General features: G+C 41.0%; 4 protein-coding genes across 5 annotated transcripts; 2 read left to right on the top strand and 2 right to left on the bottom strand.

The window, feature by feature from the left end:
- Positions 1 to 21,346: 21,346 nt before the first annotated feature.
- On the bottom strand, positions 21,347 to 27,701 carry fen1 (flap structure-specific endonuclease 1). Of its 2 annotated transcripts, XM_041065858.1 has the most exons (12): positions 27,605 to 27,701; positions 27,059 to 27,153; positions 26,764 to 26,866; positions 26,564 to 26,666; positions 26,083 to 26,146; positions 25,706 to 25,815; positions 25,416 to 25,552; positions 24,853 to 24,919; positions 24,406 to 24,537; positions 24,160 to 24,311; positions 23,381 to 23,495; positions 21,347 to 21,640 (listed from the first exon to the last, which is right to left on the bottom strand). In XM_041065858.1, exons 2-12 carry the CDS (start codon positions 27,138 to 27,140, stop codon positions 21,563 to 21,565), a joined length of 1,143 nt encoding a protein of 380 aa, XP_040921792.1. In that variant the 5' UTR covers positions 27,141 to 27,153; positions 27,605 to 27,701; the 3' UTR covers positions 21,347 to 21,562. The 2 variants fall into 2 exon arrangements, with proteins under 2 accessions (XP_040921792.1, XP_040921793.1); XM_041065859.1 differs by lacking the exon at positions 27,059 to 27,153 and having other exon boundaries at positions 27,605 to 27,648.
- A 143-nt stretch (positions 27,702 to 27,844) lies between these two features.
- tm9sf1 (transmembrane 9 superfamily member 1) lies at positions 27,845 to 36,285 on the top strand. The gene is made up of 9 exons (XM_041065843.1): positions 27,845 to 28,337; positions 30,198 to 30,408; positions 30,981 to 31,112; positions 31,867 to 31,989; positions 32,119 to 32,477; positions 33,307 to 33,461; positions 33,719 to 33,904; positions 34,601 to 34,874; positions 35,282 to 36,285. The coding sequence occupies exons 2-9, from the start codon at positions 30,202 to 30,204 to the stop codon at positions 35,673 to 35,675; spliced, it is 1,830 nt and encodes a 609-aa protein (XP_040921777.1). The 5' UTR covers positions 27,845 to 28,337; positions 30,198 to 30,201; the 3' UTR covers positions 35,676 to 36,285.
- A 484-nt stretch (positions 36,286 to 36,769) lies between these two features.
- On the bottom strand, positions 36,770 to 39,003 carry nanog (nanog homeobox). The gene is made up of 4 exons (XM_041065850.1): positions 38,598 to 39,003; positions 37,917 to 38,293; positions 37,667 to 37,810; positions 36,770 to 37,364 (listed from the first exon to the last, which is right to left on the bottom strand). Exons 1-4 carry the CDS (start codon positions 39,001 to 39,003, stop codon positions 36,999 to 37,001), a joined length of 1,293 nt encoding a protein of 430 aa, XP_040921784.1. The 3' UTR covers positions 36,770 to 36,998.
- A 2,928-nt stretch (positions 39,004 to 41,931) lies between these two features.
- Positions 41,932 to 58,887, top strand: ipo4 (importin 4). Its single transcript, XM_041065833.1, has 30 exons — positions 41,932 to 42,313; positions 42,568 to 42,654; positions 42,817 to 42,896; positions 43,005 to 43,046; positions 43,260 to 43,389; positions 43,520 to 43,699; positions 43,913 to 43,978; positions 44,101 to 44,202; positions 45,829 to 45,912; positions 46,460 to 46,615; positions 46,740 to 46,793; positions 47,039 to 47,148; positions 47,300 to 47,408; positions 47,607 to 47,736; positions 47,929 to 48,042; positions 48,355 to 48,468; positions 48,741 to 48,864; positions 49,030 to 49,141; positions 49,221 to 49,345; positions 49,926 to 50,003; positions 50,239 to 50,296; positions 51,727 to 51,832; positions 52,139 to 52,332; positions 52,434 to 52,484; positions 54,008 to 54,133; positions 54,878 to 55,104; positions 55,215 to 55,347; positions 55,485 to 55,589; positions 57,614 to 57,683; positions 57,895 to 58,887. The coding sequence occupies exons 1-30, from the start codon at positions 42,248 to 42,250 to the stop codon at positions 58,023 to 58,025; spliced, it is 3,264 nt and encodes a 1,087-aa protein (XP_040921767.1). The 5' UTR covers positions 41,932 to 42,247; the 3' UTR covers positions 58,026 to 58,887.
- The last annotated feature ends 12,231 nt before the right edge of the window (positions 58,888 to 71,118 follow it).

Here is a 71,118-nt window from a genome sequence, read left to right as displayed (position 1 = left end):
AGGAGTGGACATACAAAGTACTGGATTTTCAAAGCAGTCCAGAATCCCACAAGTTTAGGTCACCTAGTTAACGGCTAAGGAAAGACTATAGTTTTGGTTTGTCAGTGCATGGAGGTCGCTAAGTTGTCATAGACCAGACATATCTGGCCTGCAAGAATATCATATGTCTATCATAACTGGTCAGCCAGTATATAGGACTCATACAGCTGGTACTATAAGTCCCAGAATGCATGTAATTAAAGAACATAACATAAGACGGCACTATGAGACAAAACACCAAGACAAAGCATGTGGACAGACAGCAGAAGGCAGAGGAGTTAAAAGGACTCTTGTGTCACAGCAGACTATGTTTGCAAAAGCAAAATCACAAAGTGAGGCTGCCGTGAAAGCAAGTTTTGTTGTGGATGAAGAAATAGCAAAGTCAGGCTGGCCTTTCACTGAGGGAGAGTTTGTTAAGTGGTACATGATTAAAGTGTGCGATGTCGTGTCCAGACAAAAAGCAAGCGTTTTCAAATATAAGCCGAAATACTGTTGCCGATCTTCTATGTGAGCTTGTCACTGATTTACAAGAACAGGTGATGGAAAAGTCTTCAAGTTTTCATTTCATATTCCCTTGCTGTGGATGAGAGCATTGATGTGACTGATACTGCACAGCTGTCAATCATCATCCATGGAGTGGACTCCAGTTTATGCGCTACAGAGGAACTTTTGGGGATTAAATCAATGCATGGCACAACCACCAGAAAAGACATACTTGAGGAAATATGTAAACGTGTGAATGAAATGAAACTGCCCCGGAACAAACTGATGGGACTGATGACAGATAGAGTGCCTGCCATGTGCGGTGAAAAGAACATATTAGTGGGGAGGATGCGGGAGAAGAAGCAGCAGGAGAAATGAGCTGCTGAGCTGACAGTTTATCACTGCATTATACACCAGAAAATGTTGTGTGGTGAAGCTCTCAAAATAGAACATAGAACAAGCACCATAACAACTTAAGGTTAACTTTATAAGAGCTAAAGGCTTAAATCACTGCCAATTTCAGTCTTGCCTTGAAGAAATTTCTGAATTCTGAACATGGCACTGTGCCCTATCAAACAGAGGTGCAATGGCTAAGTTGAGGCAAAGTGTTTAATATATTTTTTTAGCTGCATGAAGAAATCTGCCAGTTTTTGGAAAGTAAAGGGAAAGGCACAGAGTTCAGGGACGGAATGTAGTGATGTGAGCTAGCCTTTTTGTGCGACATAATGAAGCGTCTCTCTAAATCTCCAGCTTCAGGGGTGGGAACGTGCGATCACAGTCATGTTTAATGCAATGACTGCACAATTTGCTGATAACCTGGACTTCACTTGGCGATTTGCTGACTTTGCAGCTCAGAAATTTATGTTTGAACTGCTCAGCAATTCATTTGCAGTTTATGTGGAAAGAGTACCTGTGAACCTCCAAATGGAGCTGATAGACCTCCAGTGTAATAACACACTCAAGGCTATGTTTGACTGTGGGCGCTGCACAGTCTCCAAGCCTCATCCTTGAAACAATGCCTCAACTCCGCCTACATGCTGCTCAAATGCTATGCATGCACCCACAAAGGAGTCATCTCACTGATACACATCTTCACTCCATCTTGAGGGTTTCCACAGCACAGAACCTAACCCCAGACATTGATGAACTGGCAGCCAAGAAAAGGTGCCAAACATCTAGCTCTTCCGCATGTTCATAAAAGAAGAATAGCCTACCTACCTAAATATGTTTTCCTTTTGCACTTTATCCAATATCCTGTTTATCCTGTGAAATAAATGTTGACCCTGTTTGGCCCTTGACATGGTCCCAGTTTTTAATTTTGGCCCTCTCTATGATGGAGTTTGTCATAGATGTTTAACAAAATATCCTGTTTGTATGTACCCTTTAGAATGACATAGAAGTATCTCCTGATCTGACACCCCTATCAGGAGGACCACATTATTTGTCTGTGCCTTCAAAATTGTGACAAATCACAGTTGAAAAATTTATCATTTGTAACAACACTATGGTTTTTGTGCTTACGTTTAGGCATAGAAACAAATTGGTTAGGTTTAAGAAAAGATTATGGTTTGGGTTAAAATAAGTACCTTTTTAAGAAAAGGGAAAGATAGTGGTTTTGATGAAATGTTAACAGAGTGAACCCCATATTGGGCTTCAAGTCCCTGTGGACTTTTTCTGTATTAAACCAAAACATTTCCCTAATCTTAATCACGTGCTGAAAGGGTCTGAACATAAAAAATAAATTTTGTTTAATAATGTTTAGTTTAACAGTGCTGTAGTTGTTTAAATTAGTGCCCACATTTTGGCCAGAGAAGACCGATGGTTTGAAAGAGGAGTGAAAGAAGTCTATGAAGATTCAAGCAGGGAGCAGAGAAGAAGAACTAAATGGTCATTGGAAAATACAAGGGCAATAACTTTGTAGGTAGAAGCTTTGATCTCTGATGTCCAATGGCAATACCTTGACGAGCGTTTGATAATGAAAATTATACTCAGTTTGTCCTTGGTCTAGCACTGGCAATGTTCTCTAAGAAGCTTTGAGTCATTATACACAGCAATTACTGACTGATACACAACCTACTGATGATATATGAGTAGGTCAAATGCACTATTCCAATCTAGGCAACCGTACAACACTTATAGCAGATTTCCTTATCTTTCTTTTCAAATAAATACTGATTTCTGTGTGGAAATTGAGGTTCGTGTTCATTAGCATCATGCGACTGAGTGACTCTGCAACAAGAAGTTACTAAAGTGCGTTTTGTTCTTAATGAGAAAAACAGAAATAACTGATTTCAACACTTGAGCAGGATGTGTTAACAGCACCTGCTGTCCAATGGTGATACCTTGCATTGAACAGACACCAATGTACAATAGCAATACCCTGCCAGTGCATCCCCAGCCTTAAAAGTCTGGTCAAGCTTTCTGCATGTTTAGATTTTCTAAAGAGACATAATATTCAGGACTGAACCACCTGTAGCAGGATGAGATGTTTCATCTTTCATCTCCCAGTGCAAGTTTGTGCTGTTTTGTTCACCTCAGTCCTCGTTAGCCTATTGCCGCATGAGAGCACTCTATAAGAGGGTGCTGTGGCCATCTTGACCCTCTCTTGCTCCTGGCTCCGAGGCCCACTTCCTGGTCGCTCGCTTCCTTCCTCCCTGTCGTCGCTGGTGCAGACGCCAAACTGCAAGCCCTCCACTAGTGATGGGTAGATGAGGCGTCATGAAGCGCCTCGACACATTGCCAAACTGTATTGATACTGTGTCTATACTGTGTCACTGATTACTGACACCTGCTGGACCTTAAAAATCCCTACAGGCCCCTCCTAGTTCACAGACTCAACTGACACTGATTTAATGACCTAGTATATACAATAATATAATTTAAGTCATTGTATTTTATATTGTATTATTTCATATCTTCATTTAAATTTAAACTATCTTTTGATATTTTTAGATACAGTCAATAAATAATGTGAACATGTATCATAACGTGAAAATCGAACGTGTTCTGAATGAGGATGCTTGTGGACTGGGGTTTTTTTTTTTTACAAATTTTTATTTAAAAAAATAAGTTTTTCAAACGTTTTGCAATTGAGTCTGTTACGTTTTTTTGATACAACTTCTCCAGCTGTAGAAAACACCCGCTCACATGGCACAGATGAGGCTCCGATATGAGATCAAAATGGTCCCACACAGCGGAAACCTTTCTTTTGGCTTGAGGCTGCTCCATAATTCTGGATGAATTTGACGATGAACCACAAAAGATCAATACAGAGGACTATTTGCTGGCTGCTCTGTCCAGCACAGAGCAAGAAATTCTGCTTCTTTGCCTTGCTTCGCCTTACTGGCGTGTTCCTTCCTTTTGAATGAGCAGTTTCGTTTGGCTTGGCCTGGACTTTTAAAAATTGAATGAATGCACTGTGGGGTTGCTTTTTATTTAATGCCCCCATTCTTGTTGTTGCATTTAGTTAGTATGGGTTTCGGGTTATTCTTTTGATTATTTTGTTTTCTTTATAGCTTTGTTTCTATTAGATTAGGCTATTTGGTTTATTAAATATTCTGTTTAACCAGGGTCTGTGCTGGTTTATTTATTGTTTTTTTCTTTTTCTTTCTTTTCTTGTTTAATTTTTTGACATTCTGTTATTCAGTTAGCCCTGGTATTCAGTTGGATTTTGGTTTTTTTGTTTCCTGACTGTTTGTTCCTTTTGCCTGTGACAACAATTTTATGTTTTATTATGTTTAGTTACTGATATTCTTAGTGCTTGGTTCATTTGTAAGCATTGGTTTATTGTTTTTTTTGTTAGTATTTGTATATTGGTTATTTGTTTTCCTGTGTTGGGCGTGACCCTGCTAATTTTATTTCCTTGTCCCCTTTTTCAGTGGCTGAGAGCCGAAGGTGGTGGCGGTTGTGGTGCCGGGTGGTGGTTTCCCCCTCCTTGTGTCCTGCGCTTCCCCTGGTCCTGGGTTCCTTTCACTACATGTGCATGTGTGTGTGGCTGGGGAGACATTTTTTAAATATTATTTGGGATCCCTCACACCCCTCCTCGGGCTGGCCCACTGGTAAGCCTCAGCCCTGATAAGGTCCCCCCTTTTTCCCCACGCCCCCTGTGTGTGAATGGTGTTTTATAATGTTTTAAAACAATTTTGAAATAAAGTATGTTGATTATTGCTTTGGAACTACGTCTCTGCCCGTTGTAAAATGAACCTGGGTGCCTTGGAGTTGGTACAGTTGGCTATAACTATTTCCTTGGGCGAAATTCCGAAGGTGGCGTTGTCTGGCTTCGTAGGTTGCTCTTAGTTGGGTGTTTTAGTGATCTACAACATCCGCTATCTGCTACCACCCCCCATCATCATATACCTCATCTCTTGCTCGCCACACACCTCGTAGTTTTAAGCCTACAAAAAATTTGAGAAGTATGCCAGCTCTTCTGCCCTAACCATGTGTGGAACTGAGAACATGATGTAGACAGCGAGCTAAACACTTTTCCAATAAAAACACCTAAGAGGAAGTATTTTTCTTTGTGAAACTGCAAACAACATACAGAAATAAATTAATGTACAAGTCATATTAAACACATGTAATGTGTTTAATATGTAACGTGTGCTCATATAACTGTACACTGCTAACTAAAGGGGGGGTCTTATATACACATACATACACACACACACAGCAGCAGACAATTGCACATAAATAAATTTAAAAAAAAAATATATATATATATATACACACATACATACATATATATAACATATACAATATATATATAACATATATATATACAGTTAATGTAACTGAGATATATAGCGCACCCTAGATGATGCATTAGTCCAGGTTTGTGAGCACAGACACAGTTGTGTTATAGTGTCTGATGGCGGACGGCAGGAATGACTTCCTGTCCCGCTCCTTAGAGCACCGTGGTAGCAGAAGTCTGTTGCTGAAGCTGCTTCCCAGATTGTTCACAGTTTCATGGAGCGGGTGGGAGGGACTGTCCATGATTGTCCTCAGCTTTGACAGCATTCTGTCCCTCGCCACCTCCTCCAGGTTGGCAAGTTTAAAGCCAACAACAGACCCTGCCTTTTTAATGAGTTTATCCAGTCTGTTGGCATCCTTTGCTTTAATGCCAGCACCCCAGCACACCACAGCAAAGAAGATGGTGCTCGCCATTACAGACTGGTAGAACATGTGGAGCATCCTGCTGCAAACACTGAAGGACCTGAGTCTCCTCAGGAAGTAAAGTCTACTCATGGCCTTCCTGTAGACAGCATCAGTGTTTGTGGACCACTCCAGTTTATTGTCCAGATGAACACAGAGGAACTTATAAGTAGACGCTATTTCTACCTCTTTCCCACTAATACAGACAGGAGAGAGCGGGGACTGACTCCTACTGAAGTCCACTACCATCTCCTTTGTCTTGGCCACGTTCAGCTGCAGGTGATTCTCCCCACACCACCTGACAAAACTCTCCAGAGGGCCCCTGTACTCATCCTCCTGTCTTCTCTCCACACACCCGACTATGGCTGTGTCATCCGAGTACTTCTGGAGGTGACATAACTCAGAAGAGTACTGGAAGTCAGCCGTGTAGGTGGTGAATAGAAAGGGAGACAGCACAGTTCCTTGAGGAGCCCTGGTGTTGCTCGTCAGGAGGTCAGACTCACAGCTCTGCAGCCTCACAAACTGTGGTCGGCCTGTCAGGTAGTCCTCAATCCATGAGAAAAGGGGAGCCTCCACCTGCATGTTCTCTAATTTAGCACTCAACAGTCTCGGCTGGATGGTGTTGAATGCAGAAGATAAGTCGAAGAACATGACCCGTACTGTGGTGTTCAGCCTGTCCAGGGAAGAGTAAGCCCTCTGCAGAAGGTATATTATTGCATCATCAACTCCCACCTTGGGCTGATATGCAAACTGCAGTGGGTCTTGGTATGGGCTCACCAGGGGTCTGAGGTGTGACAGCACCAGCTGCTCCATAACATGAAAGGTCAGTGCAATAGGCCTGTAGTCATTCGGTGCCACAGGGTGGTTCTTCTTTGGCACCGGGACCGGGCAGGATGTTTTCCACAGCACTGGAATCCTCTGCAGGTGAAGACTCTGATTGAACAGGTGCTGCAGTACTCCACACAGCTGACTGGAGCAGTTCCTCAGCACCCGTGGGCTGATGCCATCAGGTCCAGCAGCCTTTCCCTGGTTGAGCCTCTCCAACTGTCTCCTCACCTGGCTGGGGTTAGGGTTAGGGTTAGGGGGGTCTGTTTGGAGAGGGAAGGGGGAGGAAGATGGCGGAGGTGTTAGGGGCCCTAGGAGGTGTGAAGAAGTCCACTGATCACTCAGAGGAGAAGTGGGGGCACAGTTGGGGGAGGGGGAACTGGAATCAAACCTGTTGAAAAACTGGTTTAACTCACTGGCTCGGTCCACATTCCCTTCAGCTACACATCTTCCTTTCCTCTGGAAACCAGTAATCGCTCTCATTCCACTCCACATGTCCCTGGTTTGGTTTCTCTCCAGTCTCTCCTCCAGCTTCCTCCTGCAGGCGTCCTTACTCTCCTTCAGACTGTGTTTCAGTTCCTTCTGGACTCTCCTGAGCTCAGTGCGGTTCCCAGCCATGAAGACCCTCTTCTTATCATTCAGAAGGGCCTTCGGGTCACTTGTCACCCATGGTTTATTGTAAGGGTAACGGCGCACCTTCTTGGTGGGGATGGAGTTGTCCTTGCAGAATTTGATGTACTCAGAGGGGACACAGGGTTTAAAACGCCGCTTCCTCAGCCGTCTTCTCACTCCTGCCCTGCATCCTCATTGTCTCCTCCTCAGTTCCTCTGGGATTTGGGGCTTCTCTCCGGCCACGAAGGATGGCGGCCTCAGAGCCAGCAGCTGATCTCGAGTGTAAACAATGCCGGGGGTCTTCCCGAGCAGCCCAAGCACCAGGAGCAGGAGAAAAAAGTTTAGCGAGTTAGTGAGTAAAATTATCATATTCACTGAAACAACACACTGGAAACAAATATATTTAACTGTAATTGTACTCACAGATTGTGCCAAATAAAGTGTCAAAACAAAGAGGAAGGATGAGGACGGAACTATACTAAATGGCTGCTTAGAGCACTGGAAATCAGTGGTTTATTTATCTCCACCACTAGGTGTCACATGTATTGTAACTACTGGGGCCAGAATACCAGCATTATCTATTCATTCCAGCCAGAAAGTTTTTTTTTTCTCCTGCTAAAGAGCTAAACACGGAATTTCTCTCATTTCACTTTAAAATGTGTCCTCCTAAATTGCTTTTGACAAAGCAAAGTCTGATAACTTTTTACATAAGGTGAAATTTAAAGCCCTCTCTTTCAAGGAGTCCACTGATGTAGGGGACCCCATCACATTGTCTGAACTAAAGGAAGCTATTGCAAAGATAAAATGGGGTAAATCACTGAAATAGTAGTTTACTTACAGCAAAAGAGTAGTTTGGAAAAACAATTTTGGCATGTATATTGATTTTGCAAAAACATGACAACCTGCTTGCTAATTTTTGCCACATTTTGCACAGAATCACTGTGGGATATGAGTAATAAATACAGTCTAAAAGTAATGAAATTGTTTTTTTTTTGTATTAGACCATGCCTACTTTGTCAGTCATTGCCAAATTGTATGCTTCAACTGTGTCATGACCCTAGATTGTGCAAACCTAATTTCGTATGAGTCCACACACACCACAACAGCAGCACTCCCCTTTAATTCTAAAATTCTTGAAAAGGCTGTTGCAACTCAGTTGTGTGACCATCTACATAGGAACAGTTTGAAGTTTTTCAGTCAGGATTTAGAGTTCATCATAGCAGAGAGACAGCACTGGTGAAAGTTACCAACGACCTTCTCATAGCATCAGATAATGGACTCGTCTCTATACTTGTCCTGCTAGATCTTAGTGCTGCATTTGACACTATTGATCATAGTATCCTATTGGAAAGATTGGAACATGTTATTGGGATTAAAGGAAGAGCACTAGACTGGTTTAAATCATATCTATCAGATAGATACCAGTTTGTTCATGTTAATGATGATCCCTCCATATATACCAGAGTAAGTCATGGAGTTCCACAGGGTTCTGTGCTTGGACCGACATTGTTCACCTTATACATGCTTCCCCTAGGCAATATTATCAGGAAGCATGGAATAAATTTCCATTGCTATGCGGATGATACCCAGCTATATTTATCTATGAAGCCAGACGAAACAGACCAGTTAGCCATACTTCAGGCATGTCTTAAAGACATAAAGGCCTGGATGACCTGTAACTTTCTTCTTCTGAATTCAGACAAAACTGAGGTTATTTTGTTTGGTCCCAAACACCTCAGAAACAGTTTATCTAATCTTATAGTTACTCTGGATGGCATTAATTTAGTCTCCAGTACGACTGTGAGAAACCTTGGAGTTATTTTTGATCAGGATTTGTCCTTTAACTCACACATAAAACAAGTCTCTAGGACCGCCTTCTTTCACCTGCGCAATATCAGTAAGATTAGGAACATTCTGTCGCAGAGTGATGCTGAAAAATTAGTCCATGCTTTTGTTACTTCTAGACTGGACTACTGTAATTCCCTATTATCAGGATGTCCAGTTAACTCTCTATAAAGCCTCCAGCTGATCCAAAATGCTGCAGCAAGAGTACTGACTGGAGTTAGCCAGAGAGATCATATTACTCCTGTACTAACTTCTCTTCTTTGGCTTCCTGTAAAATCCAGAATTGATTTTAAAATCCTTCTCCTTACATATAAGGCCCTCAATGGCCAGGCTCCTTCATATCTTAATGAGCTGATTGTACCATATCATCCCAACAGATTGCTTCGTTCCCAGAATGCAGGTTTGCTTATGGTTCCCAAAATCTCTAAAAGTAGAATGGGAGGCCGAGCCTTTAGCTATAAGGCCCCTCTCCTATGGAACCAACTGCCAGTTTGGGTTCGGGAAGCAGACACCCTCTCTAATTTTAAAACTAAGCTTAAAACCTTCTTGTTTGACAAAGCTTAAAGAGCTAATCTGCTGAGCATACATTATCCAATAACTGTTCACTAACTGTAATGTAAATGCTGACCTTCTAATATTGTCCATTGTCTGTATTATGCTGCATGTCCTTCTCCCCCTCTCCTCCATTCCTAGCTGTAACTAGTTACAGTCCTAGTTATTTATTAAACTTATAGTTAGTCACAATTATCTCTATAGACTGTTACAGTTAAGGATATAGCCCTTGGTAGGGCTGGCTGAGGCAACTGAATCATCCCCTAGTTATGCTGCTATAGGCCTAGGCTGCTGGGGGACATCCCATGATCTACTGCGCACTTCTTCTTTTCTCTCTTTCTCTCCTCAGACCCACTCTCAAATTTATTAGCCTTTATTACATGTCATTAACTCTGTGTCCTCTCTGTCCCGTAGTCCTGTGTTTGTTTCTCTCTGGTCTCTCTTTTTTCTGTACCTTTCTGCAGGTATCTCTGGCTCCGGAGCTGCATGTTCTGTGGTCCTGGCTCCACCCACCTGCTGCTGTTTATTGTTCACAATGATCCATTTCTTACACGTTTAATGTTCCATTCTGCTACAGATAAATATTGGATTAATATTCTTTGCAGACTGTAATTAGTGGTGCATTGCTATGCATGCACACTAGGCACCTCTATAGCAAAGCTATAGAGGTACCTAGTGTGCAATGCAAAGCATGCACACTATTGTTCTTCCCGTTCATCATCTTCTTCTTACTTCTTCTTCCTTCCCGATTTTCGGTTCGCTACTCCTCCCACACCGTTGAGCGCATACTAACAAATGATACATCAAAACGTGCGGCTCGATCGGACTCGGTGTGCTTGTATTTTGTTCTCCAGAATATTCACGTTTCGCAAAGTTATTCGCAAAAAACTGCGAAAAATTTCCCATAGAGAATGAATGGGAAATTTTCAAAAAAGTCGCAAATTCTCCCCCTTTTTCAAACATCTACTGCTCTGGCATACTTTCACCTAGAAACACCATTCAAACTGTAAAATGTAGATACAAGTCTTGTGTATTCGGGGTGTATTCAACTTTTTCATTAGTTGTGTAGTTTTTAAACTGTGAGCTCTAACTGATCATGAGTGATTTTGAAAAAATTCAGGGTTTTCAATGAGTGTGTATTGCGGAATGTTCCAGGCTAGAGTGGGAGGTTAGAGTGGAGAGGCTTTAAAAAAACTCTCTGAATTTTTTTCTTTACACGACGACTACGGCCACAAATTTTACTCTACAGCAGTGAAATTCTCCAAAGTTGTAGCCACACTTGTCCTCTCTCTCACAATGTGTTCATTTTTTCTATAGGATTTACGGTTTTTCTTTGGCGTGCCTTTTAGTGACAAGAGGAGCTCTCAACTGCTCCATTGACTCCAATGTTAATCGAGCAGAGGATTTTTGGAGAAAAGCAGAAAATCCCCCTTTTTGAAACTTGCTGTAAAATCCCCATTTTAGACAGTAGGACCATAAAAAATAGATTCAGGTCTTCCTTAAAGTCTTGTCTCTTTGACGGTGCCGTTTGTTTAGCGATACCATGTTTTGTTTTTCCATGGATAGCAGTTGTTCGGCAGGCCCGATTCGGCCGAAAATGAGCTCGTCAGAGCACCTGTGAGCTGCCTCAGCGGCGGGAAAGCTCATCCCCATGGCAACCGTGACTGCAAGAGCTGTGGCTCTCTCTCTCCCTGTAACAACTCTATGTCTCTCTGTCTTTGTAATTAAAACTATAGCAGAACTATAGGGGTCAAAAGGGGGCTGTGCGTAGCACAGCCCCCTTTTGACACAGACACACAAACACACACACACACACACACACACAGACTGACACACACAAAGTCAATATTGTGCGGTGCGCCAGCACCGCACAATATTGACAGAGGCACACAAACACAAACACAAACACACACACACAGACTCATACACACACACACACACACACAATAGTCAATACTGGGTTGTGCGAAGCACAACCCAGTATTGACACAGACCCACTCAGGCACACACAGACACACACAAACACAGACACACACATAGACAGACTGACACACACAAAGCCAATATTGTGCGGTGCGCCAGCACCGCACAATATTGACAGAGGCACTCAAACACAGACACACGCACAGACTCATACACACACACACACACACACACACACACACACACACACACAATAGTCAATACTGGGTTGTGCGAAGCACAACCCAGTATTGACACAGACCCACTCAGGCACACACAGACAAACACAAACACAGACACACACAGACAGACAGACACACACACACGCACACACACATTCAGACACACACACACACAATAGTGTCAATACTGGGTTTTGCGAAGCACACAACATTACTAGCAGTGCAATGCACCACTCTCGCGATTTCCCAAAGGGAAATTGTCTAGTGTAAATAATTACCAGTCATGACAGCTTTTTGCCTCTGTGCTCTGTTTCCTATTATAACTGTAATCTGCTTATCCAATAACTGTTCACTAACTGTAATGTAAATGCTGACCTCCTAATATTGTCCATTGTCTGTATTATGCTGCATGTCCTTCTCCCCCTCTCCTCCATTCCTAGCTGTCCTATCTTCCTCCTTTTCCTCCTTTCACCCAGCCCGGCCATCGGCAGGAGGGTCCCCCATCTGAGCCAGGTTCTGCTCAAGGTTTCTTCCTGTTAAAGGGGAGTTTTTCCTTGCCACTGTCGCCTTAAGTGCTTGCTCTGGGGTCAGGCTCTGGGTCTCTGTAAAGCGCTTTGAGACAATTTTGATTGTGGAAGGCGCTATATAAATAAAATTTAATTTAATTTAATTTAATTGAGTCTGACCCGACTAGTTCGACCCCGTGTAACCGCGACACAGAGCATACAACAGAGATCATAATGTTGCTGCTGTGTTTTAAACATGACTGTTTCAGATAGAGAGGTTTTAGATGGAGCTGCAGGATTTGGTGGAGTTGTGGGGGGAAATTTATTTCTAGCCTGTTATTTAACTGTGAAACAATCATTATTATTTCATATTGATAAAATATATTAAAAAGTTAAAAACATTATTATTATTATTATTGTCATTATTATTAATGATAATGATACAAAATAATGATGATAATAATATATTAAAATGTTTAATATTTAATATTTACCGGTTTTCACTGCTGAAACAAAACACGGACACTGCAGCCCCTGTCAACCGCTGGAGGTAGCCGCCTAGCCCAGCTGATGCTTTAGCAAAGAGCTAACTGCCTGTGCCTGTCTATGGGCTGTCACTCAACGTAACCACACCCTAATTTATTAAGTCTAAATAACACTAAAACGGTTGTGGATCGGTTGTGAATCCCCCCCAACAGTATTCACGGAGGTGGAAACTATCAATGGAGACCAAAAACAAAAAATGTACCAGGCTGTAAATATGTTTTTTTAGGCTGTAAAGTTGGCTATTTTAACATGGGGGTCAATGGAGAATTGCTCACTTCTGGAGCCGGCCCCCAGCGGCAGCCGAGGAACTGCAGCTTTTTGAACGCGGAAGTGATCCTCACTGCTGAAACCTACAACTCCCCCCTTGCATAGGACACCCTCAGTTGAGGATCTTAGCCTTGATTCGGCAGAGGTGATGGGGGCAAGGCGCTGCAGTGTCCGTGTTTGTTTGCCAATGTTCGGATAGGTTTTTGTGATAATATGGCTTGTTGTAGTGTGGACTGTACTAACCAACCGTCTAAGGAGTCTGTGTTGCAGTTTTTTCGGTAAGTAAATTTCTCACTATTTTACCTGGATGTTTGCACTAATTAGCATGTACCGGCATATTTTGCCGCTGGCTTATGACTTAATTGCCGATTTATGGTCGCTGCTGATACAGATAGAGGAGCGGAGTGGATAATGTTAGGAACGCTGCTGAGGTGTGTTCCGTGCTCTCAGAGTCTGTTTATTGCGGGAATACTAGGCTACAATTTTATTTCATCTCATTTTTCTGTTTAAAAAGTCCGACATTGCATGGACAGAGCAGCTCCGTCAGTAAGCGGCTGCTGTTGTTTGTGTGCTGCTGTAACTGTAAGTGGATAGTGGGTGGAGGCAGCAGTGAAAACCGGTAAATATTAAATATTAAACATTTTAATATTATTATCATCATTATTTTTTATCGTTATCATTAATAATAATGACAATAATAATAATAACAATAATAATGTTTTTAACTTTTTAATATATTTTATCAATATGAAATAATAATGATTGTTTCACAGTTAAATAACAGGCTAGAAATAAATTTCCCCCCACAACTCCACCAAACCCTGCAGCTCCATCTAAAACCTGTCTATCTGAAACAGTCATGTTTAAAACACAGCAGCAACATTATGATCTCTGTTGTATGCTCTGTGTCGCGGTCGTGCGGGGTCGAGCTAGTCGGGTCGGACTCAGGGACTGTCGTGTGATGGATGTAGCTGCGTGTAGCTGCTGCTTAGCTTGTTAGCCTAGCTCGGTTGCTCCGAGCTAAGTGGCCGGGTTCTCAGCCAGCTGACCCGTAGAGTAGCCGCCTGTTCGCCAAATATGGAAAGTACACTCCCACTAAAATCCAAGATGGCGCAGCTCAAATGCCCATGGTTTGGTCACAAAGCCGACTCCCCAAAACCAATGGGTGACATCACGGGTGCTACGTCCATGTCTTATACAGTCTATGGTCCTATGTTGTAAAGATTGTAAAGGCCTTTGAGACAATTTATTTTGATTTTGGGAAATATAAACACAATTGATTTGATGTGACTGCTTTGTCATGAATATGTTCTTGTGTGAAATTCCTGAGGCATTCTCTGTGTTTGTGCAATGTTTATAAATGTTTTTTGTATTTAGTTGTGGTCACTTTAAGAGTTGGAGAAAGCAGTGTCATGTGACCTGTTTGAAGGACGTGAGCAAGCATGGCTTAGAATGAGGTTCATGATGGACATAATTCAGTGACATCCACACTTCGTCTTAGCCCCACTGTAGCATCGTGGGTATGTATATGTTTGTTTCATTGCTGTTCTTACTTACAGATGATTGAGATAATGGTATCTTTTATAATGTTTTGCACTAAGCCATGGGAAGTTTTATGAAAGTCATTGTAAAAGTCATAAATATGCATAACTGATTTCATGTTTGATTTGAGTTTGGATTAAAATAATGTATTTTATTTTGAGTTAAAGGAAAAATACATTGAAAACTGTGAAGATAAAAACAAGATTTAATTCATGTGACAAATTGATTTGTACACTGAATGATAAATGAACATACATAGTAAAAGAACGCATATGTTTAATTATGCTCTTTTTGAGTGTTTTAGTTTCATCTTTCCTTTCAATATCATTAAACCTGTGGACAACGGGACAACTGTCTTCAGAGTGTTGATATTAACGAAGAATTTATCTGTCAAGTTATACACAGCAGCTATAGCAAGGACAGCACACTAACACACTTAACTAAGATGCTGAAAATGGTAAACAGTACGCATGCTTAGAAACAACCGTCTTAATCTTGACCAAGATGGCGCTGTCTCAGATGGCAGCTTGTAGCAGCAGCTCCCTGCATTTGCAGTAGTTTTTAACGTTTTTCTAAGCTTTTCTTTAGTGTTTAGTGTTTTAGTGTGTCTGTTTCTTGTCTACTTTCGTTTTGATCTGTCCTTGGTTGATTTTTTTAGTGCTTTGGCAGCATGAATCTGAGATTTAGAAACTTTTTTCTCCTGCTCCTGGTGCTTGGCTTGCTTGGGGCCCCCAGCAGCCATGCTGAGAAGACCCCTGGCATCGTTTACACTCCCAGAGGAACTGAGGAGGAGACAATGAGGATGCAGGGCAGGAGTGAGAAGACTGCTGAAGAAGCTGCGTTTTAAACCCTGTGTCTCCGCGATCATCACGGGTAACGTCAGGTCACTGGCAAACAAAATGGACGAGCTGGAGGCGCTCACACGGACCCAGCAGGAGTACAGAGAGGCCAGCATCATGTGCTTCAACGTGGCTGCACGGACTGATACCGGATTCAAATGTTACGATCGCCGGATTCCACACAGTGCGAGCGGACTGGGACACCAATGCGGCTGGTAAGAAGAAAGGAGGGGGGGTTGCTGTGCTCGTCAACAACAGGTGGTGTAAACCGGAGCATATCCACGTCAAGGAGCGCGTGTGCAGTCCAGACGTGGAACTTATTGCTGTCGGACTTCCTCCATATTATTTGCCACGGGAGTTTACAAACATTATCGCCGTCACCGTCTATATTCCTCCGACCGGTAAAGCAGACGCGGCCTGTGACGTCATCCACTCTGTAACTGCCGACCTGCAGACTAAACATCCCAGTGCCTTCATCTTCATCGCAGGGGACTTTAACCATGCCTGTCTCTCCTCCACTCTCCCCACATTCCATCAGTATGTCCAGTGTACAACAAGAGACAATAAGACAATTCCTCCGACCGGTAAAGCAGACGCAGCCTGTGACGTCATACACTCTGTAACTGCCGACCTGCAGACTAAACATCCCAGTGCCTTCATCTTCATCACAGGGGACTTTAACCATGCCTGTCTCTCCTCCACTCTCCCCACATTCCATCAGTATGTCCAGTGTACAACAAGAGACAATAAGACTTTGGATTTACTGTATGCTAATGTCACCACTGCACTCCCTCCACTGGGCAAGTCTGACCACAATCTTGTCCTGCTCTCCCCATCATACACACCTGTGGTGGAAATGGTCTGATGGTGCCATGGATGCCCTGCGTGACGCTCTGGAAACCACTGACTGCCTGCTCTGTATGAACCACATGGTGACGACCTGGATGGACTAACTGACTGTGTTTCTGAGTACATCAAATTCTGCATGGACAACTCCATCCCCACCAAGAAGGTGCGCCGTTACCCTAACAATAAACCATGGGTGACAAGTGACCCGAAGGCCCTTCTGAATGATAAGAAGAGGGCCTTCATGGCTGGGGACCGCACTGAGCTCAGGAGAGTCCAGAAGGAACTGAAACACAGTCTGAAGGAGAGTAAGGACGCCTACAGGAGGAAGCTGGAGGAGAGACTGGAGAGAAACCAAACCAGGGACGTGTGGAGTGGAATGAGAGCGATTACTGGTTTCCAGAGGAAAGGAAGATGTGTAGCTGAAGGGAATGTGGACCGAGCCAGTGAGTTAAACCAGTTTTTCAACAGGTTTGATTCCAGTTCCCCCTCCCCCAACTGTGCCCCCACTTCTCCTCTGAGTGATCAGTGGACTTCTTCACACCTCCTAGGGCCCCTAACCCCTCCGCCACCTTCCTCCCCCTTCCCTCTCCAAACAGACCCTCCTAACCCTAACCCTAACCCTAACCCCCTCATGTTATGAAGGTCATGGAGCAGCTGGTGCTGTCACACCTCAGACTCCTGGTGAGCCCATACCAAGACCCACTGCAGTTTGCATATCAGCCCAAGGTGGGAGTTGATGATGCAATAATATACCTTCTGCAGAGGGCTTACTCTTCCCTGGACAGACTGAACACCACAGTACGGGTCATGTTCTTCGACTTATCTTCTGCATTCAACACCATCCAGCCGAGACTGTTGAGTGCTAAATTAGAGAAAATGCAGGCGGAGGCTCCCCTTTTCTCATGGATTGAGGACTAACTGACAGGCCGACCACAGTTTGTGAGGCTGCAGAGCTGTGAGTCTGACCTCCTGACGAGCAACACCAGGGCTCCTCAAGGAACTGTGCTGTCTCCCTTTCTATTCACCACCTACACGGCTGACTTCCAGTACTCTTCTGAGTTATGTCACCTCCAGAAGTACTCGTATGACACAGCCATAGTCGGGTGTGTGGAGAGAAGACAGGAGAATGAGTACAGGGGCCCTCTGGAGAGTTTTGTCAGGTGGTGTGGGGAGAATCACCTGCAGCTGAACGTGGCCAAGACAAAGGAGATGGTAGTGGACTTCAGTAGGAGTCAGTCCCCGCTCTCTCCTGTCTGTATTAGTGGGAAAGAGGTAGAAATAGCGTCTACTTATAAGTTCCTCTGTGTTCATCTGGACAATAAACTGGAGTGGTCCACAAACACTGATGCTGTCTACAGGAAGGCCATGAGTAGACTTTACTTCCTGAGGAGACTCAGGTCCTTCAGTGTTTGCAGCAGGATGCTCCACATGTTCTACCAGTCTGTAATGGCGAGCACCATCTTCTTTGCTGTGGTGTGCTGGGGTGCTGGCATTAAAGCAAAGGATGCCAACAGACTGGATAAACTCATTAAAAAGGCAGGGTCTGTTGTTGGCTTTAAACTTGCCAACCTGGAGGAGGTGGCGAGGGACAGAATGCTGTCAAAGCTGAGGACAATCATGGACAGTCCCTCCCACCCGCTCCATGAAACTGTGAACAATCTGGGAAGCAGCTTCAGCAACAGACTTCTGCTACCACGGTGCTCTAAGGAGCGGTACAGGAAGTCATTCCTGCCGTCCGCCATCAGACACTATAACACATCTGTGTCTGTGCTCACAAACCTGGACTAATGCATCATCTAGGGTGCGCTATATATCTCAGTTACATTAACTGTATATATACAGTTAATATATATATATATATATATATATATATATATATATATATATAGTATATGTATATATATATGTATGTATGTAAGTGTGTATATATGTGTATATATATGTGTGTAAATATTTATTTATTTATGTGCAATTGTCTGCTACCATGTGTGTGTGTATGTATGTGTATATAAGGCCCCCTCCTGTATATATTGTATTTCTTTTCCAAATTTATTTTTCCTTTATAGAGTGTATTTATTGTCTCCTTGTGACTGGTGCTACAAACGAATTTCCCCACGGGGATTAATAAAGTATCTCTATCTATCTATCTAGTCATTGTGAGAATGTTAGCATTCTGACACTGACAGCTCAAAGCACTGCCATACTACTGCCTCACAGATCAGCTATCTTGGCTGTGGACCCATTGTCTTGTTACAAAAGTAGATGATTTAAACCCGTACACAGATAGCAAAGCAAATTTAAATGCTGTTTTTGTGCTTTGTTGTGGTCTAAAGTGCAACTGCTGGGGCTGAAGAATTGTTAGAATTTAGATGAGCACATATTGGCTGTCAAACTTAACAACAAATCTTAGTTTTGGAATTGGGAAATAGTTGTTCAAGTTATCACCACCTTTATTCACTGGGAAAACTTGAGCTACATTTCAAAAAACTGAAAACCTTTCAAAGTTAAACTTTTACTAAGTACAGAATTTCATCTCTTTTTTACTATCCTGAAGCTCAACAGTGAAACACAATGTTGGAACACAATGAGGGAATTTCATAAGAAAAACACTGACTTAGATATTTACTTATTTGACTAACTCAGGCTCCCAAAGCCTCTTAAAAGCTTCAAATAAACCTTGAAATACATTTTAGCAGAAAACCAAGGCTGAGAGTTTTTACCCCCTCACTTACACTGGAAGTGCATTTGGAAGAGATTTTTAATGGCCAGTATAAACAGGAGGAATAATTACAAGGAAAAGCTCACTGTTCATATTGGCACCTGACTACTGTTTTAAGACCAGATTGGGAAATTTAGAACATACCCTTCAAGCTTCAGTGCCAAGAATCGAACAATTTACCAGCGTGAAGGGTAGGTTCAGTCAATACTAGTATTTGCTGTAAGTTGAGCTGTCTGGAGTAGATTAGTTATGATTTACAATTATTGCACATAATAAATTGCCTATACAGAGACAAGTGGCCACAGTGAGTACATTTTAGTGGTTGTGCAGTGAAGGTAATGTCCTCTTGACTGACTTGTTTCACAATGCTGATTCACTGGAAAATTGAAAACTAACATTAACATTTATTAATCTTTCTGAAACGAGTGCTTTAAACTTATAAACAAACTGCTACAAACTTGCATATGGATGCTTTCCTTTATCCTTCATTTCCTTTACCCTTCACCAACACCAGTGTCTGCTGGTGACTGTGGTGGTGGTGTTCCAGCCATGAAATTCTCAACTTCAGCCAGTCAAATTTCTGCATCTGTTTTGTTGAGACAAACTGATTTAATCCTTTCTCTGTAAGAACAGATGGTGTCACATTTAAGTATCTATTCTGTTCTTGTAGTTTATGCGTACACACAATATGAATTAGTTGATGAAGTGTTTAGTATAACTATTTCACTTAATACACAGTATTTTAAGTGATATAAGCCAAATAAATGCATTTCTAACATTGGCATTGTCATTTCCATCACAACACATCTTTTCCATCACAATAAACAAAGTGATGGAAATGACTGTTGTTGAAATTACATTTTTTTGTAAAAATCTCATGATATATTAGCATGCTAATCTCTGTTTTAGAGTTAGCATTAAATATACTCAAAATACACAATATAAAATACTATTTTTCACATTATGTGTACATTCAAAGAAAATATGGGACCAATGACAACCAATAAACCTACTTTTGGCAAAAATTTTCCTTGATTTTTGCTTGTTTCCCTTCCTTCCATGGAGCTAACTGCTCTCCTTCCTTGAGCTGTCCTGTCACATGACAACTGCTGTGGTTGCAAGTATACAAACAAAAAGTAAAGAGCCACTGTTCGCTGCAGTTAAAGTTGCAAGTCTCTTGGGGTTTGTATCTATTAGCTTAGCACATCTAACCTACCTGTGCTTAAACACCAGTAAGACGAAGGAGATGGTGATCGATTTCCGGAGAAGGACACTACCCCACACATCGGTGAACATCCAGGGTGCGGACATTGAGTTGGTGGACAGCTTAAAGTACCTGGGTGTTCACCTCAACAATAAACTGGACTGGGCGCCTCCACCTTCTGAGGACACAGAGGTTCTTTGGAGTGTGCAGGCCTCTTCTAAAGACATTCTACGATTCTGTGGTAGCCTCCGCTGTCCATTATGCCGTGGTCTGCTGGGGAGCGGGCAGCACAGACCGGGACAGGAAGAGACTGAACAAGCTGGTCAGGAGGGCCAGCTCTGTCCTGGGCTACCCGCTGGACACTGTGGAGGAGATGGGTGAGAGGAGGACAACACTTCTCACCCCCTGCAGCAAACTGTGGAGGCGCTGAGCAGCTCCTTCAGCAGCAGACTTAGACATCCACAGTGTAGGAAGGAGCGCCACCACAGGTCCTTCATTCTCTCTGCTGTCAGACTGCACAACTGTTAAATTCTGGTTTGGCCTAACTTTTCATCTGTCTATGGCAGGCCTGTGCAATATTTTTTCTTTCTCACAGTATCCTACTTATCACTCCTCCATCATCATGTAAATTTGTATCTTGCCAGTTTTTACTGTTTTTGTATCTTTAACTTTCTTAGATTAACTTTATCCTTTTTTCCTGTTTTTCTTGTGAGCCGCCTAACAAGTAAATTTCCCTACTGTGGGATCAGTAAAGTCTTATCTCTTATCTAGCCACTGGGATTTTTGTCCATTCTTCCAAGCAAAACTGCTACCGCTCCTTCAAGTTAGTTGGGTTGTGTAGGTGCACAGCAGTCTTCAAGCCATGCCACAGATTCTCAACTGGATTGAGGTCTGGGCTTTGACTAGGCCTACCAAGACCTTTAAATGTTTCTCTTTAAACTACTCCAGTCAAGCTTTAGGAGTGTGTTTAGCATCATTGTCCTGCTGGAAGGTAAACCTCTGTCCCAGTCTCAAATCTTGTGCAAATTGAAACAGGTTTTTTTCTACAATTGCCCAGAACAAGTATAGACAACTGCTCTTAATGTAATCAATGACTTTTACTTGGGGGGATGGTTTTATGGTAAAAGTAGTTAACATGGCATGGGCCATGCACACACTGTCTTAACTGACATAACTGTCAATTAACTCAAAATGAGTAAATAAAATCAAATGACAAGTTGCTATACAAAAAGACTTCTTTGCTTTTATTACATAACAGAAAAAAAACACTTTGACAAAGGTGTTTAAATGCTCATGAAGACACTACGAATCTTGGAGTTTTTCACATGACCATCATGATGTTTGGTCATGTATAACAATTTTTCTGCAGAATTAATCATTACACAACCTCCTATTGTGTTGCAGCGTCTTCCTGTGTCAACTGGAAGACTATGTTTAGTCTATTTGCTCTTCCTAAATTTGCTGGACGTGGCCGCAGTCTTCTGCTTTTTCTTTGCTGATCCTTTTAAATCAGGTTCCTACAAAAGACAAATATAAATATAAATATATATATATTTAACATATTCAACAGTCAAAAAATAACTGAACACGAAGAACAGCAACTTGCTTTAAAAAAAAAAAGAAAATAAGGGACTGGAAAATTTCATGATATACACCAGCATCAAAAAGCAGCTTACTTAACACCTACTTACCTTAATCTTTACAAGTAAATAGATAAAGAGTAAAAGGAATAGATAAAGAGTCAGACAAGGGATAGCACATACAGCTCTGGAAAAAATTAAGAGACCACTACAAAATTATCCATTTCTCTGATGTTACTATTTATGGGTATGTGTTTGAGTAAGAAGAACATTTTGTTTTATTCTATAACCTACTAACAACATTTCTCCCAAATTCCAAATAAAAATATTGTCACCAAGAGCATTTATTTCCAGAAAATGACAAATGGTCAACATAACAAAAAAGATGCAGTGCTTTCAAACCTCAAATAATGCAAAGAAAACAAGTTCAACAACACAATACTAATGTTTTAAGTTAGGAAGAGTTCATAAATCCTGATTTTCAATCACATCTTTCAAGCGTCTTGGCATGCTCTCCACCAGTCTTTCATGTTGCTGTTGAGTGACTTTGTGCCACTCTTGGTGCAAAAATTTAAGCAGCTCAGCTTGACCATCCATTCTCTTGATCACATTCCAGAGGCTTTCAATTGGGTTCAGGTCTGGAGATTGGGCTGGCCATGAAAGGGCCTTGGTCTGGTGGTCCTTCATCCACACCTTGATTGACCTGGCTGTGTGGCATGGAGCATTGTCCTGCTGGAATAACCAATCCTCAGAGTTGGGGAACATTGTCAGAGCAGAAGCATGCAAGTTTTCTTCCAAGATAACCTTGTACGTGGCTTGATTCATGTGTCCTTCGTAAAGACGAATCTGCCTTGCTCAAGCACCTCCAGGTCATCTCTGATCATCCACCAAATTTCACAGTGGGTGTGAGACACTCTGGCTTGCAGGCCTCTCCGGGTCTCTGTCTAACCATTAGATGACGAGGTGTTTGGCAAAGCTGAAAATTGGACTCATCAAAGAAGATGGCCTTTCTCCAGTCCTCTATGGTCAATCTTAATGGTCTTTTGCAAACCTCAGCCTGGCTTTTCTTTGCTTCTCATTGACGAAGGGTTTTTTTCGAGCTTTACATGACTTGAGCCCTGCCCTAGGAGCCTGTTTCAAAATGTTTTTGCCATGCACTTCACGCCATTTGCCATACTTTTTGTAGGTCACTCGATGTCATCCTACGGTTGCTGAGTGAACCTGACGCTTACTGTAATCCCTCTGCCAGTAAAGCCAGAATTTAACTCTTCTTTTCCTCAAACAAAACTTTTCTTTTCAACTCTTTTGGCATGGTCACTAGTTATTTTTTTGATTCCTATTACTTTTGAGGTACTACTAGCACTGTTTTTGCCATCCAGCCAGTCATCAGGAGGATGGTGATGACCACAGCAGTGGTTTTTATACTTTTCCTCATTAAATAGGATTTGGTTCAGGTGATCACCTAATCCGTACCTCATTAAGTAGACTGAGGTGTGCTTGTGTTGGAATTCAACAGACACAGGAATGGAATGGCTGTCATACTTGTAGAGATGCTGATTTCAGAATAATTTGCAGTGGTCTCTTAATTTTTTCCAGAGCTGTATACTACTGTAAGGCGTTAAAGTAGTAACTGTTTAAATCCAATCATTTTGAATCAATCAATTTTCTTAAATGTACCTTTCGTTTGGAAGACAGAGATCCAGTGACGGAGAAGAAAGAGTCGAGCCGTCCTTGTGTGCTGCCCTGCCGACTCTTTACAATCTTCTTATAGCCATTACGCATCCTGTCCTCGCTGCACACAGATAAAGGCACAGATACATTTATCAATAAATAAAAAGCTGCATTCCATCCTTCACACTTACGTAATTTTCATTGGAAGTTTCCTTCAAATATTTTAAGTAGCAAAAACAAAAATTGGCGCAATTGAACTATAAAACACGTAATGAGACAATTGACAGCCGTGGCGCAGCAAGAATGCAGCTCTGGACTTTGAACCGGCCTGAGATCGGAGGGTCGCTGGTTCAATCCCTTGACCAAGCACAATGGATATGTGACCACGGCTGTAGTGCCCCTGAGCAAGGCACCAATCCACCCCAGCTCCCAGGGGCAGCCCTCTGCCCCAGCGTCTCTAGTGTGTTTGTCTTTGTGTGTGTGTTTCGTTCACTTGGTGTGGGTAAAATGCAGATTTCCCCTTTGAGGGATAATAAAGGAATACACTTAAACTTAAGTGACTGTAAAGCTGTTCAAAATAAAAACAGAATATGCAAGAAATCTCATTTTATATTTAAATGGTTATGCGTTTAAGAGAGGCCAGGACAATAGACTCAACTCAAATGTTGTATAACCAGTTATAACCAACAACATGGCCATGGTGTTGGTTCTTGCAATAAGCAAGCCATGCGGATGAATCCAACATGCAGCATGTAAGGAGGATAAGGAGGATAAGGAGGGTTTACCTGAACTGTTTCTCGTTACACATAAATTGGATCAGTCCCTCCTCATCTGGCTCACTCCATTTCAGCTCCACTGAGGAACAATCCACCACTTCCGGCTTCAAAAACAAACTCCTTGCCTCTTTATACAGCCAGTCCTCTGGAGCAGGGTGCTTCTGCATCAATGCAAGCAAGACACATACACAATCAGAAGCAAAGTCCCCTAGTCATTGTGGCTGAGCTACAGGACTATAAAATACATCTACTTACGCTGGTGTCAATGTTTTCTAGGATCTCCTCGATGCAGCCATACTGTCTGATCAGGTCAATGGCTCTCTTGGGACCGATCCCCTTGATGGTGCCACAGTAGTCACAGCCCAGTAGAATACACAGGTCTATGAACTAGGTTGGACAATGGAAAGAAGAACCAGTTATTGAAAGAAAGTGCTAAATATGACAGCTGGTGTACCTTGACCAACTACACTTACAGTTCCACAGCACATACAGTTCTAATTACCAGGAAAATCTGAGTATTGGGACATTTCTATTAAAGGTTTGCTTGGCATGCTCTCACTGCACTGTTAGGGTAACATTTTGCTGAGTGCAAAATCAGCATGATAAAAGCAGTACTGGTTGTTGAATTTTACCCCAGATGAAAAATTACTCTCTAGATTACACAAAATAATTGCGTGCTTATACTTTCAGAAAAAACTTTACCTGTTCACTAGTCAAGCCAATGTCTTGCAGGATACGACTGTAATGGAACTCTTGGATCGGAAGTTTCCTGAAAACAATTTGCTTATATATTATAAGGTGCATAAATTGAGACATTTCTAGTAAATCTAATGACTATTATTTGTGTTGCAGCATTGTGCATAGTCTCCACATCCAAATATACACAGCTATCTATACTCAAATAATTTAATGTTTAAAGTTAAATTGTAGCGTGTAGTTCTGTATTTATCTTAACTTATACAGAACTAGTAGGACAAAGCAACAAAAAGTGCTGTCATTAAAGCAGAACATTGTGAACTGTGACAAGTAATTTCATCCCAATTTGCCCCCAAAACAATTATGGATAATAAAATTCAATCAAATTGATTAAAGATTGCATTTTTTAACATTATCAAGTAGAGAAAAGAATTCATTTATAGGTTACACCAAAAGTTGCACCACAATCAAAACTGGAACCACGAAAAAGGGATACATCAAGTCATGTCCATTCTCCAAACATCTTGGTAATACATCCCTAACAGCAGTAAACGTAGGTGCAACATTACTTTGCTTCACTGGCAGTGAGGTGTCTGAGCAGGACATTTGTACCAAAGGTCAGCCCGTCCATATCCTCTGTTGCTGTGGCAAAGACCTTCCCTGCTTTAACCAGAGCAGCACAGCTGGCCTCTGCCTCACACGGAGCCTACAAGTCAGAACACATCAAATTTCATTTCACATTTCATCCAGACCTGTCGTCTTGCAACTGATTTCTCTAACATGGGGGAAAACACTTTAATTGCAAGGCATATTCTTAAAGCCAGCAAGAATTGTAGTAAATCAAATCTTTACACCTAACCTCGATGTAAGGCACTCCCATCAGGCTCAGCAGCTTCTTGCACTCATCATTATGCTGTTTGGTGACCTTTACCAGACGCTTAGTGAATTTATCAATATTCTCTTGTTCCCCTGGGATGAGAAAAAAATATACATTTTAATATATAAAGAAAATAATCAATTACTGCACTGTAGATAAAGCATACACAAGAAAGATTGATCACATTGTTTTATACCTGTGCCGGTTTGCTAAAAACACACTGATTATGGTCTCAATGGAAAAAAATTCATTTCTTTGCCCCACTGACAGGGTCAGGGCCTGCATAAAAGCATAGCACAATAAATCCAGACTGGCACTACTCATGACCATCGCTGAAGCGTGAAAAGTATAAATTGTACCCATTTCTTGAGCTTGAGCAAGCATCTTCTCAGCTTCTGCCCTCCTCTCCCCTCTCTTCTCCAGCTGGTGGTGAAGAGAAAAGCAAACAGAGTAAGAGAAAGAGAAAGCAAGAAAGATGACGTGAGTAAAAAAAACTATTTTAAATAGAAGTCTGTAAAATGTTCATGCAACCTGTTTTGCCCATTTTTATTGCTATATAGATGATTTACACATTTTGACAGTTTTAAAATGTGTTGCATGTATTTATTAGTCAAAAGAGACAGAGACTAATGCAGTTGTTAAACATGATAAAAACTACAATTTTCAGAAGCAGCCGTAATCTCAGAAAATGTTTATTAATGTCACGTGTCTGACCATTGATTTACAGGTGATCGAGATTACAGGTGATGTGCAAACAACAGAAATGACAATTAAAAGAGAGACTTTCACAGTGGCAATGCAGGGAGAAAAACACCATGGAAAGTCAGAGCCCATACCAACCTCTGCTGACTTGAGCTGTGGTGGCTTGCCATCAAACACGTACACAGGTTTGATGCCGTGTTCCAGCATACGAATTGTCCGGTAGAACATTCCCATCAGGTGGCTGTGGAAGAGCGGAAGTAGTTTGCAAACACATTTCAACATTGTACCCATTATGACTTCTCAGGCTGAGTTAACTGTTTACGTTTTGGGGGTTGTACCTTGTTGTCTCTCCATCTTCATTCTGCAGAACATTGCCATCCTGTCGCACAGCAATCAGGAACTGGTAGATGCACATGGAGGCATCTATAGCAATTTTTCTGCCTGCAAAGTAAAGAAAAGTGCAAGTTATTTAGTATGTTCAAAACAACAGGGGTTTACAAAAATACAGACATTAAGTGTAACTACCTCCTCAACTATATATGAACCTCCCTCATATCCCCATATCCATCCAATTTATCCTAGGGAGATGATTAAACCTTAACCTGACATCATCGATATAAAGGAAACATGTACCAAAATAGTTCTTGATGTCTTGTTCTTTAATGGCACCAGGGGACTGGTCAGCAATCAGTTTGGCAAGTCCGTGTATTCCCATTTTGGTATTAGATCTGAAATTATATAATTTTCATCATTATGCAAAAACACGCATACATAAATCATCCTGACCTTGCATTCCATAGGTCTCTGCAACTTGTATAGGGTTAAAGGGGACAATACACTGCCCACAATATACGTTTACATTTTGTTTACATACGTGCTGCTTATAGTGTAAGATACACGCCGATTTAGAGTAGTTCCTAGCCACTATTAAGACGTTAAGTAAGCTATGTGCAACGTGTATTTAAAGTGCATTTAAAGAGAAACGAGGTCGATTTAAGTCGCTAAATTCGATGCGCCGTGTTGAGAAAGCTCGCGGAGCAGCGGTTTACTGCAGGGCTAAAAACATAAATAAAAACACGTGTATTCACATATTTGCTATTAGCGTTTACCAGATCCTATCGCATTTAACTTTAAGCGTTGAATAAGTCTGGGAATTTTAACAGTTCATAACGGACTTACCTGTTAACTGTTACGCTAGTTTATTCACTTGCTCTCTGCTGTCTCGGGCGCGCGGGTATGCGTCTGCTTCGCGGGAAATCAAATAGCAGGCATTGCTTGTCAATCTATCGAGCACAGCGTTCTCAAAGACCCCGATGAAGTGCAGCATCGACAATGCAGGTGTGATTAAACTGGTCTGAGTTTTAACGAGGAAGTCCCCGAGAGGCGTCCGATTGGTTCGTTGAGGCGGAAGGAAATCCTGTTAGTAGAGCAAAATAATAGAGTCGTTTAGGTAGGGGTTCAGACCCTTCAAATCTTAGTCTGTCGGCGGCGTTAAAACACAAATATAAACTACGTGAATTTCATGTAGTCTGTTAGAGAGGAATATTACCCCCTGCAAATAACCGGTAACGCCGGAGGTGTGTTTCGTTTCTCCGCCCACTCCGGAAAACTTAAAAGAGTCGTCGTAATTTTATTTTTTTAAGGTGACGTGGAGTCGAACCCCTTCTTCTATACTGTATCGTGCGGCAGCAAAAAGTACTCAGTGTACCCGGATATGAACGCAATGACGGTGGGACATTAGATTTGGGCTTTCCAGTATGTTTAGCTGTAAATCTTTTCGTTGAGCTCCAGTATCTGCGCTTACCGGAGCGGAGAGGAGGCTGTCGGGGCCTGGAGTCAGAGGGATCCGGCGGTCAGACAGGTTTTGTTGGCTCTGCAGCATCGGGACTGAAGTGACACAACAGTGATACTGGTAGAGCAGATTTTGCTAACTTCTTGTTTGTAGTCTTTTGCGGGCTCAAAATGAAAATCTAAGATGTCAAAATCAGTTGTTTGCTTCACATGAATCAGATCAGTGAGGCTTATAGTACTGTTTCCTTCTACATAATCGAGACAAAAAAAGATGTGCCCTGCGTTTTGTGGTACTTTTAAAACTTGACCTTGTCTCTGCTGCTGTATATTGACAGTCTAATTTTGCCAATACTCAGCTCACTAGACATTAGCGTAAAGGGTTCTTAACAGCATGACTTCTTCGGCTAAAGTCCTGTGTCTGTGCTGCTCTCGATGGTCCAGCTGGTATATACTGGCTTCAGAAAATTTAAGCCCCTTCACCTTTTGTACATTTTATTGTGTTATACATTTAATTTTAAATGGGTAATACTCATATTTGTGCTTATCAATCTACATTCAGCAACTATAATGATTGAAATAAAAAAAAAGTTTTAGAAAATGTATTAAAAATCTAAAACTGAAATAGCTCATTTACAAAAGTAACTTGTAAAAGCCCTTTTGGCGTTAATTACAGCATTGAGTCTTCTTTGCCAAATCTCTACAATCCTTGCACACCTAGATTTGAGCAGTTTCTCCCATTCTTCTTGGCAGATCCTCTCCAGATCAAATTGGATGGGAAACATGTGTGAACTGCCATTTTCAAGTCTCTCCTCAGGTCATGTGGACACTGGAGCAGGTTTTCTTCAAGGAATTCTCTGTATTTGGTAGCATTCATCCTTGCTGCCATTACCATGGTCCTCTGTTGGGATGGTATTAGCCAGGCGATGAGCAGTGACTGGTGTTTGCCATACATAGTGCTTGGAGATCTGCTCAAAGAGTTCAGTTTTGTCTCTTTAAACCAGAGATTCATTTTCCTACGGAGCCCCCCTAGGGTCAACAAAAAAAACAGCCATGTGTAAATCTGTACTCTCAGTTTACAAATCTGTGCGTGTGTGGTATAAACTGTGCTTTTGGATTCACAATCAGTGCCAGTGTGAGGTTGTTCTAGTCTGAAATTAGCTCACTTCTCAATGCTTTATTTTAGTGTCAACAAAAAACTGCAGGATAGTGAGTATGATTAGACAGTCCTGACAGTCCTGAGTATGGACCAGCTTTTTAAATTCCTCTTTTAATATCCTACCTAAAAACAGATACCTGTTCATTTTTTTGACACCTGGAGATTTTTTCACAAAGGTTGAGACCTAGCCATGTGACAAAAATTGTATGGTTTGTAGGTTACGAAATAGGAAGGTGTAGTATGATGGGTCATTCTTGTTCATGTTTGCATACAGCTATTACAGCCCTGAATGGCTATTATGGCACTGTAACACCATCATTCTATTTTCTAAATAAGGTGTTAACTGCATTTTAGCATGTAAGTTTAGTATCCAGTGTACCAAATATTTTCCTAATAAACTTTTTTGAAGTTGATTGAGCACGGTCATACCTATGAATTGTGGGGTGACCCCATTGGATAAAGACTTAGGGTGGAACCTGACATTTCAAGGCAATATTACTTACTTTATGATCTCACAAATTCGTGATAGAAATTAAAAAAAAACACCTACTGATAAAACCGATAAAGTGTTGCAATTCATGGTGGTTACAGTGTCTCACAGTTCTGAGTTTGTCTCAGTTTTCTTATGTGTTCTTTGGAACATTGGGGGAGTGAAGCTACATGAAATTCTCTATTTATATGATCTCACAAATGGTCACATATTGGTCTTAATCGACATGGGCACAAGCTCTTTTCTTGACTTGAAATAAGAGGCATACTTTAAGTCTCAGGGCAGTCTAGTTTAAATCACACTTGTTCCTGATGAAGTGTCCATCTTTGTTGCAGGGGTATGCAGTGTGGAGTAGGACACCTGCCAGGTGGCTGCCAGAAGAGAATGGGGCTACCCCTCATCTTGATCCTGTGCTTGTTCTCGGGCTGGATTATGGGCTACAAGCAGGGGGACAATGTGACCCTTTATGTCAACAAAGTGGGCCCTTATCATAATCCCCAGGAGACATATCACTACTACACCCTGCCTGTTTGCAGGCCAGAGAAGGTCAGTCTAAATTTTGTTTCACAGTGTATTGTTGGGCTGTTGTAACACAGAAGAACTGGAGATTTATCATTCTAAAGGTGGATGCTAACGTAAGGATAATGCCTCAACATTTCTGGGAAAAATGCTTTTATCTAAAAGGTAGTGGATCTCCATCGGGCCATAAAATTACAGTGTTGTCATATGAGATCTTAAAAAAAGGTCAAGTGAAATGGAATGCTTTTCTGAGTTCATGTGTTTCCACATAAGCAGTATGCAGCATTGTGAGGCAAAAGTGGCAAAATGACTTGTAATATAATGAATGCAGGATGAAACAGCCTTTTACAGAAACATTGGCGATACTTAGCTACAAAAAATCTTTCCCCTGCCATTGCTGCAAACACTGCAACACAAATCATGCACTGAAGATGTGTAATGGTACCCAGCTGCATTTTTGTTTTCAGTTTACCTGCTATAACTGCCTCACAGAGTTATGTGCGGTTTTGATGGCACTTGCTTTAAGATTTATGATCAACTAATGCTTCAAGCTGCTTATTTTACACCATGTAACTCACATGGTAACATTTCTTCTTCAGGTACACCACAAGTCCCTGAGTCTAGGAGAAGTGTTGGATGGTGACAGGATGGCAGAGTCGTTATATCACATCCAGTTCAGAGAGAATGTTGATAAAAAAACTCTTTGTCGGCTCACTCTTTCAGAGAAGCAGGTAATTCTTTTAGCAGGGAGTAGTTTGACCTTACCACTTTGTGTACTGCCAGACATCTTAGGTTAAATGACTATACACTCAGCCTATAGATTGTTGCAATTGCTTATAATTTATTCAGTAACTTGATTTTAAAATGAATATACTGTATGCCATAAGTTGTTCCTTGTATGGTTGATACTGCCAGACAAGGACCATTTCATGTAATCATTTCATCAAATTTTGTAAGGTTAAACTATTTTATCATCACTAACCAATTCCTGGAGTAAATGGTTCTGTCTCGCATATGTTAGTCTATTGTATTGTAGTTTCAAAAGATAGTATCATACAATTTAAATGCTAAATTTCCCTCCTTACAAATATAAGATAGTGGAACTGACACTTTGGTTCTTGCCTATATTGCCCATGTTCTTATAAGGCTGTAATATTTTATGACTTTGAAGATATGTATTGGCATTGGGATCTTATGCTCTAATGAGTGGAAAATGAGTGAGCAGTCACAGCAGAGTACCCTTGTAAGTCAAAACCTGGTTTGAAATCTGGAGAAAAGGACGATGCAGCAGAACTGGTTCATCACAGATGTTTCATTGAATTGGAGCCACAACACCAACAGTCACCTAAGAAAAAAATCAAGTTTTTATATTGTTTCATCTAATATTCCAAATGAACAAAGCCTTAAAAGATTGGTTGTACTGGAAGCTATACACTTGATTAAAACACATGGGATGTGATCCATGGTATGTTTTGCACGTAATAGGTGGACCAGCTTCGTGAGGCCATCGAGGAGCTGTACTACTTTGAATTTGTCCTAGATGACATTCCAATCTGGGGGTTTGTGGGATACATAGAGGAGAGTGGCTTCCTTCCTCATAGCCACAAGGTAAACCTGTTGTGCTTCTGGAGGTTTGAGGGGTATGTGGTGTAGACCGAAATGTGTGGGAGAGAAATTCTTCATCTCTTTTTTAGTTTGTTCTGTCTCTCTCCCTACCTTTTCTCTCATCTCCACCAGGTGGGTTTGTGGACTCACCTAGACTTCAACATTGAGTACAACGGCAATTCAGTGATCTTCGCCAATGTCTCAGTAAAAGACGTCAAACCTGTTCCTCTGGAGGAGGGCGCAGGTACAGCGGTGGGTGGAGTCGGTTTGGGTGGGGGAAGCCTGACCGTCACCCATACCTACAGTGTGCGCTGGTTCGAATCCCATCTGCCTCACTCCCGGAGAGCTGAGCGCCTCCGAGACTACTCATTCTTCCCCAAAACACTGGAGATTCACTGGTTGTCCATCATTAACTCACTGGTGCTGGTGGTGTTGCTTCTGGGCTTCGTCATCATCATCCTTATGCGTGTGCTTAAGAATGACTTTGCCAGGTCAGTAAGCAAAGCTGCTTAAAATAGTGAGTTCAGTCAAAGGTGAACAGTCTCACATATTTAATATGAAAGGCCACAGTACCCAGCAACACTGCAGGTTACATAAAAACATGAAAACATAAAAGTCTCCTAAAGTTATTAACATATCTATAAGTTTTTTCATAATGCAATTACCAAATTCATTGCACTGCATGTCCACTGTTAGATGAAAATAGAACAGAGTTATTAGTGTAATATGAATCCTTTCTGCTTCAGTAAATAGGAGTATGTTTAGTATTTGTGTAGGTAGTGTCTGAACAATTTGTCAGTTAATTGATAGAAAATTGACTGCAATCTTGATTACCATTGTCATTTAGGAAGATGAATTGCTAAACATTTGCTGATTTGAACTTCTAAAGTATAGGATTTGCTGCTTTCCTGTTTTATATCACTGAATATAGAATATTTGGGGGTTCTTTAGTGTTTCTCTGCCAGAATAAGCAATTTGAAGACATCAACATGGAGTCTGAGAAAGCATAGTGGGTATTTTTCTCAATTTTCTACCATTTTGTTGAGTGAAAATAATCAATACATGAGTACCCAGTCTGCATGGGTCAGACCACACCCACACATACTGAACTCAGCCTTCATTTTGATCTCAACTACACACCTTTAAAGTTTTGTGACTGTATCTTGCAAGGTTGTAACACTATCACTTTGACAAAATCTGTCCACAAACAGACAGGCATTCAGGCACCTGCAAACATCACTCAAGCCACATTTGTGGCAGTTTCCACTACAGTAGGTGTATTTTACCATGATGGCACACACACTTTTCCCTCACCTGCAGATACAATGTGGAGGAGGAGGGTGGCTGTGATGATCTGGACCAGGGAGACAATGGCTGGAAGATCATACACACTGATGTCTTCAGGTTTCCCCCTTACAAAAGCCTGCTGTGTGCCGTACTGGGAGTGGGGGCTCAGTTCCTTACCCTTGCCACAGGTGAGGGTTCATTCTCAAATGAACACAGCAACACAAACGACTGAGTGTGGATGCCCTCACAGAAGTCTGTTAAATTCCAAAACAATATCAGGTCTCTGGTCGAAAACTGTGCAGACTAGTTTTCTGAGCACCAGTGACCCATAGCAACTGTCTTTGTATTGAACACCAGTGTGTGAGAAACCTGATGTTCACATGCACACAGGTCATATGTACAGACTTCAGAGTCTGATCACCGTAATGTCTCTTCTTTGCTACAGGGATCATCGTCATGGCATTATTGGGAATGTTCAATGTGCACCGCCATGGCGCCATCAACTCAGCAGCTATTGTCCTGTACGCTTTGACGAGCTGTGTGTCAGGATATGTCTCTTGCAGCTTCTACACACAGATCAACGGCCAGTGCTGGGTGTGGAACATCATCCTCACCTCGTCTCTCTTCTCTGGTGAGTCTGATAAGAAGAGTTTGTGATCACTTTACACTGTGGTTGTAAGAGCTGTGTAGATCAAATTCATAGAGCACTGTCTGTCTTCAAGCAAAGTGGCACCCACAATGTTTAGCAGTGTCATTATGTATCTTACCACCTCTCTGCTGAGGAGCAATCAAATTATTTCTTAACTTCATTTGTGTCATTGAAGGAGGCAGAGACTGTTATTTTTGCCCTATCAAAATAAAAATTTACCTTTGTCAATATGAAAATTAATGATACTTTTTATCCAGAATAAATACTGTCATTAAGGATGATGGCCATGTCATCTCATCTCTGCCTCTTTTCATTTGCAGTACTATTGTTGTTCATACTAAATTTTGCTTCGAGCTTTTACCTTAACGTTTATAAAAGAATCTGGCAAAGGTCACAATGCTGCTCTACTCATTTATTAATTTATTCATGTTCATTAAGGGTTCACAGCATTAACACTTTGTAGGAGTTCAGGTGCAGAAAATTGTTTAAAAAATGTGCCTTCTGGCACGTAACACTTTCCGATCTTACTGAGTAATTAAGCTGAGGTATGTCATTGTATTTCCATCATTAAAACACTCAGTTTTTAACAACACTCTGAGGCAACATTTCTCAGAGAATTATCTGTAATGATTAAAAGAAGTGTCTGTCCTTAAGTCACTTGGACATTCAATCCCACAGCTCCTCTGTTCCTGACGTGGAGTGTAGTGAACTCAATCCATTGGTGGAGTGGCTCCACTCAGGCTCTGCCAGCCACCACGGTGCTCCTCCTGCTAGGTGCCTGGGTGCTGGTGGGCTTTCCCCTCACTGTCATTGGCGGCATTGTTGGAAAGAACCGAGCCGGCAGCTTTCAGGCACCCTGTCGCACTCGTAACATCCCCCGACAGATCCCTACACAACCCTGGTACAAACACACTGCTGTGCACATGGCCATTGGGGGCTTCCTGCCATTCAGGTGAGCATGTGGAAAAGTGCAGCTTCAATAAAGGTAAAACTGAATGAATTCAAGTGTTTCTGCTCCGTACATCATAGTCATAGGGCAGAGAAGGGAAAAAGTCTAGGATCATAATTTACACATGTGGTATAGGCATAGTTTAGAGGAGCTTCACTCCAAATTACAATAAATAATCAATAAAAAATATTTTAGTGTAAATTCATAGCTCACTACTATTGTTTGGTAGGAACTAACAAGGCACCCCACAATGAGATTTTTTTATGTCCTGAATTTTAAAGTAAGAGAGTTTATTGTCAAAGTAGTGAAGATATCATTAAGGTACGATTTTGTTTTACTTCCTATTATTATGTCTCAGAGTTCCAATCTCATCACTTTGATTCCTCCTTTCCATCAATTTCCTCTCTCAGTGCCATTTCAGTGGAACTGTATTACATCTTTGCCACCGTTTGGGGCAGAGAGCACTACACCCTCTATGGCATCCTGCTGTGCGTCTTTGCCATTCTCCTCTCAGTGGGTGCCTGCATCTCTGTGGCTCTCACCTACTTCCTGCTGTCAGGTGAAGATTACCGGTGGTGGTGGCGGAGCGTACTGTGCACTGGTTCGACTGGCCTCTTCATCTTCGTCTACTCTGTTTTCTACTATCGGAACCGGTCATCGATGAGTGGCCTGGTTCAGAGCACAGAGTTTTTTGGCTACTCTCTGCTCACGGCGCTCGTCTTCTCACTAATGCTGGGCAGCGTCTCGTTCTGGGCCTCACTGGCATTTATTCGCTACATCTACCGTAGCCTCAAGATGGACTAGACATGAAATGTGTGTACATACTCTAAACAAACATTTCCTTATAGCACACATGGACAATCTTCATTCTTCTCTCTTGCTCTTTGTCATACACACACCTATAATGTGAGGTTAATGGGAGGAGAAACTGGGGCCTTTACCTTGATTTGACAGTTGCTAATGATGGAACTACAGGAGCTACTATTGTTGGAGTAAGAAATAATTTAATCATTGTATGATGCAGTGTGTCATCGTCTGCTCTGGTTCTTACTTCATGGTCTATCAAGGCTTGGCAGGATCAACCCTTTATCTCTGCAGTACACTGAGACAGCTGACTTATATTGAAGTTTTGTTTGATTATACAGCTGTGCAATTGTTATTGCTGGCAATTATAATCACCCACACACAAAATTGTATCAGGCTATCCAATTAAAATATAAAAAGTTATGTTATGTCCTGTTAAGTTTGACATGGCCCTGCAGTGGATAAGAGGAATGATGCCTTGTAGATTGAAGAGCTATTGCAAAATGTTGGCGATGGGAGCAATATTTTCATTGTATGTTAAGCTCACCATTGACTGTGATTTTGGTTCTATTGTAAATATTGTCTTTTCAATAAATTGCTTTTAATACAATATTGCCAGCAAACAACTCTAGACTGATTTTTATTTAACCATATTTTTTCCTTCAATTCTTTACAGCCAATTGTAACACCAGCTCAGATTATGTCAGCTAAAAATGCTACACTTCTAGTTCTTTAGAATAGCTAGAATACAAAGGAGTTTTCACTTTTATTTTTGGCCACATCAGTGATATCAGTGATCAGCTGCTGTTTCCAGTTATGCTAATGGCTACTGTCACATCACATCTACCCTATTTATTCAATCACAAATGAGAAAATGTGTTAAAATAAGTTACCATATTATCAAACTCACAATGAAATAAAGACAATATTTCAGGTTGCCAAATTGAACCTGTATTTTTACAAAAAAAAGTTTTGAAATGTGTGCACATCAGATCTGTATCAGTACTTTGCTTTAAAATGGTTTGAAAAAAACCCCCCAATGTAATACAAGAATACATCTGACGTGGACCTATCTAGTATCACCAAGAGCAAAGAACACACCAACATACATTAAATAGTTGCGTATAAAAATAAAACTTCAGGATAAAAAAAAAAAAAAAGGTAAAATACTTTCGAGTATGAACAAGGCATATGTACACGGCCTGTCAAAAATGAACTCAGCTAATTACATATTACAGTCAGGAAACTTGAAGAGAATAATATAAACATGGCTGTTCGGTAACATTTACAACAAAGCTCATATGCTATCAGCTAAAACACTGACTATTGGCTGGCGTTAGGTACTATAGCTGTGTTTAATGAGCTTTGGTTGTTGACAGGCTCCTCATCTTTGGTTTCAAAGATGAGATTGTGCCTGGTGTTATTTGCAGTGGATGAGCTGAATACATTAGGGTTCTGTTCATAATGGCCGACACCAGGGGGCATGGACCAGCCAGTTGCCTGGGGCCTGTTGGGGATTGCAGTCTGGGATGAGGGAGAGGACCAGGATGGGTAGCTAGCAGATCCAGCAGCACTGCCCATCGCAGCCAGATAGAAGCCCAGGTTCTGTGGAGCAGTCTTCTTAAAGGCTGCCTCCATCATGTGTTGGTTGTAATGTTCTTTGAGCTGGGGCTGGGCCTCTCCCTTATACTGAAAGACAAAACACTTATATTATACTTGAGTAATAATATCAAATCTATGTACTTTCCCATATCGAATCATATTGTTTGTGTTTTGTCTCAGCTTTAAGACCATAACCAGGCAATGGTGATGCTTCCATTAAAGATTTCGTGCTTTATGCCCAAGCCACTGTTTCTCTTACCAGTAAAATGCAGAGCTCTTGTTTAGAATTACTTAAATTTCTATTCTTAAGATTCATCATCATGATGGAAAATATAAATTGCATATGTATGCATACTAACAAATTACTACAAATAATGGGCACTACTTACAGATGGGATTTGTGCAGGAATATTGGTGTATATGGTTCCATGAACTGGGCTGTCCTTGTTGATGGTATAGCGCTCAGACACCCAGCTGGTATCTTTCTGATGCCTCCTTAGCTTCATCCTTCGGTTCTGAAACCAGGTCTTCACCTACAAACAAGATGAAGCCAAGTGAAGGAGATCCCAGCTGATCCAAAAATGTACATGAATTTTGTTGTGCTTGTGATCTAACAAAACTCCCTCCAAAATCCCTCACCTGTTTGTATGTCAGCCCTGTTAGGTCTGCCAGGTTCTTCATTTCAGCAGGGGTGAGGTACCTCTGAACACTGAAGCGCTGTACAAGAGTATTCATCTGACTCTCTGAGAAAGCTGCCCGGACCTTTCCTTTAGGGTTATTTGCAGCAGTAGAGCTTGGCTTATTAGGTACATGTAGAGAGGTGATATTGTTGCTCTTGTTCCCTGTAACCACAAAGGTCTGTGGCTCCTCCATAAGAGAGCAGGAAACATCCTTGCTGGCTATAGGGCTTCTGCTGCTTGCTTCTTCGTCAAGATCTTTCTTTGCCCATGTAGAAGGGTTTGCCTGGGGCAGACTTCCTTCTCTGCTGCTGCTACTGCTGCTAGAGCTCCATGAATCTAAGTGAGGGGCAGCAAACAGTGACCAGCGTGAGCACAAGTCTGTATGGCCAAGGTAGATCAGAACAATTATTTGTAAAAGCGTATTTTTCAGTTGTCAAGATAAACTGAGGATAGACAGTCACCACTACGGTACATTGAAAAAATAATTTTTACTTTTTACAAATAAAAAAAGAGGAGACAGAACGCCTTACATTAAGTTACATGTAATGCTAAAGGTTTCTAAGTGGCCACAGTGGTTCACCGACTTTATCGGGAATTATTAGCTCTTTGGGAAAATGCCAGAGTGGGTCAGAATACATACCTGGTGAGGTGTGCGCCTCCGAGTCACTAGTTGAATCGCTCCCGGTCCGCCTAACCCCATTTTCCCGTGCGTCGTAGGCAGCCCGGTGTGGTCTGGTCAAGAGCAGACGGCCTGTCTGTGTATCACCGAGGTACACAACGCCGGAACCCTGGCCATGATGTTGACCTTCCACGGCATGCTGTTCCGGACTGCCAGGCGGAGACTCTTCTTGGGTCCTGGCGGTGGTGGCGTAGTAGGCCTGTGGGAACCCGGTGCTATAGTTGCTCAAGTCCGTGACTCCGGCCTCGCCCCAACAGGTCAGGTTCCCGTGGTTTTGCTCAGGCCCAGGTTGGTACACGAGGCTGTAGGCATAGGCATGGTAAGAGGGGTTGTAGTTGTAACTTATCTGTGCCTTCCAGTCTGCCATGGTTTTGGGCGTCGCGATAAAAATGTATAAAAAAAAAAAAACAAAACAAAAATGCAAAAATACAACCGCAAGAAGAAGAAGAAGAATTCAAGCAGGACAAACCAGTATGACCTAAGGAGCAACTCAACGCAAGCCAATTAAGTTCAAAAATTGCGCACAGCCTCCCAGAGCCTGTTTATAGAGATGCGTGTGGGTGTGGGCAGGAATGTAGGTGGGTGTTTTGATTTGAGCCAATCTCTAAGGACGGCAGTAAGTCCATTTTATTGGCCACTTGAGTAAAGCTTTGCTTTCAAATTATGTTTCACGCTTGGAGACAAAAAAAAAAAAAAAAATTAGGAAAAAAAGTTACTAATTGCCAACCACAACCCCATCACTGTCGTGAACCAAAATCCAAAATATTCAAGTTATATATATAGGAACACTGAATATCTAGAATTAATTCTTAATAAAAATCTTCTTTTTGTCTCAGTACCACAGAAAGACAAAGGATAATGTAACACAGGTGGACTTGAATTATTTTTAGCAATACTGGACTAACAAATAAGCAAAGCACATCTACTCCAGGTTCCCCAGACCCCCAGTGGCCCCAAAAGCCCCAGAATTACTGCGTTGACAACTGTTTTGCAGTCGTTAAATGTAACTATGTTTGTTAATATGAGTATTGCTCAGCTTGCAAGGGCCTTTGGGTGAGTCAAAATAAGTTTACCTCCCCAAGTGCATATAGATCTACCTAAGCAGGGAAATATTTTTGTGTACCAAACAATTTTACATAACCCTCTCAGTACCCCATTGAAATCAGCCTTTGTACATTAAACATAATGATATGATATACTCAGGCCTACTGATTATTGGGATTTACTGTTAGATTTCTTATGTGAGTAAAATGGGAGTGGCATTGAAATATGGCTGTTATTTATTATTATATCCTTTATTTAACCAGGTGAAGTCTCATTGAGATTAAAATCTCCTTTTCAAGGATGACATATTGGATAAAGTTTAACCCTTTTTGTGTCCCCCAGTGCCATGATTAATTATGTTTTCATAAGATTAAGTTGTAGATCAATAGAGTAAATACAGTAAATACAAATCTAAATCTAAATCAGTGGAACCACTTCGTAAAAGGCAATTGACAGATTGTTTGAAAGTGCTGCCTATGTGGATATATTTTGCCTCTAATGTGATTAACACAAGTATGTCAAACTGTTTAACTTCAGCATTTTGCACTTAAATGTACAAAGAAACAGACTGCAGCTCCCAACAACCCCCTATTATGTTGGACAGGTCGAGGCTTTTTTTCCCACATTTTCAGTCCTTTTCACAAAGATGATTTAGATTAGCCTATTTGTTAGCATCCATATAGTTGTTTGTGTTCCTCCTTCTTGCCTGTTTTGATATGTTAACGATTCAGTTATAGGTGAAATGATGTGAGAACAGTGAGTCTTCTGGACACATTAGCATTTCTACTGATCTGTGGTCTGACAGGGTGTGTTTGCGTGATCTTGTACGAGCAAAGCCATACAGGAGGGGGCTGATGGTTTAGGGTGTATGGAGGGTGGGTGAACAGGTGTGCAGTGCACATTTGCGTCATTTCAGTAACATTATACATGTATTCTTTTATGTATATTGCTTTTGTTTTGTATTGACACTGCATGAAACTTAAAATACTTACATAGAACAGAAGGTTATCTTGGCATTCCCTTCTCCCACAGTCACTGCAGATTAGTCACTGAAGATCTGTTTTCAGTTATGGGTGTGTTTTTGTTAAGTGTGAGGCCATCAGTCTCTCTTTGTTGTCTTAAAAGTCTGCAAATTATCTCTTGTGGCTGCCTTCTCAACACAGATCATGGAGTGCCACCTTTCCCTTACTGAGACTGCATTAAATAATTTCACTGATTTAAATGCTTTTCTTCACTGCGGGATACTCAGAAATAGTGTTTTTATTTAAATGACATTCAGATCAGTGGTAGAAAAAGTTTTATTCAGGTCAAGTTAGTAGCAATTGCACAATGGAAAAATACTTGATTACAAGTAGTAAAAGTCTTACATTCAAAATTTGACTAAATTAAAAGTATAGAAGTAACTTTGGTTAAATGTAAGTGTCAAAATTAAAACTTATTATGTAGAACTGTCTTATTTAGTCATATTTTTATACTCAGGTTGGTGACATTATTAGGAATACCTGTACAATTTAACGCACTACAACTGTTCTGCCATAATGTCTACTTTTCTATGATTTTCATCTATAATTTTCATGCTTTTTTACACTATCATAGAAGTGTTAATTCATTTATAGTCGCATTGAGGTTATAGTGAGCAGTGGTGTTGTACTGGACCACATTACATTCAGATGTGTTTCTAACGTTCTGCCCCCTCCTAGTCCTGTACAACACCACCACAATGTTGTGATGTCAATGATAAACATACTATAATAGACTTTGAAGCATCCAGTGTGATGATTTAGTGGACACCGGTAGTACGGAAGAGCACCAAATTTAGTGGTTGAATATAAATGTAGAACTTTGTTTGTAACCCTCACATGTGGGATTAAAGGCTAAGGAATTTGCAGAAAATGTGATAAAACCCTCTCTGAACAAACTCTGTCAGAAAAAGTAGGATGAGAACAGTAAGGGCTGAACATATTAATGCACAGTGTAAAATTTAATGAAGAAAGTTTGCAACAAAGGGTGAAAGAGACTAGACAGGTAACAGATTTCTTAGTAAATACAGGATTGTTTAATAGAATTTATTTATTTATTTATTAAATGATATACTAATTGAAAGTAGATCCTGCTGTGATAAGAAGAATAATTAGTAGAAGAACGTGTTGGTGGTTGTACCGTGCCCTCCTGTCCAATTGCAGGCGCTGTTTGTTTCCATCAGACTGAAACACTGATGGCTGTAGGTCCCTTTAACTCCGTTCACAAGTAGCTCGTGGCCGGTTCTGTTCCGCGTGTTGGCAGTGAAACCACTAACGGATTAGACCGAGCTCGGATCTGTTAATTCTCGCTTCTTCGACGTAACAACTCCATACATATCCGACAATTTTAAAGTGAATTATCACAGCAAAATCGGTAGCGTAGCGTTAGATCCCACCCACAGAGGCATTGTTTACATGTTTGACAGGTACCAGGGACTTAGCTGGTAGCCACCGCGAGAGAACAGTTAGTCTGTCCAAGTTTATGAGAAATATTAACGTTAAAAGTTACAGCAGATTAAAAGAAGGTGATAACTCTGAACTAACGAGATGACAGCGGAACTCGAGCAAATTCTTTTACAGCTGACACAGCCTGACAATGCAATTATTCATCAGGTGATGCCACAAATATCTTTTTTTCATTAGCATTAGTTTGTTAGACGACAAATGAAAAATAACGGTTAAAGCTAAGGCTTATCAAATTAAGCTAACTAACGTCTGGTAACGTAAGACTAGCAAACTGTCAAAACATTGGTCATTATATTTAGCACCAGTTGCCAATTGTCAGTTTGTCTTTTCATTTAGAAAAGAGAAATCAGGGCTTCGGATGTGAGTCTTTTGGTCTCTAATATGTACTGTTGCCCTTTTAGGCCACAGCCCAGTTGAAACAGGCTTTCAAAGATCCGGCCATTGTACAAGCCCTGTGTGCTGTCGTGAGTGGCTCCCAAAACCCTCAGGTACTGAGCCTATGAGATAATTTTCTGTCCTATAGTATCATTGCCAGGATGAGTGCGTGAATGAGGAAAAGAGAGAATGTGAATGATGGGTGTCAGTTCTTGCCCCTGTGTGCTTTCATGTATGTAAACTACCTGGAATATTTTCCCCGTTTTACCCCTTAGGTTCGTCAGTCAGCTGCAGTGATGCTGAGGTTGAGAGTGAAGAAACACTGGAAGAATATTAACCCCAGTGACAGAGAGAGGCCTGTTCATAAATTTTCAGTGAAGAATTTCACACTATTTCCAAAATTGCACTCAGTTGTTATAGTTGAAAATGAGTTGTAATCATAATGTTTTCTTTGCTGATACAGCCTTAAGTTGGTGGTGTTGCAGGCCTTCATGCAGGAAACAGAGTAAGATATCCAGTCTACACAGTAATAATTTACTTTGTCTTAAATTCCCTTGATTTTATTAATTTTAAATTACATTGACACAGATAAAGATACACAGATGACTTCAATGCCACTGACACCATTTATGTCCATATTACATAAACAAATGTTGCAGTAAGTAAATGTCATGAATGAATTAGCCTGGAGTCTTTCCAATGTATCTTTATTCCACAGGCACACAGTGCAGCACTCCCTCTCCCAGGTGTGCGCAGTGATGGTTAAACATGAGACACCGGACCGTTGGCCTGCCCTCCTACAGCTACTCAATCAGTCCACCAAAAGCAGCAACCCTCATGACAGACAGGTACAGGACTCATAAAACAGCCAGGAAGTTAGATAAGGTGTTTAGAGGTGTTTTTAAATAATTCAGACTCCTGTTATTTTGTATTAGATGGTCTTTGTTAATAACATCCTTCAATTTTTTGTCTCGCCAGGTTGGCTTCCTGCTGCTAAATAAGGTGATAGAGTCCAACCCCGAGCCTTTCAAGCCTCACTACTGCCAGCTATTGCAGCTGTTTAGTACTGTACTGCAGGACCACAACAACCCAAAAGCTCTGTACTACTGCATCCTCACCCTCACAGCCATAACTGCATACACTGGCTCAGAGGAGATGGTGAGATAGTGTTATTGTTTTTTCTTCGATATCTTGCAAGTACAGTTTCAAAGAGTATATAGGCATTCAAACACAGATGGGGCATTTCCTTTTGTTATATGATATATGATTAAGTTAGTTAACAAACCATAGTCTGAGCTCTTAACTGTATCTATTTTTTAACATTTAGAAGACACTTTTTAATGTTGGAAGTGACATTTTGCTGCTCTACAGAACCAGATGCGTGCTATCATCCCAAGTCTCATTGTTGCTCTCAAACACCTCATCAAGGCAGATCAGGTACATTGTGATATGTTAAAGACATCTGACAAATGTTGCTATTTCTGCTGTCGGTCAAGTGTATGTAAGGGTATGGACAAATCAAACCTGTTCATTTATTGGCTTTATCTCTGACTGAACAGGACCAAGCCAGTGAGGCCATGGAGGTGTTTAATGAGCTCATGGAGAGTGAGGTGTCCATCATTGTCCCTCATATTGCTGACATTGTCCACTTCTGCTTGGAGGTAGGTAGGGGTGTGCCATCTAAGTCACCTCACGATTCGATTCGATTCCAATTCACAGTGCTACGATTCGACGATTCACAGATTATCGATTTTTTTCCCACATAGAATGTTTCTTTTCTCACTCTGTAGTTACTTGTAAAATAATGTATATATTTTTAAATATCCATTCAGTGAAGTAAAACATGTTTAGCTCTATCTTTTCTTTATTATTAATTTTAGCAATTTCCAAGCATTTAGAAAATATAAAACTTCTTTTAAACAAAACGTCTCCACACTGTCGCTTTTAAACCTGACGTGTGAACTGCACGCTGTGACACATTACACGCCGCCATCTCTTGGACTGAGGTCCATCTCCTAAAATTAGGGCCCTATGAATTCAGTTTTATTTTTTCAGTTTTTTCCATTTAAATTTTTGGGAATTATGTTTTTTCCATTATAGTTTTGGGGAATCTACCCAAAAACAGTGTTTTTAATGTAAATGACTAAAATGTACACAAATTAAATTAACTGTTGAGTAGTTGCATCTATCAATGAAGACAACATCCACAAAAAAGTATTAGTTTTCAACTCCTCTGATAAAAGAAAAAAACATTAGCTTGCACATGTACTTCTAAATGTCTGTTTCATTTATTGATGTAGACAACATACATGATGTTAACAATAACAATAATAGTAATACTAAATACTAGTTGTAATACTAAAATAAATGTATATTGTGTGGCTGTACTGACATGATTCTGATTTGATTATTTTATTATGAACATGTAAATTTAAAAAATATGTTAAAAAATAAAAGAAAAAATAGGGAAAGGAAATTGACAATATTTCCACTTCTATTACAATTTGATATCTTGATTTACATGTCCAGAAAGTAATCCTTTTAAATCTTATTGTATGTGCATGTCAGCCAGATTGTTTCTCATATGGATTTTGGACACTATATGGTCACTGCGCGTATTCTTACGTTTCCAGTCAACGGAGTGTTGACAGAATATGCAACACTCGACGCTAACCCCTCAGTACAGAGCCGAGCAGTTCGCGTCGAGTTTAGCTGTTTTTTCGCCGACGAACACAGAGCCGTAGGTAGCCGCCTCGCCATGCTTGCATTGTTTTGAAGGGGGAGGGGCTTAGTCTGTGTAAGGGGCTTGTTGTGCCACCCAGATTTGCTTCCCTCCGTGCAGTTTTCCCCAGACACACGCTCCTCTTCCACGCGAAAACAGCATTGCACTCAAATTATGTCAAATTCCGCGATATTCCGCGAGAGATTCCGTTTTAGTCGGCCAATTCCGCGATTCAGTGATCGCGGAAATCATAGGGCCCTATAATATGTCCGGGGGGCACGCGCAACTTTTTTTTCATTCCGACCGCTGCACTTTCCTTCCGTTATTAAAAGAAAAGATTTTTGAACATTTATGAATCGATTCTGAATCGTCAAGTGTCGCGTCACGATTAATCTATGAATCGATGAATCGGGCACACCCCTAGAGGTAGGTGCTGAATGTCTGTATTTTGCCTCTCCTTTCCAGTTTTGTCTTGTGAATTTCAGTTTAAATTTTGAAATGACACGTTATCTGAAGCTTAGTGGGCCATACATGGGAGCTCTAACAACACACTTGTTTGTATCAGGTGGGCAGTGATACTGCGCTGAGTGGCTCTGTGCGGGTGAAAGCTCTCTCTTGCATTGCCTTCCTCATCAAGTTGAAGAGCAAGGTAAAGCCACACTGTCAGCTACTATAAATAAATGGCCTGTGTCTGTCCTTCAGTTTGTTAGGAGTAATAAGAATCAAGAAGAAAACAACAAGTATCTGGAACATCTGTAATCATGGTGCACTTCTTTCCTTCTAGGATCTATTATTCTTCAAAAGAGATAGTAGATTTACAATTGTAGGAATGTACATTTCCCATGGCATTTACTAATTATTTGATTTACTAACTACTAGTTTATACTCAGTTTTTCATTGGTGAAGTATTGCTTTCAGAGGTCCAGGTAATGTAAAAGCAATAGACCACACAATTTATTAACCTAAATGAGGCAGAATTCATTGGAAACAAAAATATTCAGTCTTGGATTTTTATATTTCTGTACAAAGTGAGTTTGTTTTGATTGCATGCAAAGAAATGAGAGACAAGATTTATACTTGACTTTTCTGACTCGCTACATGCACTGTCAACTATCTAGACCAGTGCTTGGCTTAGTATTTTACATTATATTCGCTAAATGGAAAACCAAATACTTGCCTTTTATTCTACTTCATAGACTGTGCTGAAGCAGAAGCTGCTGAACCCCATCCTGCAGGCCATTTTCCCTGTACTTGTTGCAGCTCCCCCTCCTGGTGAGCAGGACCCAGACGACAACGAGGATGACATTGGAGATGGCACAGACGATGACAATCCCAAACATTGTGCTGCACAGGTGGGGAGAAGTTTTTTAATTGATGTACAGTGTATTCCTCTGCTGTGCGCTGTTTTGTGACAAAATGTTGCAGTGTGCAGTTCCAAGTAAGACCGAACTTGTTCAATTGTGTCTCTATCTCCAGATTATCGACACTATGGCACTCCATATGCCTCCGGAGAAACTGTTTCAGCAGCTAGTGAGTGAATTAGATGGATGGATCCGAACAGTAATGTGATCTGCTGCATTAAAGTGAACACATACCAAAGCATAATTCCTTTTTCAGTTTTTGGATTCTGTGGCATTATATGTGGCATTATATTGTCATTTGATTCAGTGTTAACATTAAAACGATAATTTAATGTAGTAACTTGAGATTAATTGAGAACCCACACTGACATACCTGCCGTTTGACAATACACTATGTTGTGTCTTGCTTTTTAGATGCCCTTCACTCAAGCCTGCCTTGCTAGTGAAAACCCCTATCAGAGGAAAGGGGGTCTCTTGTGTCTTGCTGTGCTGGCTGAAGGATGTGCTGACTACATACGGACCAAGTATGTTCAGCTGAAAAAAAAAATATTGAATGTCTTGATTATTCATTTTTTTCTGAGTACACACATTCTCTGTGAGGGATGCTCTGTTGGCTAAGTAATAACTATCACTAAGATATTAGCATATTAACCAGTGTGTCTGTATCTATGTTAGGATGCTGTCATCAGTGCTGCAGACAGTGTGCCAAAGTCTTTCTGACAGTAATCAAGTGGTGCGCTGTGCTGGCCTTTTTGCTCTGGGACAGTTCTCTGAACATTTGCAGGTGAGTCAGGACACACATCACAACAACATATTTAACAGCACATATGCTGTTTTTTTGGTTACATTTTATTACTTTTAAAGTAAGAAGGTGCACCCCTACATATCTAGTTTTACAGAATAAAAGAATGATTGTAATTAGCGTTGAATACTTTGAATTTCTCTGTTTTCTGTTGTTCACTCTTCCACTCCTGCTTTCTAGCCCGAAGTGAGCAAGTACTGTTCTGAGTTGATGCCTTTACTATTGGGATACCTTTCGTCCTTGAACCGGGCCAAGGTCCGCCACGTCACCAAGGCCTTTTACGCCCTAGAGAACTTCATGGAGAACCTAGGTATTCTAAAACAAGGTTTATAAATGACTGACGTTGTAGAACATGCACACCCTGCCCACCACACAAAACATCATGAAACTCTAACAGGCTCTCCTGACATTAATTTAAAAAACCCAAACTTTCCAATAAACTAATCAAATAATCTACAGAACTACATGCTTGATCTGCTCTTTCCTTTTTTTCTCTGAATAGGATCAGATATTGAGCCCTACCTGCCCACACTGATGGAGACTATGTTGTCTGCCCTTAACAACAATGAAAACCTCAAGATAAAAGAGCTTGCTGTGTCTGCAATAGGTGCCATAGGTAAGACTCCAAGGACCTGCACAAGACAACAATGCTAAGACACCTAACATCTCACTTGGCAATGTTTAGTTCTCTTTCTAATTCAACCACTGAGGATTTTCATAGTGAACATAATACAGCGTTGCCCACAGAAGTGCCAGGTCCTGACCGTGTGTGTTTTTGGCTGAAGGGATGGTAGTTAATGAAACCATCAAGTTGGGCTGTTGATGTAATTTCAGCCTACAAACACTTGGTCCACTATGTCAAGAGCTTGAAAAAACTGTTATGAATGTGAAGAGACCCAAGGCCTGTTGTGTACCACTGTCTTAACAGCCAATGCTGCCAAAGAGCTGCTGGTTCCCTTCTTCCCCCCAGTTATTGAAAGCCTTAAGGGCTTCCTGACCACTACCACAGAAGAAATGAGGTCTCTACAAACTCAGTCCTTGGGTAGGTAATCCATAAAGATTTGCATCTGAAGGAAAAAGCTGTGATATTGGTATATTTAAAACAAAAACATTTTAAGACTTACCCTTTGTGGTATTTTAACAATTTTCCTTAGGCGATCAACAAAGTATATCTATCTACTATCCATTTAGCCACAAAAATTCTTTAGTTTCTCTTTCAGTTTGTACTTAAGAATATGAGTTACTGCATCTGTCTCAACAACAACCTCAACAGCATAAATGAATAGGTTGATCATGATTTGTTGTTGCCGTCAGATACCCTCTCTGTGCTTGCCCGCACCATTGGCAAAGATGTTTTCAGTCCTCTTGCTGCAGAATGTGTTCAGCTGGGCCTCAACCTTACTGACACCATAGACGACCCTGACCTGAGACGCTGCACGTATGTAACTTTGATCTGAAGATACATACTCTTGTCAGTAGGTCGTGTTTTGTTTTGTTTTATTAGTTTTGTTTCAGAAATAATACTATAGACTTGCATAAATCCACTCCAAATATCCTTATTTTTCTGTAACTTTTCCTTCACCTCTGTCTGCCCCTCTGTTAGGTACAGTCTATATTCAGCTGTATCCACAGTCAGCCCTGACTGCCTGACTCCTCATCTCACTGCCATTACAACAGTCATGATGCTTGCCCTCAAGTCTAATGAAGGCATCACGGTATAAAATACACATGCAACACCCTCAAAGCGCTGTAAGGAACTAAAAGTTTTTAATTTTCATCGCCGTCTCTCTTCAGGCACACCTTGAGGAGGACAAGACGTTTGTCTTGCTGGATGATGATGAGGACGACAGAGAGGAAGAAAAAGATGTAGATGATTTTCTGGAAGATGAAGCTGAAACGGATGTCCATGATGTTGCAGGGTGGGAGTCACACATATGTACAGACATCTACAGTCCAGGCTGTACACTCTGTGCTTCAGCACATTCAGTTTCACATAAAAATATAGCTGCTAGTACATTGTTTTGGCATAGATGGATTAAACAACTTTTAAAGCACTAGAGTTATGATGTGCGTGAACAGATTTCACAACAGACAATAGAGAGAGACAGAAATCACAGAGCTTCCCAAGTTGGATTTGACCAGGGGACCTTGCCGTCACAGGGCATGTGTCTTAGACCACTTGACCACTATAGTGGAGGAGTGACAGTCAGCCCCTCTAGATTTGTATCTGGGACCTTGACTTTCACACGGTTGTGTCTCACATGTAGTTCTTTCAAAAATGATGTAAACCTATTCAAATTGAAGCTGAGACATGGCATTTAAATATAGTATCCTCTACTATATTTTAATTTGATTGTGCTGCAGCATAGATTCTAAAGGGTAAAAAAGTGTTTAACTGTCCAAATACTTACAGTCTGGACTGTACATGCATATTTACTACCCCTACTGGGCAAAGAACTCCTCTTACTCCATCTGATACTACATTTATCCCTTTCTCAGATTCAGTGTTGAGAATGCCTACATTGATGAAAAGGAGGATGCCTGTGATGCACTGGGAGAGATAGCCTTCAACACAGGGTTAGATTTTTGTCAGATTTTTTACAGAAGCATTTTTGACTGTTCTTGTATTTCTCTTCTAGCACGACTTTACTCTCACAAATGTGATTGCTATATTTATTTAAATCAAAGTTTTTGATAGTGATGATTAATAGTTTTTCTCTACTTTATTATTCAGTCAGATGTTCTGCAAATGTCTGCAACTAAATGTCAGTCTGTAATTTTTAACTTGTTTTGCTGTGGTTGCACCTGACAGCGCTGCCTATCAAGCCTTCCTGGAGTCTAGCTTCCAGCAGGTTTACGAGATGAGAGATGTAAGTCACTCTGGCTGGTTGGCCCAGTCATCCCCTTCGTCTAATCAGCCACGTAGAGCATTTAGTTGTTTGTATTTGTGTATACATTGTGTCTTTACCTATTTGTGTCTGTTTATAAATGGGAGTGTCTGTAGGCAGATTGATAATTGCACGTTTTAAACTCACAGCATATTCTTTGTCAATATCCAAACTCAGATCTAGATTAAAAACACTGTAAATTCTGGCTGATAGATAAATCTACCCAAAGAAAACATTTTATATTATTTATTTAATTTATTTAATTGGGAGAAATTACTGGATGGAAAAAAAGAAATCTTAAGTGCAGTTGAATCCAATGAGAACCTGGTGTTTTGTTTTGTGATATGGTACGACATGCTGGTTTAATGGTCCGCATTCTCACCTTAAAGTATCATGGTCTTGGGTTTAAAACCGATTAGACTTGGCTGAGACCTTTTTGTGTAGGTTTTCTTCCTCCTCATGCTCATTAGATGAATACTTCCACTAATTGAGACACTGACCTTAGAGCTGGAATTGATCCCTGGGCAATGCGCTGTGTGCACCACCTGCTCTTAAGTAGTTAGGATTGGTCCATCCCTTGTAATTAGTTGCAGTTACAGTTTTAGTTATTATGGCTAAACCTATAATTAGTCACAATTATTTCTATAGACACTGTTACAGTTAAGGATAAAGCCCATAGTAAGGCTGGCTCAGGCAACTGAACCATCCTTTAGTTATGCTGCTATAGGTCTAATCTGAATGCTGGCCCTCTAACATTGTCCACTGGCAACCCTGTTTGTATCATTTTTTATGCTGCATGTCCTTCTCCTCCTCTCCTCCATTCCTAGCTGTCCTGTCTTCCTCCTTTTCCTCCTTTCACCCAGCCCCGCCATCAGCAGGAGGGTCCCCCATATGACCCAGGTTCTGCTCAAGGTTTCTTCCTGTTAAAAGGGCGTTTTTCCTTGCCACAGTTGCCTTAAGTGCTTGCTCTGGGGTCAGGCTCTGAGTCTCTTTAAAGCGCTTTGAGACAATTTTGATTGTGGAAGGCGCTATATAAATAAAATTGAATTGAAATAATAATGGACAAAATGGATAATATGTCTAATAATGCTTTAATCAGCCTTCCTTGATTGCTGGCCCCAACTTTTCCACGGGACAAACTTTGTCTGTCCCATCAGGAAGTCAGGGTTAATTACAGATTTGTTTCTCTGGTCTTAGTCGGTACTTGGTGTCTCACTCACACTTCTGAAGGGCAGGTACTCGAAGCTGGGAGCTTGAATGAGTTCCCTCCAGTTGTGTGATTACCTCTCTACTCATCACCCGATTAACCTGTCTTTAACCTGAGTGTTTGTGTATGTTTATTCTATGCAACTGTACCCACTGTGCTGTAACTTTGTGCTTTTGTGTGCTCTCTCGCTTTCCTGCCTCCTTAGTTTCCCCATGAGGATGTCCGCAGGGCAGCATTTGGAGCCATGGGCCAGTTTTGTCAAGCTCAGCACAAAGTGTGGAAGGAGAATCCCACTGAGGCCAACCACCATGGTAAAGCTCTCCTCTGAAGAACTCCAAGTTACTGTTTTTTGTTTTGTTTTGTTTTTTATAGAAATGGGCTGTGCTGCTTTCTGCTGCAGTGGGGATTATTAATGAACAACATTACGGGAGAGACAAGTGGGCTCTAATCAGTTGTATATTGTTAGATTATAAGTATATAATTGCAAACAGTAAAGTGGAGGCCATCTAACTTACAGATTTCCTTACTTTTTTAAGACTGTGTCAAACAAGTATTAATGCAGTTGCCTTTAGCTCATTTTAACTTTATTCCTTCACATTCTTGTGCCCTTTGCTCAGCCCTACTAAAGTTGCTGGACATGGTGCTTCCGTGTTTCGTGGAAACAGTTCGGACAGAGCATGAGCGCCAGGTTGTGATGGGCGTCCTGGAAACCATGAACAATGTCATCAAGTCCTGCAAGGAGGAAGTTTTCAAAAATCCATTACACCTTAAGGAAATCAGCTATGTCATTCGTGATGTGCTGAAGAAGAAGGTGAGAGGAGGGGAAACTAATGGGGGAGATGGCATTGTTTGCCAAAGGTAAGGTTGATAAAATAATTTCACATAGCATTGTTTTTCTCTCTGTCTGTTCAGACTGCTTGTCAGGATGCTGGTGGAGATGAAGCTGACGATGAAGACCAGCAGGTTAAATGTCCTCTCACATGTTAGAGTAGATTTCTGAATCATTTTTTATACACAGTGACTTCAGAAAGTACTCCCCTTCACTCCCACTCAATAACCCATAATAACAAAGTAAAAACATTTTGAGAAATTGTTGCAATCACAAACTGAAATCTCTCTTTTCTGTAATGCAGTACTTTGTAGAAGCACCGTTGGCAGTGAGAGCAGCATTGATTTTTGTTAGATACGTGTCTACAAGCTTTGAACACCTGGGTTTGGGTGGTTTATTCCATTCTTTCTGGCAGATCCTCTCAAGTGCCGATTTGATGAGAAACATCTGTGAACTGCCATGTTCAGGTCTCTCCACAGATTCTCAATGAAATGCTTTAATGAGGAAAAGTATAAAAACTACTGCTGTGGTCATTACTATCCTCTTGCAATAGGAGCAGCTGGATGGCAAAACAAGTGCCGGTAGTACCTCAAATGTAATTGGAATTAAAAAAAATAACTATTGAGCGTATTGACAAAAGCGTTTTGCATGAGGAAAAGAAGGGTTCAATTCTGGCTTTACTGGCAGAGGGATACTGTGAGCATCAGATTGCTTCCATCCTTAAAATTTCTAAGACAGCGGTTCATAAGAACAAGGTCAAGCAGCAGACATTGGGCACAATAGCAACATTGGCAGAGGGCGAAAACGACTCTCCATTGACCGGGATGACCATGAACTCTTTCGAATGTCACTCAGCAACTGTAGGATGACATCAAGTGACCTACAAAAAGAATGGCAAATGGCAGCTGGGATGAAGTGCATGGCGAGAACAGTTCAACACAGGCTCCTAGGGGCAGGGCCCAATTCGTTTAAAGCTAGAAAAAAGCTCTTCATCAATGAGAAGTAAAGAAGAGCCAGGTTATGGTTTGCAAAAGACAATAAGGACTGGACCATAGAGGATTGGAATAAAGTCATCTTCTCTGATGAGTCCAGTTTGCTCAACACCTGGCCATCTAATGGTCAGACGGAGACCTGGAGAGGCCTACAAGCCACAGTGTCTCACACCCACTGTGATATTTGGTGGAGGATCGATGATGATCTGGGAGGGCAAAGCTGGAATTAGGCAGATTCGTCTTTGCGAAGGATGCATGAATCAAACCACGTACAAGGTTATCTTGGAAGAAAACTTGCTTCAATGCTCCCCAACTCTGAGGATTGGTTTTTCCTGCAGGACAATGCTCCATTCCACACAGCTAAGTCAGTCAAGGTGTGGATGAAGGACTGCCAGATTCCAGAGGTTTTCCAGAGGCTGGCCAGTCAATCAGAATCTCAAAGCAATATGTCCAACATCTTGTGGGATCCACACCACAGAGAATTGAGGCTGTTTTGAGAGCAAAGGAAAGCCCTAACTAGTATAATACAAAGATAGGAGTAGTAATTCCTATTATTCCTATTCCTAGTATTCCTAATTAAGTGCAGTGTGCATGCATGTAGTTCTGTGTCCACATCCCTGTCCAATAAGTTGGTTTGCTTTCTGTTGATGTACTGTCTGTTTCAGGCAGAGTATGATGCTATGCTCCAGGAGTTTGCTGGTGAGGGAATTCCCCTGTTGGCCTCTTCTGTCCCTGCAGACAGCTTTGCCCCTTTCCTGAATGACCTGCTTCCTCTCATCATGAGCAAAGCTGTGAGTCTTGATGGCCTGACAAGAACAGAAGCCTATTTACTCTGCCTTTTTTTTCCAAAATTCTCCCAGACCTCTCTATTACTATATTGTAGCTCTTGACAGTACAGCTACTGATAGCTCATGAAGTGCAGCAAGAAGTGAACTAATCCAAACTCTTTGCAACGACATGCTTATTTGACACTGACCTCTGACTTCATGATGTGCTAACTGCTTAAACATCAAAACTGACATTTGGTCATGTTAAAATATGATTGCCTTAATCGACGCAAGAATACTTTGTGTCGGAGGGAAAGCAGATTGTACAGCTCATCGACCTTGAGGACAGGAGCCAAGGAACTGATCCTGGTTCAGTGTGTCTTCTGTCAGTATTTCTTTGCAAGAAACATTTAGTAGTCATGTGTCCAATTACTTTGAGCCCCTAAAATTTAGGCACTATGCATTTTAAGGGCTATACCTCTCGAGACAGTTCTTTCTATGCTGATGTGGACCTCCTCAGATTAAAGCTGAGACTTTGTGCTTTAATATAGTGTCCATTATTTTGTTTCAATTTCAATGTGCTGAAGCTCAAAGCTGGAAGAACAAAAATGTGTAACTGCCCAAATTTTCCCACTATTGAGAATTTGTTCTCATTTAATTATTTTCTCAACTACAGCCAGGATAACTTTCTGAAAAAATGCCTTCAGTGTGCCCTGTTTTTGTCAGTATCAGACTTATCTTTGTCCTCTGTTTGTCCTTGCTCAAAAGAAATCTTCGTGCACAGTGGCAGACCGTTCCTTCTCTGTGGGTACTATTGGAGAAATCCTTCAGGCCCTTGTGAGTGTATCTGGGGGCAGAGGAGTGGCAGGCCGTCTGTCCAATCGCTTGCTTCCTGTGCTGGTAGCTGGCATTAAAGACAGTGATCCTGAGGTTCGCAACAATAGCGTTTTTGGACTGGGATGTCTGGCCCAGGCAGCTGGACCGATTGTTGTATCGTATCCTTCTTATGAGAAAGTGTGTTTCTATCTGGAATAAGTGTTGTGCATTAATGTGTAATTTGGAACAAATATCACATATAGATGTTCCTTAGCAAAGTGTGTTGCAGAGACTATCCCATGATGTTGTCTGTGTTTTCCAACCTGCTGGCCAAAGAGTCGGATCTCAGGGTGATCGACAACCTGTGTGCTGCCCTCTGCAGGATGATCCTAAGCAATAAGGATGCTATCCCTTTGGAGCAGGTATATTTACAGTTTACCTCTCCTGACAAGATGTTTTTATTCTAGCCACCACAGCTAATCCATATTGCTGACAATGCATTTTCACAAGCAGAAGATGTGTGTTGTTCAGTCAGATCACATGCTGTGGTCTGTGACAGGTTGTGCCAGCTCTGGTCGCTCGTCTTCCCCTTAAAGAGGACTTGGAGGAGAACAAGACAGTGTACAGCTGCCTGGCTATGCTCTACACACACAGCCCTGATCTGGTACAGTAGACAGTCCATTTTCATCTGATACAATACGCTAACATCTCTGAAGGTGCAAAAGGAATCTTCAGTGTCCATCAGTGTTCATCCCCAAAAATCAGTACTTTGCTCCAGTTACAGCTGCAAGTCTCTTGGGATTTGGAAGATAGGATAGGAACTTTATTGTCACTTGCACAGAAGTACAGGCAAAATTTCGTTAAGGAGTATAGCCACCGTGCCACAGCAAAATGTTTGCGCCGCCACACACTTTCCTGAAAGTTAATTTGCAAGTTGTGATACATACATTTGACACACAGTCACTTAGATTAGCACATCTAGCCACTAGGACTTTTTTCTACAGTAGCCTTCAAGCCCTGCTACAGATTCTCAATTGGATTGAGGTAAGGGTTTTGACTAGACCTTTCCAAGACACTTAAATATTTCTCTTTAAACCACTCCAGTGAAGCTTTAACAGTGTGTTTAGGGTCATTGTCTTGCTGGAAGGTAAACCTTTGTCCAAGTCTCAAATCTTGAATTGTAATTATTATTTTTTCTCTGTAAACACTTATACCTTTCTGCATGCAAGGTTTAATATCCCAAGATATTATAGAATCACCACAATTTGGTGAGATTCTCTTTGAAAAACAAAGTACATGCCAATCTTTCAGTCATTTTTTTATTAAATGTTAGATTTTATAAAGTATATTCCACCAATCTCCCACATTAATCATACAGCATACTGTCTTGATGATGCTAATGCCAAACAGTCAAACAAGCAATTTAGAAGACATTAAAACATGGATTAAAGTTCTCCGTCGCTACGACGGATTTCTGTCATTTGGAGTTCACAGAGGCAACTTATGAGATCAATGTAGATCCGGGGAGAAAAAAATAATAATCATGTCCCATATCAGAGTGGAATGTAAACACGGAGCTGTGGCGCGATAGTTAAGCTAGCATGGACTCTCTCATAATGATCAACTGCTCCGATGTATCGGATATTGACCGAACACAAAAAAATAAATGGAGATGGGCGTGGCTGACAGAAACGGGAGACAATGGCAAGCCTTATGGTTCATGGTGCCAGAAGATTAGACAACCAGGTGCTTGTTTTTGTGTTGTATGCCACAAAAAAAATTATGTATGGAAATAATGGCAAAAAAGTGCTGACTCGCCATCAGACTGATGCGTCTCACAAGGCTGCCCTTTGCGCTCTCAAAAATACATCCTCACTGCCAGGTGCCACAATAACAACGGAGGTGCAACAATCCATGGCAGACCGTGTTTGCAACCACAAAGTACGCATATGTTCGTTTATTGCCGAACATGATTTGTCGTTGACCATTGCCCAACCACTGGTCGAACTCATTAAGTCCTGCGCTGAAGGCCGGTGCGCACTGTCAGTGCCAAAGTCCCATGCGTCCTATCTTTGCACACATGGTATTGCCGCTCATCAAAAAGAGATAATGGCTCTTAAACTGAAAAAATGTACCATAGAGATTTGCACTCTTTGTTATTTAATCCTGGTGCTGTTTATGTATTTTTTATTATTTTCTTATATGTAAAAGGTTTACTTGAAATAATAAGCAAAATAACATGTAATGAAAAGTTATGTAGATGCTTGATTATTTTAGAGAGAAAGATATGAGCACGTTTTGCAAAAAAATTTGAAAAGCCAACAAAAAAATGCAATAGATGCTATAGAACAGCTTTTTAAAATCCTCCTGTAAAATAATGTTGGTCGAGCATTTAAACATGATAGTTGCATTTGGTGCTGAAGTCCTGTGCATTAGTATTTCTTAAGCAGGTGTCAAGTAACCTAACCTGGAACTTGTTTCACACACTGCGTGTGACTTGGCTGTAGTGCGAAAAAAATTTCAGTCAGAAGATTTTTTTTTTACTTTAATCCATGTTAAAATAGATAGAGGATGTACACATTTTTTTCAGAGCAATGTTATGACAGATATTGTGTGACGCATGCATTTGTTCCATGGACTTGGACACCAATACTAAACTTTTTTTCATCTATTTTTTTCCCTTTTCAGATTGTTAAGCTAATGAGGCCCATAGTTGCTGCTTCCAGCCATGTCCTGGACAACAAGAATGTTGATAAAGGTGAATGATGTCATTGCTAAAATCAGGATGGCAAACTTAAGTTATGGATAAAGAGAGTAAATATAGTACCAACGTTTTCCCCCTTTGCTTAGTTTGAACATTGAACATCCAAAGTCAGCCTGTTCAGTTTTCTAATGTGTTGTTACAATATTGGTCTATTTTCGCAATCTATTTTCAGTGCCTAAACTTTCATTTCGTCTTTCCACCACAGAAACCCAGGACACTGTGGCCATACTGATGAGAGAATTCGCTCAGCATCACTCAGCAGACTTCCAGTCAGCTTTGATCTCACTTGCTGAAGGGCAACAAGCCAAACTCAGTGTGGCCATCTCTGCCTCGTAGCCCACACACATCCTTCAGCTCTTATGTGAAAGCCAGCCAAAACAATGCATTTTAACCTGTATGTGGAAAATGGGACTGTTATTTTTAATGGTTCCCTAAAATAATTTCAGTGCAGCATTTCAGCTATCCATTAGTTATCTCCTTCAGCAGTTCCGGTTCTGAGTATTAACTCTTAATTTATTTGTTTATGTTCATGCTATGTTGAAGTTTTATTACTTTAAGAGTTACGGTTTACCATCTTGTGTTGTTACCATTGGATTTAGATTTTCTGTTATCCTGTAAAGTGCTACTATGAATTGAGACTGTGCACTTTTTGCTACCGTTTAGACAGATGTCTGGGTTTGCTTCCAAATGTGAAGCAATGAGTTTGATCTCCTGTTAAATGTAATATCGCTTACTCAGACATTCATCTGCTGCTTCTGAAGAGATTTCTCTAATGGCCCAACACCGCAGCTCCTGTGGACTCTGGCAGATATTTAATAGTGAGAATTACTCAGAACTCACTGACTAACGGGACATACTGAGGTCTAATAGGTGATGGTCACTTTTTTAAGTACTTTCTTTACCCTGCATTTGACACTTGCAAGATATTTTTTTTTTTTTACAAATGCTACAAAAATTTAATATAATCCTACAATGCTGGCAAATTTCGTCATGCGGTTAATGCTAAGCCATTCAATCTTGCCTTGCTGTAGAAAGAGAAACTGATGACACTTTGAATCCTCTAAATAAATGCAAACTTGCCTTTTGGAATGAAAATGGGAGTTAAAAGCTTTTCTTTGCCATAGCCTCTTTTTAATGAGTAACCAGATGGGTAGCTCAGGCATTCATAATAAAATGCACTTTGTTTTAGATGGTAGTAACTCCTCAGATCTCCCGTTGTCCCTTGGTGTCGGTGAAGTCAGGCTGCTGATTTTCCATGTTGAATGCCATCGTCATCTGCACTGGTGCCAATCCATTCTCCCCTGACAGAGGAAAGAGAGGTCTCTTAAAACATACATTTATTAGTATGTGCTCAAGACTAGATGGACAATTTGTAGCAGCTATGGAGTTAGCCGCAGTGGCTACATGGTTATCATTAGTATTTCTATTTCAGCAGTTACTCAGCATCTGTACAGAAGCCTATAACCCTCCTAATAAAGAAGAAACAAACACAAATTATTAACTAATACTGGAGCAAGTAAACCAGATTTTCACAAATTCCTGTGACTACTGATGTCCAAGGTTTTATTTGGACACTGATGTAATGTTTGGGATGATGTCATTTTAGTATCTGAGGCGGTAGCATACTGTTGTGATCCACTTCAGTGTAACAGTTCACCCATTTTCTGAGAGGTCACTGCTGACTGCAGGCAGGGGTGACAGACTTTGGGGCGTGGTTGCACAAAACATCTATATGTATATATATGCTAATATAACCCCTGAGACAACAACTTACACACATCATGAAAAAAAAAGAAAGAGAATCGAGAAACCCTGGCAACTAGGAGTAACAGTAACACAAGTTACATTAAAAAGCTTCACACACAAAATAATAGGGTATAAAATGATTTTATACTGAATTAATTCAACCCCCTTTCAGACCTGTATATCTCTGTTTCCAGGGCAGAATATTCATTCCAGTGCGACAGAAGGAGCGGTCAGTGTGGGCCTCAGTGCTGTACAGGACTTCCTGCAGCTGTTTATCTCCAGGCTTCTGGGCTTTCACTCGCACCTACAAGAAGAGATGAGATGTGCCTCATTCTTTTGTAGATACGAATAATGGATTTAAAAATCTTGTTTCCTGACATCTTAAAAGTCATACCTCCAAGATGGTGATCTCTTTCTCCTTTAGCTTCCCTGCTTTGTTCTTCACCTGCGTCTTCTTGGTGTCAACCCACACCACCCTCTCCTTCACCTCAGACCTGGGTACACACATGAGCAACAGAATTGTTAAGAAATCTACATGAAATTGCAATTTAAGATTCATGCACACTGACAGCACACTCACTCTTGGATGCCCAGATCAGCCAGTGTTGTGTCCAGGAAGGGGAAGAGTTGGTGTGTGGGCTCAGGCTGCACTTGGATGGGCAGTGTCACTGACATGGGCATCTCCCACTCCAGTTCGACACGCACCATCTTGCCATGTGGCCCAGGGGACGTTCTGTCCGCATGGCGGTCCAATCCTCCGGTGGCCTGCTCCACTTTGGCCTCTCCCTCCTCCAACAAGGTTTTTGTCTCATCTGCCGCCAGCTTGACTTTCTGATCAGTATTTCAAGAAAATAATGTGATGTATCCCTCTCCCTCTTCACTTGTATAACCTTGTCCTTATGTCTGTAACTCTCTGTGTGTGCACCTTTCTGTCTCCGGTGGTTCTGTATTCACGGTGTGTGTTGTTGCAGATACTGGCTGGTCTGCTCTCCTCCTCTCTGGTCAGATGATTCAGTGGTCTGCCTCTTCTGAAGATGATAATAGCCTCTGGAAAGTGTGACTGTGTGCGTGTCTAATACATGCAGACTTATGCTTTGCCTTCCTGGCTGATAGAAGCAGCCAGTGTGAATGTGTGCTATGTGGCACTCAGATGTTAGGTTTATTAGACTGTCAGGGGGGTGATGGACAGATGGTGATGTTTGTACTGTGAGCTGTTTGTGTCAACCAGGGCAGGGTGAAGACGAGAGTTTAGCTGAGTGTGTTTCTACTGTAAATTAAAATAATATGTGGTCTGAAGTACTTCCAGTCTGTGAAGGAATTATTCAGAACTGAACTATTTGTGACTTAGGACTGATTTATATTTTAAACAGATAAATTTGGTGACATAACACAACAAAGAGGTCTCTTGAGGTACAGCATGGACAACAGATTTATGACTGTATGTAATGAGATGATCCACTGTTCCATATCTACACATCTGCTCATCAGTCTTCCCCCTGTTCCCCCTGTCTAATTTCTCTTGACATTTTAGGTGAGCAGGAGGTTGATATATGGCCCGTTCACAGCACAGCACCACATTTTCAGGTTTTGAAAATGTGTTCTTACTGCTGCATACAAGGTCCCTGCCTTGGGACACAAACATGGGACATGTGTAAAAACCATTCTGTGTGTGCATGTGCGTTGTTTGTACAACAGGGGTCTTTTCCAACTAAACTAGCACTCTGGACTCGCATGTCACATTCCATGAGCAACCATTGAAAAAAAAAACTCACACAGCTGAACATCAGCACTGTGGAGGGGATGATGTAAAGGTTTGGTAATGTAGAGTCATCAAGTTGATTATCTAAACAGCATGTTTAAAAAAAAAAATTAAAACAGTGGATGTTATAAGTACTTGTATGTGAAAAGGGTTGCTTTTATTGAGGAACCCGCAGAGAAAGTGATATGTCAAAGATCTGATATTTTGACACGAACATCTGAAAAAGAACATGCATTTTTATCAGTGGCATTTTACCACCTGCCTTATAATGTTCAATGGTAATTAAACACGTAAAATTTTTGGCTTCTCTAAACAGGCTTTGCTCTCGTCTCCCAGCAGTGTGCCTGTGTCTGTAAACAGTGGAGTCACGCATACATTTTGTCCTGTCGTACCAGTAATCCAGGAGTAGGCTATACCTGGGGTGAGTACCCATCAAGCTACCATTTACCACTAAACTGTTGAGTGTTTGTGCTTGTGTGAGCTCCAACCTTGGCTCAGGCCTCTCAATCTCAATGAGGTGCCACAGTATATGGTATACACACACACACAGCAGTTCCCAGAGAGTTTAGCAAGCAAACACTTTCTTCAAATTATTAATTATTTATACATTATTGAGGCATAAGGTCAGAAGTGTTCTGCCAGGGAGGCACAATATGGTTCTGCTGGAGGCAGGGAAGACCTGAAATGTGAACTTTTGCGTCACATTTCAGTTACTTTTTTTTTCTACACCATCAGCTCAAATCTAATAAAGATAAACTGTTGGACTTGTGTGCTGGTGCAGTTTTTCTCTGCACTTTACCCCAGAAAAATAAAGTTTAAGCTTCATGTTCAGTGTTATTGTTCATGTTTATTGTTCATTGTTTATTAAAGATAAATATTCATAAAAAATTATAAATTTTTCATTCAAGATTGCACAGAACTTTGTGTTTATGCTATAGAACACCACAAAGGTAAGTAATATTCTGACAAAAAAAAAAAAAACAACTGACAATTGAAATAAAAGTTTCTCAGTTCTGAATATGTGCCAAGGTTGGTAAAATAAGTCAGATTGTGTGCTGGAAAAGGATAAAAATTCACAGGTACAAGTTGTAAACAACAAAAAAAAAAAAGTTTAGTTTAAATTAGTGTAAAATGATCAAATAAGTAATGTTAATAAACTCAGGGCAGACCTTAGTGTGAGTTAGAGTAGGAGTGTAGAGGTATTAAATCCTGAGCATCACAGGGTTTATGGTCATGTTACTGTCGTGTTCTGTCTGTTGTACAGTCGCCTGTCCAGCAGACAGGAGCTCTAGGGAAGACAAGAATAACTGAATGTTACTGTGAAGGTCAGTGGAGAAACCTGATTAAACAGGGACATTGTGGTTCAACGTTAAGAAAACAGATGCTTCTTGATTTCCTCACCAAGCAGTGCGTGAACTGCAGTGGTGCAGTCAAACTCAGGGGGCAGCAGAGAGTCTGTAAACCTGAAGGAGATGCAGCTGAAAAAAAGACAAGCAGTCTAAGTAGTGCATGGTAGGATTCAACCTAGAAAACTGACATGAATCAAGCTTCCAATATTCTATTTTGGTAAGTAGTCATGTTAGATAAAACTGCTTTCATGCCAAGAAATTCTGAAATTGAACATTTATTTTGCTTTTTTCCCCTGAATTTTACCGATTGTAAAATCCAAAAAGAACGCCTGTGCATTACCTATCTACCTGTATACCTGTACATACACTTAGAGGCATAATGTATCTGTATATTATTCACCTGTGTAGTATGTTCATAATTCCTATTTAACTAGGTACATTTTGTCAATAGAACACTCATCTGTATATCATGTTTATTGTATATATCTCAACTGTAGATACTGTATATCCTGCACTTGCTGCCATATCCTGCACTTGCTGCTTTTGCACTTCTGGTTAGATGCTAAACTGCATTTTGTTACCCTGTCCTTGTACATGTGTAATAACAATAAAGTTAAATCTAATCTAATCTAATCTAATCTAATCTTAAGGCTGCATGAGAGTAAATGTTTTAAGCAAAATGACTGATTACAGAACCAATACTAGACCCAGTCAAAATGTCACATTAAAGGCAAATCTAGGTTTAGGACTTCCCACAGACAACCACTGTAATGCTGGCAAACAGATACTGTTTGTGATCAAAGAAATCACTTAATATCTAACGGGCCAATATGTGTTATTTACATTGAGTGTACTGTATGCTAGCAGTTTCAGTATAATTGTATTAATGTCTAACCCTTGTAGAGGAGTTTCACAGGGAATGTGTCTGTGGCCCAGGTTTATTCCTTGGGCCTGCTGACTGCTTTCTATTTGGAATTTCAAAGCAGATGTCAAACAGCTTAGGATGTGGGTCAACCCGTGACACTGGAGGCAGCAAGTGTATTTTCAGCCATAAATATCACCACAAAAGGCACAAATGAACCTATACATTTAAATGTTGCAGCTGCATTGAACATTAGTATGTGTAAGATATATACTAGATATACGCAGTAGATAAAACTGACTGAATGTGTTTTGATCAAGTAGAAACAAAGTCCATTAACATGCAAATCACAGCTCAGCACAAACAGTGTCACCATACTGATGAGGTCTGCTTTGTGTCAAGATTGATGTAGAGGTGTGGAGGCAGCTTCATTGCTGTGTAGGTTTACCCTCTTGGCCACAGATACCTTTATTCAAACGGTCATGCATGGTAACAGGGCAAGTCACATAACATCAGTGCGAAACAATGTAACTGGAGGTTTGCAGCATGAATAATAATATGGAGGAAAATCCTGTTTTAACCCAGGTGTTAGCTTGCTTATGGTCTGAGTGTGTGTATTGTAGTGTGAAGTACCTCAGCATGTTCCTGCCTTCTGTGTCAGCCTGCGCCTCAGGTATCCTGATGTTCTCTTCCACTGATGTGTTTATTGGGCTGGCAAAGCATGATGTTATGTTGAAAAAATGAATATAGTGTGACTGAGAAAGAGAGGAAGAATTCTTACATAAGCCCTCTGCGGGCTGCAGTCCTGACTCACTGAATTATCTGAAGGAGAGAGTTTTTAGTAAATAGAAACAAGGTTTAGGATCTAATTTGTCTTACCACTGAATGCTGAACATAGTTGGCAGGCTACAACAGCAGGCAAGATGGCTAATGGATAATGGTAATTATTATCACAACAGTCTCACAAGTAATGAGATTTTAGCATGAAAGTGGAGTTTGGCGAGATTATTTATCAGCTTCAGCTCTTTAGTGCCTTTCTGTGTCTGGCTCAGATTGCCCTCTTGACTCCTCCTCTTCCACATCACTCTCCCCTCTTTGTTTTTCCCCATGTGCAGGCAGAACAGTGAGCAAGGCACGCTGTTTCCATTGTGACCGGAGGTCAGCATGGTTGTGTTATTCACTGGCTGTTGTAAAGTGCTGTAGTCAGTGCCAATAAAATAAAACTATAGAAGCCCTTCCCTGCAAGGTTGGTGCTGATTAGAAAACATCTACAAAAAGACCAAGATGTTGCATGTTGAGTTTCTGAAATAGGTACATACTCTTCCTCTCTGACTGTACAGCAAGTTGATTTGTCAAATAAAATCTTTAAATTTAAAACTGATAGCCAGGGGTTAGTTGACTGGCTAAAAACACAGAATTTGTATTCTTAGGACATTTATTGTTTTGGGGTTCTTTGCCGGATCTAACACCTTCTAGAGAAATGTTTTAACATTTCCCACTCCTCAGGAGTGGGAAAACTTCCAGTCATTATTGCTTCCATGTTTTGGGTTATGATTTCCTTAATCGTGATGTTTGCTATTTGTCCTCTTTTCCTTTTGTTTTCACTCTTTATTCTAAGCTTGTTAATATTTTATCATCTGTGTCTGTCTAGAATTTAATAATTCAAGAAAAACACCTAAAATAATAATAAGAATGATAGTAATTGTTTCTTTTTAGTTAATTGTATGGGTTTCAACAGCCAGGGGGGAAGTGCTGCACTTGGAACTGACAGCCACAGGGGGTGTTGAAGAGCTGAGCAGGAGTGGTCAATGTGTCAAGGAGGGCAAGTCCAGCCTTTGGCCCAACCTTCTCTTGTGTCAACAGTCTGCTGCTGCTGCTGCTACTGCAGGCGATGTAATGATGTGGGGAATGTTTTCTCGGCTCACTTTGGGTGAAGCCTGCGACTTCCACCAGGCTTCCTGAAAGGAAAAACAACTATCTGAAGACAGAGTAAAAAACACAGAGCTTTTCAAAGAAATAGCTTACAGAACTGGTTTTGTGAAACGACAACATCACAAATCCAGGATGCATACTGGAAATTATTAATCTGTGTGTTGACACACCCACATGTACTTTCCATCACTAGTTTCCAAAACGAAACAAGCTGGTCATGAGTCACTCTGTGGAATGGAATGGAATGGAATTTAAAACCAATGACAACTGTCCCAACAAGAAATACTTTGCCACTCTCATGTCAGTGTTTTCTTCTTGTCTAAAGTACTATAAACTTGCCTCAGGTAATGATGGGGTGACTAGAAAAACACATTTAGAGATAGGTACGCTCTTAATTATTTGTTGAGAGTACAGCAGTTACTGGAATTAAATATTTGTGCACAAGAATACACTATAAATCCTTCACCAATTCAATACACATACATTTTTACATTTATTTTCAATGCACAGACAAACACAAAACTACTACTAAACTTTTTTTTCTGTTGCTTGGTCTAACTCTTTCTCAGATGCTTCAGAGGGTGGAGCTGGCATGGCAACCTGCAGCGGGGTCACTTCTTGGGCAACAACTGCCAGAGGTAACTTCTACAGGCTGACCTAACCGCATGTACAGCAGCCACACACTTTCCTGCTCTGTGACATCACAATAGTAGAACAGTTCTTCTAGTGCTAGAATGTGATGTCAGAATTCTAGAATGTTAAGTCTGATTCTAGACTGTGACATCACAATTGTAGAACAGCTCTTCTAGTTTTAGAATGTGACATCAGAATTCTAGAATGTTAAATGTAGTTCTAGAATGTGACATCAGAATTCTAGTACTGCTTCTTTCAGCTTTGAAACAATAACACACACATGCTTACAGCACACACTGCACCAATTATATTTATCTACCATGCACAGTTTGTTGTCACAGGTTTGAGCTGAAGGGAATGATGATTAAACATTCAGTCACTTGTTTAAATTCTTTCTTGAAACCCTAAAAAGTGACAATTCGTTTGTCAATATTAGACTGTTTGCCAAAAGACTGTAACAGACAAAACTAATGCTAACACAAAACAGGGATACTAGTACTACCACCATGAAGTTAGCGGTACCCTGAAGGCAAGCTCAGAGCTGTGTACACCAGACAGAAAAACTGAGTACACCCATGGTCAATATCATTAAAATATTTTAATTGAAATATTTTTTAAAAAACTTTTTTCCTCTTTGTGTGACTCTTGCAATGCATTTGAGATCATGGTCATGTTGGAATATTTTTTGTGCTTTCATCTCACCAAAGAATGCTCTGCCTATATTCATCATGCTTCCTTTGCCAAACGTTTGTCTTGCAGTTTTGTGCTGTTTAGTGAGTAATGCTTTTCTTCTGGAAAACCGTCCATAGAGGTTGAATTCACACAATGTCCTTTACACTGTCTGATCAGTCACTGAAAACACCAATTTCCACAGATAACCCTTGTGCCAAGTCAGAAGCATTCACTCATCAGTTTTGAATACAAGGTTGCATAAATAGCAAAGTGAGCATGGTGTCATTTTTCAAGGATGGCCTCTGGGCCTTTTGTTATTGGTAGTATGAATCTTCCTTTATTTCCTAACCACTGCTGCAAAAGTGTTTTGCCTTATGTTCTATGAATCAGAATCAGAAAAAACTTTGTTTATCCCCGTAGGGAAATTCTTTTGTTACTTACACACTCCCAAATGAAAAATGAAGAAGAAAATTTAACAGAGAAAGATTAAGATATATATGTAATCCAATATCAAAACAGAAAAAATATAATAAAATAGAAAATAGAAAAAAACATAAAGACATCTTCTTATTTGCATTATATACATGAGGTATGTGGTTTAACTGTTTAAAAATGATGTATACACAGTATACATGAGTCTTTTTTTAAATTTTTTTTTTTTTAGAGTTCTGAATTATATATCTTGATTGCGACAGGCAGGAATGATTTCCTGTGTCGCTCTGTTGTGCAGCGTGGAACAATGAGTCTGTTGCTGAGCGAGCTTCTGTGACTGATCAGCACATGGTGGAGAGGGTGTGAAGGAGAGTCCAATATTGTCCTAACTTTGGACAACACTCTTCTCTCCAACACTGTATTTAGTGAGTCCAGTTCCTCCCCCACAACATGGCTGACCTTCCTGATGATCTTATTTAGTCTGTTAGTGTCCCTTACCCTCAGACTGCTGCCCCAGCAGGCAACAGCGTAAAGGATGGCACTGGCCACCACAGACTCATAGAACATCCGCAGCATCGTCCGGCAGATGTTGAAGGACCTTAGCCGTCTCAGAAAATAGAGACGGCTCTGGCCATTTTTGTACACACTGTCCACGTTTTTGGACCAGTCCAGTTTGCAATCAAGGTACACCCCCAGGTACCTGTACTCCTCCACCATGTCCACATTGACCCCTTGAATGGTAACAGGGGTCACCGTAGCCTTGGTCCTCCTCAAGTCCACCACCAGTTCCTTTATCTTTGTCACATTGAGCTGCAGGTGGTTTGTCCTGCTCCACGTGACAAAGTTGTCCACCACAGTCCTGTACTCACTCTCATCACCACCTGAAATACATCCTACTACCGCAGAGTCATCAGAAAACTTCTGAAGGTGGCAGGTCTCTGTGCAGTATTTGAAATCAGTGGTGTAGAGAGTAAAGAGGAAAGGAGAGAGGACGGTCCCCTGCGGAGCCCCGGTGTTGCTGATCACTCTGTCTGACATACAGCACTGCTAGCGCACGTACTGTGGTCTGCCAGTCAGGTAGTCCACAATCCAGGACACCAGTGGGGCATCCACCTGCATCGTTGTCAGCTTCTCACCCAGTAGAGTCGGCCTGATGGTGTCAAAAAACATGTCAAAAAACATGACCTTCACAGTGCTCACCGGCTTGTCCAGGTGGGTGTAGACTTGGTTGAGCAGGTAGATGATGGCGTCATCCACTCCGAGACGGGGCTGGTAGGCAAATTGAAGGTTGGACCATAGGCCGGACCAACAGTGGTTGGACCATAGGCCGGAGCTGCTCCAGGATGAGTCTCTCCAGAGTCTTCATGATGTGTGACGTCAGTGCAACAGGCCTGTAATCCTTGAGGTCGCTGGGACCCGGTGTCTTTGGTACAGGCACAAGGCATTATGTCTTCCACAGCATGGGGACCTTCTGAAGACTGAGACTCATGTTGAAGACATAATGAAAAACTCCACATAGCTGGGGGGCACAAGTCTTCAGGGCCCTTGGGCTCACACCATCTGGGCCTGCCGACTTGCCTGCATGGAGTCTGTTCAGCTGTCTTCTCACCTGGTCAGCAGTGAAGCTCAGTGTGGAGGTGTCAGGTAGGGGAGGGGTGTATGTGCTTCTCTGTTGAGTGCAGTCAGAGGAGGAGGTGAGAGTGAGGTCTTCATATGGAAATAAGGGAAAGCAAGAAGAGGAGAGGGAGGGAGAGAAAGTGGAGTTGATGGTTGCCATTGTACTGCAGAGTCTGCTAGGGGGTGATCTGGGGTCACTCTGTCAAATCTGTTAAAAAACAGATTCAGCTCATTTGCCCATTCCACGCTGCCGTCAGCTCCTCCGCCGTTTCTTGGCTGGTAACCAGTGATGGTCCTCATGCCACTCCACACCTCTCTCATGTTGTTATGCTGAAGTTTCCCCTCCAACTTCTTTCTGTACTTCTCCAACTTCTTCCTGCACTTCTCCTTGGCCTCTCTGGTCTTGGATTTCAGGGTTACCTGTATTTTCCGCACCTCCTCCTTGTTGCCAGCTCTGAACGCCTATGGGAGGCTGTTTTAACATTTAATTGAGCCACACTTCCATCTGTAATTACATTTCAGATATACAGGCAGGATATATATTCCAGATGTCAAAAAGAATATTTCAGATATCCACAATGACATTCCTCCTTTTCACAATTGTCATTTTAGATATTCACAATGTCATCCTTGCAAGGACAAATGATGACACCTTTGCCATTCACTTGTATTGGACTTTTGGTTTCATTTTCCACAAACTGTAAAAAAAAAAAGCTTATTAACAATCAAATGACTAAAATTATTCAATAAACTGGTTTACTTTGATGTACCAAACATCTTAACAAATTCAAAATTCTACTCTTTTATTAAGATTTAATGCAGGAACTGAATTCACAGTGAAACACAATCTACCCAACTAAACACGTGCTAATGATATAATAATGATAGTAATGGTAGACAACCATTTCTTCTTAGTTTTTTTTAAAGCAAGGCAGAGAAGTTGCCTCTCTATTTTCCCCTGAAATGAAACAGTTCCCTGAAAATAAACATTTTCTTTCCTACCGGTGAAAGCACACACTTTCAACAGTGCCACATAGAAATTAACGTGATTGATTGGTACAGATTACATAACATTACCACAAACCTAAAGTATGACATCAGACTAAACAACTAAAACCCAAACATGCATACACAATGCTTATCATACACAGTGATAAATGTTTAAGGCACACTCCTCTGCACAACTAGTCTGATTGATCCATCAACAAGTCAGCCTTCCTAGCTGTGGCTTCAGGAGGATCATCTCCCTCAAAATATCAAACAAACTGTGAATGGAGGCTGATGCAATTAAGTCAGATCTTGTAAAATCAAAATGGACTTCATCTGCTGATGATGCTTCAGGTGGAGTATAATCAGCCCCTAAGTGACAGAATGAAGAGCCTGATAGTATGTGGAGGTACTTAAACTTACTGTAGCAAAACACAGCTGCATTTCATGACTAAGTTCTGCCTTCTTTTAAGCACTGTGGGTATTGCAAGGTGAATTCAGGACAGCCAGAGAAGCATTAGGTATTTTTACATCCACATTCTCACACAATATTAACTTCACTACATCATGCATAACTATAAAATGTATGGATTTTCTTTTAAATTTGTAAAAAAAAAAAAAAAAAAGAAAGAAAAGAAAAGGAAAGAAAGCCCTCCTACAAAACCCAGTTAAAACAGTATACACCATCACCATAAATTTACTGGACAAGGAGTTGTCTGTGGCTCAGGAAGTAGATAGGCTCATCCACGAAACAGAAGGTTGGAGGTTTGATCCCTCCGGTCCGCATGTTGAAGTGTCCTTGGGCAAGATACTGAACCGCGAATTGCCCCTGATGTGTCCATTGGTGTCTGAGTGTGTGTGTTAGTTAAAAGTGATGTATGCTGAAGTAAAAAAGTGCTGTATGAATGCATGTGAATGTGACTTGTAGTGTAAAAGCGCTGAGAATGGTCAAAAAGACTAGTGTTATATAAATGCAGTCCATTTACCATTTATCTACATTGACTTTAAAATTAAATGATTAAATTAAAATGCTACTTCCTCATCACACTGCATGCTGCGAAGACTAATAAAAACAAACAACAAGAGAGCATCTTACTTGTGACAAAGACCTTAACTAAAGATGTTCTAAGCTCTAGTCACCAGGATGCCTGATTTACCTAATAATGATGACTAGGATGCTTCCTACCCCTGGACTCTGACAGAAAGTTTACCTCAGCAGTGGTGATGACAAACTGCTCCTTCTCTGCCAGGATGATGGCAGTTGCTTTACTGTGCCAAAATTTTATATCCAGAGGAATATCCACATTTAAGGAACTTAAGCCAATAAACTGAAGAAAGATCATCTGGACCTGAAACATGCAAAATGTTACCACAGCCACAATCATAATCAGAATAATCTGTATTCTTATTTAAAGTAGATAAGTTTATTTAAAGTGCATC

This window comes from Toxotes jaculatrix, chromosome 20 (genome assembly GCF_017976425.1).
Source record: "Toxotes jaculatrix isolate fToxJac2 chromosome 20, fToxJac2.pri, whole genome shotgun sequence".
Classification (NCBI taxonomy): domain Eukaryota; kingdom Metazoa; phylum Chordata; class Actinopteri; family Toxotidae; genus Toxotes; species Toxotes jaculatrix.
This window is presented reverse-complemented; position numbering and strand designations above follow the sequence as displayed.

Coding starts and splice junctions, on each gene's coding strand:
- fen1 (XM_041065858.1), bottom strand. CDS start 27,140: ATGGGAATACACGGACTTGCCAAACTGATTGCTGACCAGTCCCCTGGT. Junction 26,867..27,058: donor AGACATCAAGAACTATTTTG/GTACATGTTTCC, acceptor TTTACTTTGCAG/GCAGAAAAATTGCTATAGAT. Junction 21,641..23,380: donor CTCTGTCTTCCAAACGAAAG/GTACATTTAAGA, acceptor TGTCTTTTGTAG/GAACCTGATTTAAAAGGATC.
- tm9sf1 (XM_041065843.1), top strand. CDS start 30,202: ATGCAGTGTGGAGTAGGACACCTGCCAGGTGGCTGCCAGAAGAGAATG. Junction 30,409..30,980: donor CTGTTTGCAGGCCAGAGAAG/GTCAGTCTAAAT, acceptor TTTCTTCTTCAG/GTACACCACAAGTCCCTGAG. Junction 34,875..35,281: donor GGGGGCTTCCTGCCATTCAG/GTGAGCATGTGG, acceptor TTCCTCTCTCAG/TGCCATTTCAGTGGAACTGT.
- nanog (XM_041065850.1), bottom strand. CDS start 39,003: ATGGCAGACTGGAAGGCACAGATAAGTTACAACTACAACCCCTCTTAC. Junction 38,294..38,597: donor GGAGGCGCACACCTCACCAG/GTATGTATTCTG, acceptor CCCCTCACTTAG/ATTCATGGAGCTCTAGCAGC. Junction 37,365..37,666: donor TTCCTGCACAAATCCCATCT/GTAAGTAGTGCC, acceptor TTTGTCTTTCAG/TATAAGGGAGAGGCCCAGCC.
- ipo4 (XM_041065833.1), top strand. CDS start 42,248: ATGACAGCGGAACTCGAGCAAATTCTTTTACAGCTGACACAGCCTGAC. Junction 50,297..51,726: donor AGGTTTACGAGATGAGAGAT/GTAAGTCACTCT, acceptor CTGCCTCCTTAG/TTTCCCCATGAGGATGTCCG. Junction 55,590..57,613: donor ACACACACAGCCCTGATCTG/GTACAGTAGACA, acceptor TTCCCTTTTCAG/ATTGTTAAGCTAATGAGGCC.